Source organism: Canis aureus, chromosome 17 (assembly GCF_053574225.1).
Source record: "Canis aureus isolate CA01 chromosome 17, VMU_Caureus_v.1.0, whole genome shotgun sequence".
Taxonomy (NCBI): Eukaryota; Metazoa; Chordata; class Mammalia; order Carnivora; family Canidae; genus Canis; species Canis aureus.
Window position 1 is genome coordinate 31,540,057 of NC_135627.1, and position 72,089 is coordinate 31,612,145.

General features: G+C 36.2%; 1 long non-coding RNA gene and 1 other non-coding gene across 3 annotated transcripts; one reads left to right on the forward strand and one right to left on the reverse strand.

Moving 5' to 3' along the window:
* Positions 1–11,689: 11,689 nt before the first annotated feature.
* On the reverse strand, positions 11,690–47,599 carry LOC144287510 (uncharacterized). Of its 2 annotated transcripts, none has more exons than XR_013355297.1 (4): positions 47,412–47,599; positions 41,840–41,891; positions 13,328–13,413; positions 11,690–12,110 (listed from the first exon to the last, which is right to left on the reverse strand). It is a non-coding gene; the product is annotated as an uncharacterized LOC144287510 (long non-coding RNA). The 2 variants fall into 2 exon arrangements; XR_013355296.1 differs by having other exon boundaries at positions 11,690–12,113.
* On the forward strand, positions 35,389–35,491 carry LOC144288206 (U6 spliceosomal RNA). The gene has a single exon (XR_013356177.1). It is a non-coding gene; the product is annotated as a U6 spliceosomal RNA (small nuclear RNA).
* Positions 47,600–72,089: the final 24,490 nt, after the last annotated feature.

Consider the following 72,089-nt stretch of genomic DNA (forward strand, 5'->3'; position numbering starts at 1 on the left):
TATAGTGTTTCATTTGACAAAATACATGACCTAGGTCTTCTTTGAAAGTAATGTAGAGAATCTGATGATGAATAAGACACAGTCTCTGCTCTTTGGGCCTGCATATTTAAGAAGGAAAATAGAATATCTACCCCAATGATTTCAGTATGAAACGGTCTAGTCTCCTGGAAAACATAAAATTTTATATCTTTATCATACAGGATAAAAATATAAATTCCTTAGCAAAGAATACAAGATCCTTTATGATATTGTATATTCCTACATTCCTGGCCATATCAGCATCTACTTTGTGCCTTATCCTGTATCAAACCCTAAGGATAATCATTCTGAGTCCCCTTAGAAATTTGTGCTTATCTCTCATATGTGAGTGACATATTTAGTAAATATTGTTTGAACAAATAAATGACTGATGTTTAGAGAAGTGATCATTTCCATATGAGAAGAGTTAATGGAGAGTTTGGCATTTGGGTAATAAAGGGTAGAATTTTGATAGAGATGAGGCTAGAGGGTATTTTGAGATATGTTCTCAAAGGTTGGAAATTTCAGTTGCAAAAAGTATACCAGGTTTGGTTTCTGCAGAAGAATGAAGGCCAGACTGAGAAGACAGATTGGAACCAGAAAGAGATAATTTATTTTGAAATGTTGGAAAGCATCATTGTCGGTGTAGTTGCAATATGAGATTACTATTTAAGTGCAAAAATTGTAAGCTTAGTTTGAGATTTTGAAAGATTAGATTTTCTTGTATCCTAAAAGAAATGGATTCACAAAAAGTGCTATTCAGTATAAGGAAATAGATTTTATAATTGGAAAAGTTGGTCAGGGTATTGCAGTGGCTAGGCTATGTATTGCTTTATTTGTCTATGAATTTTTCCCTGAATGTTTCATGCACACATCCTCAACATTGTTTGTAATTGTTTCAAGGGTAAAGCCTTTAAATTTCCCATGATACTCAGCCCAATAATTATGTGTTTATAATAATAATTACATAATTAGATATAACATATAGTAATATCATAATAAGCCATAAAATAAGTTCTTGCTTAGTACAGCAAAACATCAACTTTCAAATAGGGCGTAAATATTGTGACCATTAACATCAGAAAGGAAGGATGAATGAAGTAGGATAAAGATACATCCAGCTTTTCTCGTTGTCTAAATTTCTTCTTCATGGCTTCTTCCTCAAAGATGGGGAAGAACTTAAGGGGACAAGATTCTGTTGGACTAAAGAAATTTGACCAAACTGAAGGACTAAGTTGATTTGGAGAAAGTGCAGATTTCCATCTTCCAAACTGTCCTGATATCCTCCGGATGAATATCATCAATTGGGAAGTTGATTTTCACAAGTTCTAGAAAAACAGCCAAGTATGCAACATCCACTTTTGTTGTCTGACCACTAACCTTTTTTAATTTTTTAAAAATTTCTTTTGTCTTTCTATTGACCTATATGTATTCACATTGCTTCTGGTTATGGAATGTTCTCCTGTTCGACCATTACTACCTTTCCATTCCCAATTATCAGTAAGCTTTCCTTACTCCAGTAAAAATAGTTCTACTCCAATTAAAGCGATGGATACTAATACTGATTAATAATCATTCTTTCCAGGAGACTTTGTGTTATAAACAACTGACCTTTGGTCCATTCTATGGGAGACAAAGGAGAATGAGGAGAATAAATTTTCAATGCCAGTTCTGCTACCTACTGGATGTGTAGTTTTTGTTTGTTTGCATGCATTTTCTCAGATGCTTGACTTCACAGTTTTTTCGTTTATTATTTCCTGCTTATGTAAATAAGTACAAAATATGGGTCTAAAAATAGATATAAAATATAATTGTATAAGTCATTGTTAATTATATATATATATATAATTAGAAGGAAAATCCATGTTACCCAGATTCTGCAAAATTAATTATATATATATATCCTATTAGTCATCGTTTTTGTGTATTATAATTAACATTTCCTTTAATATCACTTGATTTTTATAAATTTTGCAGTTAAGAGACTTTTTGATTAAAAGTTTTGCATGTTCTGTATTTCAAAAATGTTTTTTTCCTATAATGTATTTGAATATACCTTCTGTTTTACCTTCTCTGTTTCTATACAAAATATTAGCTATATAGCTATATATAACCTTTTTGGCTCCATCTTTCTTTTTCTTCTATATTCTGGATCTTTTAGGAAAAAAAGGGATTATTGATGTATTGACATAAACTGCACTTGTGTAAAGTGTATAATTTGATAAGTTTTAACATACATGTACCCCTGGGGAATCTTAACCATGACCAAAATAATAAACATGTCCCTCACTGTCAAAGTTTGTCTCTGGTAATCCTTTTCTTTCCCTTTCTCCCTTTTCTCCACTCTTCTTCATATTCAGACGATCACTGAGCTGTTTCTATGATGATGGATTAGTTCAAATTTTCTTTTATTGCAATCACATGATATGTTCCCCTTTTTGGTCAGGCTTCTTAAACTCATCATAATCATTTATGAGATCCATGCACATTGTTATATATATTAATATACACAAGTCTTTATTGCTGAGTAATTTTTATTATATGAATATACCACAAGTTCTACTTAGCTGTCCTCAGAACACATTATTGGCTCTATTCTCATTTCACCCAAAGTCCTATGCCGTATGTATTGATCACTCTCAAATCTGATGTCATAGCCTCAATAATAACATGACGGTTATTATTATGAATGTGACCACTTCCTCCTCTGTATCCCCTCTGCATCTTCTTTCATAGCATAGCATCTGCAGCTTCTCCCCACATCAACCTGCAAGACAGCAAATCTTCAAGGACAGGACTCCTGTATTTGTATCTCATCATGAAGACATGCTCAATAATGATTTGTTGAATAGTGGATACTATCAGCTACCTGAATTGCTACCTAACTCTAACCGGTTTGGTGCAGAGGGAAGGGTTCCTTCCCAACACCAGAACTTCTGGATTATTCCAGGTGATCCCAATTACTTTGTCTGTCCAGAAATAAAACCCAAAGAATCCATCTTGTAGGAACAAATGTAGCATGCTTTCACTCTGCAAATAGCCTGTGGCATTATTTAATCCCCATGATTTAAATATATAGGGCTTTATACATATGTTTAATTCATGAATAGATTTGATGAGTGCAGTGGGACTCATTGGGGCAGGTGTTGTTTCTGTCTTTATTTTCCCCAAGTTTCTGTCTTGGTCCCTAGGGGATCTTGTACTTGCCCGGGACTCAGGATAGGTGTTGGAGGAGCACTTTGGGGCACTTACTAGCTTCTCTCCTCAGGAGAGAGGGTTCCTAAACTGACTGGTTCGACCCAGACAACTAAAACTCCATTTACTTGGAGGTCAGAATCACTGTACCTTAATGGCAGAGTCTGAGGCTGAGGCCTCTCTGATCTCCAGCACACCTGTGCAGTGTGACACTCACTTGGCAGAAGCTGCCAAAGTCTTATTCCTACTCTGGTTTCTGTTTCATATAAGCGGCATAATAAACTGAGGTAATATGATTCTTAACATTTGCTTTATCATAGACTCTCCTGGGGAACTTTACAATTCCAAGGCCTGGCCCACTCCACAGTCTAAGTAACTCACTGTTACTTAGTAACTAAACAAGTCTCTGCAGGTGGAACACAGACATCAGCGGTTTTTAAAGGCCCCCAGATGATTTTGATGTGCAGACAAGTTTGAGAAACACCGCCCTAAGAGAAATTAAGAGATACGGTTCAGTACCATTCACATGTGGCACAATTGCTTTGTCATTCAAAGTTCAGGAATTGCTAAACTTTGGGTGCCTTAGCCATAGGCTAAGATGATTTTGGTGTAAGAAGATCACCTGCACCATCCTCTCCCCTTACCTGGCTCCTCCAGGGGTCAGGCAAGCCTTAATAACACCAAATCTGTCTAGACTGGAAACAATGACTTCCTCCCTCCAACTTTTCCTAACACAGTGTAGGAGGAAAATAATGTGGCAACATTGAGAAAACGCTATGGAGGTTCCTCAAAAACTAAAAATAGATCTACCACATGATCCAACAATCCCATTCCTGGTAGATATCCAAAAGAACCAAAATAGGGATCTCAGAGTGCTATCTGCACCCCCATGCTAATTGCAGCACTATTCACAATAGCCAAGATGTGGAAACAACGTAAGTGTCCATCAACAGACGAATGGACAAAGCAGTGTGGTATATACATACAATAGAATATTATTCAGTATTAAAAAGAAAGAAACCCTGTCATTTGAACAGCATTGTATGAACCCAGAGGACATTATGCTGAGATAAACAAAACATAGAAGGTCAAATACTGTAAGATTCCACTTATAAGAGATATATAAAATAGACTCATAGAGACAGAGTGGAATGGTGGTTGTCAGGGGCTGAAAGGAAGGAGAAAGAAATAGGGGTTGCTATTCAGACAGTGTACAGTTTTAGCTGTCCATTATGAACAAGATCCAGAGATTTACTATACAACATAGTGTGTGTATTAACAATATTATATTATGCACTTAAACTTTGAGGGGTTAGAACTCAAGTTAATTGCTTTACTCCAAAATATATATGTTTTTAAAAGAAGTGTGTCCATATGTATGCTGTCTACTCAGGAACATGGAGTTTGAATGAGGAGTGTAGAAAATCCACCTTAACAGAGGTTTGTTTTATTTTTCCAAAATACTTAAATAAGATGCTGGCCCATTACTAGAAGAAAAAAAATCTGATTGTATCATTTACTCAGAGGGAACAAGCCTGAGAAATAAATGAGGAACAGCTGGGGCAGACATGCTAGGTTATCTGCTTTCTCTTTAAGAAGCAGTTAGAGCTACTAGGGAAAGGAAGCAAAGATGTCTGGAGAAAGAGGGATTATATTGGGAGAAACAAAGAATCACTTGAGGGACTTCTGTGCTCAGAGCAGTAGCTGAAACGTGCTAATGATCAATTTAACACCTGCCATTTTAATTAGCACCTAAGGATAAGCTGAAATTGAGAGAGAGGGCTGAAAACAGTAAAATGGCCTGAGAGGCAGCCCAAGGTCAGAGGGAAAATAAAGAACCATGGTTTATAGAAGTAGGTGATTATAGTTTGTTACAGGAAGCACAATTTGTATTTAGATGTTGTTTATTTTATTAGTATATCTTTATTATGTAACATTTGGAACAGAAGCTACTTCATGACTTGCCTTAAGAAAATTAGATTCTGGGATCCCTGGGTGGCGCAGCGGTTTGGCGCCTGCCTTTGGCCCAGGGCGCGATCCTGGAGACCCGGGATCGAATCCCACGTCGGGCTCCCGGTGCATGGAGCCTGCTTCTCCCTCTGCCTGTGTCTCTGCGCCTCTCTCTCTCTCTCTGTGACTATCATAAAAATTAAAAAAAAAAAAAAAAAAAAGAAAATTAGATTCTATATAAACTTTTCCAAAGCTGTCCCTTGTAGGCCAGAGATTTTAAAGAATCAAAATAACAAAGATTGTGTGAGACCCATCTTAGTGCTTCAGGAGTCACACTTCTATGAATTTGAGCTACTATCCAGCTGTGAGGACAACCTCACATTACTTAGAAGTATTCGTGGCCAAATTGTAGCAAAAATCAAATTTAAATAATAAAATCCCATGTAAATAATTATTTCGGGTGGGGGCAGTGTATCACAGTGATTCAAAGTCACATCATGAACATTCCCCAATGTCACAGCCTTTGGGAAATGTTTCTTGCTAAGACCTATTAAATGTTGGTCTTAATTTTGGCTAGTGGGGTTGTCTAGTCACTTATTTGCTCCAATCTTCAGGATCCATGCAATGCAAAACTACTCTGTGTTGGTACCAAGTCTATTCACACTTCTGTTAAACCTTTCCATGTGGAACTGTGCCTGTCTGAGGACAGGTTATCTGTCACCAGCTGTGAACCCATACTCAGGAGAGATTATTAAAGCAATTTCATGGTCTCAGCCTGTCCAAGATCATGAGAATAGAGTTGAACCCCCAGTGGGATCTGGAAAGTCCCTGCTAAGTAGCACATAAAAGTATGATATGTTCATTGATAAAGTTAAAAGGAGAAAAGGATATCAGAAATCATCAGAGGACCAATTCCTGGATGGGGCTATTTTCCATATACATTCCTAGGACAAATAAAATGGATTGATCGATGTTCATACATGCAAAGGAAGAAAATGAGACCCATGGTCACAGAGTCACTAAGGGCAGAGCCAAACCTGAACACTTATTTCCATGCTCATTTCCTTAGAGACTACAGAAATACATCCAGCAGGATATGCATGATGAAGTCCCTAAGTCTATCACTAATTAAAATACACATCAATCACAAATATCACAGATTTTGAGACACCTAAATAAATCATCACTGCAATCATTTTCCGAGAAGACTATCTAGACAAAGAGCAATTAATAATCAAGGCTAACTCTAGTTCTGCAGAAAAAAATATATTCCTAAACATGTAATTAAGTGTAACTTAAATATGTAATGACTGGGTATGTTTGCTATTGATTTTACCCTTGTTCCACAGTTGCATTTAATTCAGGTTTTCAGTTTGTTAATACACAGTCTGATGATGGGATACTGGCACATTTACATGAGAGTCCTATATTTAAAGTTCAATAAAGGCAATAGAAGATTGTTCCTTATAAATTATGCTGATATTTCCATACACAAGATATCTTGGGGGTTTCATGTTCAATTGTTTGCTTACTTGCTTGCTTGTTTTGTGGTCAAAATAAGGCAGAAGGCCATGAAAAAAATGAATATTTGCTAAGCAATAAGACAAAAAGAGAGAGAAGAAAGGAAAGACCCTCACTTTCTGATCTGGGAAAAACCATAATGCCAAGCATACTAACATTAAATTCTGGTCTCCCAACCAAAATAAAATAAAACTCTTTCTAAAACCTTTTAATTAATTTTAAAGTACATAACTATCTAGGTAAGTTGTACCATTTCTTCTTCTTGGGATCTTTTAAATATACAGGACATGCTTGAATCATTGTTCCTATGACAGGAGCTAATTACACTCTAATTTGTATTCTGAGGTTTGGGAAAGAATCATCAAGGAAGACTCAAAACACTGCTTCCTCTTCTAGTATCTACATGACACTCAATAATTGCCTGAATTTTCTTTTTAAGAATAAAAATGAAAGCAGTAGGACTTCATAGTTTACAAAGGCACAGCTCACCATATTCTTTGTGAACTGATGTCCTGTTTGCTTTGGCTCAGATCCAGACACATCAGGAATTTAGGAGAACAATACCGATCAACTAGTAGAGTTCCTTGTTTTAAATTTATTTTGGTTTTGTTTTATTTTTCAAAAACATTACCTTAAATGAGCACATAAATTAATATACAGGAACCAAAAAGATATCTGGTAGTATAATTTTATATGAGAAATGTTGGTGAAAAAAAGAACCAGACAAGTGGCATAAACAACACACAATGAAGTTGATGCAGAGAGATATGATAGTGATTTTCAAGACCTTCCAGAATGGTTATCAACAATAGAGATGAGTCCATATTTAAGGCAGGCGAAAAAGGAAACAAATAAGGCATACATTAAATAGCTAAAATGAAAATACACAATAGTCTAGGATGACTCTGATAAGACCGTGTAGCATGGTAAGGCTGGACACCCGGGGGACACTCCAATTGCTGAAAGCACTGGAGGTTTTTGACTAAGGAAATGACAAAATGAGAGCTAAGATTTGGGAAGTTTCTGTTTAGTATGTATGACTGAAGAGATACATGAACCAGGGTGGTCCCTCAGAGAACCTTTGTACAGTAGCCCAGAGAAGGAATAAGAAGGAACTACACTGAAGTGTTAGGAGGGGGAGAGTAGAGGGAAAGGAGAAAACAAACATTTTCATGGGGAGCTGGTGACTGAAGTATGTGTGGAGCCAATGGTGAGAAATAATGGACTCCGGCAGCCAAAATGGCAGTGTAACCATTACCAATGCAACAAAGTCAGCCCAATAAATGTCTCTTGAGCATTTGCTGCCCAGAAGGCCCCATGAATTGTGCTCAGTTGGGCACCTACAAGATATGTAAGACAATACAGAGAGTGCACACAGGAGGTTAGTAAGCTCATGAAGGATGAGAGCAAGTAAAAAGCCATTCCTACAGTTCAGACTTAACAATCCAAAGAGTGGTTCTTGTGTACATGTGATGAGGAATAGGAGCCAGAGATACTGAGGTAGAGAAATAGTGACCATTCAGCAGTGTGGCACAAAGAAAGCGGGTTAGCTCAGCAAGGAGGAATGACCAAACCAGACAGATATGAAAAGCACAGGAAGAGACACAAGTAAGAGATTTGCACTTAGATAGTGTGGGAGATAGACTGAGTGACGCAGGATGTAGACAGAAGTAGCCTGGAGGCAAAAACTGCCCATATAGATGAGTAATGCCAAAAAAGCAGAACATTGTTACTGAAGGAGTATACAATAGAAACCAGCCAAATACCAATTTCATTTGATAATGATAATTTAAACATGGTCTTTACCTGCCTGTTCTCCTGCCCAGTGGTAAAGCTAAAGGCTTCCAGTACTTCTAGGGGGCTGGTAGGGTGGCAGGAGGTAGAGCATGAACAATGGAAATTTCCAGTGTCTCCCTGTAATGTGCACAAATCTAATTAACTTCTTAATATTGATGACTGATGTAAAAAACATGCTTTTATAAGTCTAGCTTGTTGCCATTTGGAATGTAATTATTTTGGTGGGATTTAAAACTATTCACCCCAAGAACAAAGCAAAGTTTGGTAACCTTGAAGTAAAAGAATAAATGAAAGGTAAAGCATTTGACTTGGACTGATTTCCACAAAGAAATGGTGAATGATGGGATCCCTGGGTGGCTCAGCGGTTTAGCGCCTGCCTTTGGCCCAGGGCACGATCCTGGGGTCCTGGGATCGAGTCCCACATCAGGCTCCTGGCATGGAGCCTGCTTCTCCCTCCTCCTGTATCTCTGCCCCCCTCTCTCTCTCTCTCTCTCTATCATAAATAAATAAGTAAATCTTAAAAAAAAAGAAATGGTGAATGAAAAAACAAGATTGAGAAGTATGATTAGCATGATGCTGGTTTTTGTGTACAACAAACCAGTGCAAAGATCCCTATACAAGTATATTTGTAAATACACAAATTATGATTGAATGAGCTTGCAGCAAATAGGGTCTACACATACTAGGTAATCACAAGGATTACTTTGAATAGAGGGTTATGCAAGTGGAAGGACTGAGTGTTGGTGAAGCCAACATAAAAGGATCAAGAGACAAAGGACTGCACTTGAAAAAGCACATGTGCAAAAATTATACTTATGAATGCATGTAATGTTTTACATTAAGTAAATGTAAGTGCACATGGGATATATTTATGAAGAAATTAGGTTTCAGAAATGGGTAAAATCACAAGCAAATTTAGTAAGAGTGTATATTGAATTTCAAATGAGATGAAGGGGAAGCAAAAATCTGGATTCACTTTCAATTTACTACCCCACCAGAGACTATTTCTGTTTCTTCTGGTGTTCAAAGTAAAGCCTTTGGAAACTGAGCTCCTTGAACATGTCAAGTTTGTTTCATATATGAGCTATTCCTATGACATCCCCTTTACACATCAGCTCTGATAGGAGAAAAATGGCTTTTTTTTTCAACTATCATAGTCTTTCAGAGGAGCTATTCTGTCTTACTGGTTATTATTTGCCTTCTTCCAGAAGAACTTTAGTTGTGGTAAACTTCCCTTCTTAACTGCAGATTTTTAAAGATTTCCTCCAAAACTGGATGCTACACTGATTTGTATTCTTAGCTATGCTTCTGAGATAGTATAGAGTCTTCATTAATCTGTCTTTTCCAGCATTTATCAGAAAAGTAGTTAGAAGTATCAGCCTGCATTAATGAATAATTCTCCTTGGTCCCTGCTGGCATTGCCAAGCTGGGGCTAATCATTGAGCAAGTGAAGCAGAGTTAGGACAGCAGAAATGACAAGCAACTTACAGCAAATACATGAACATTGTGCTAGAGTTTGGGGAATCCTCTATATCATGCCCTTGCATGAGTGCTAGAATACATTTTCCTCCATCATTGCATATTCAAATCCTTTTCATTCTCCATACTTACCTCAGTGGCTTCACTTAGTCAAGCCCATCCTGCTTCCTCTCCAGCTAGAAGTTATCTTTCATTCCTCTGACCCTTTCCTGTGTGTAATAGAAATCAATCTCTACCTTTTCCCGGCATGCATCACCCTCTACCTTCTATAACAATTAAGTATTTTGTTGTGTCCACTTTCAGTTAACCACTGAAAAAGTGGGAGTCCCTTCTTAGCAACTGTGTTGTGCCACCAGCACACCGCTAACAGTAGGGACATGATCAATATTTGCTGACTGAATCATCTCTCAGCTGAGAAGAGACCCAGGGCCACCATCTTCAAGAAAATCATTAGGATTCCACAGCTGAATGTACACTCATAACATATTCCCAATCCAGAGAGATTTTGATGGAACTTTCCTCTTGATCTTGGGTCAATTCTACCCATGCAGAGGCATGATTAGAAAAAGCCCATTCCTTCTCATGGAGCAGAAGATTCTGTTCATGCTGTGTCTTTCCCAACCTGGCAGCATAATCAGTGTTGTGTTTTTACAATCTGTTGGTATTCTAAAAATGAGAACAATGACCTTTGTGTTAATTAGTTGATACAAGAGCCTGCTGAGACTAGAAGAATAAGACTTAATGGGACTTGAGATTATATATTCCAATTATAATTGTGGAGGTAGTAACTAATGTTATTAATGAGATCAGATAAACATGCATCCATACTAATGGACTTCTTAATCCCTTTCCTCTAACTGAGACGTTCTTAGGACTACCTCGCAGTATAATACACATACTTAAGACTGCCCCAAAAATCTAAAAATATAAGGAAAATACTTCATCATACTTTTTTATTTTCTATTTACTTATTTTAGAAAGAGAGGGAGAATTGTCAGAGTGGGGGAGGGGCCGAGGGAGAGGGAGAATCCAAAGCAGGCTCCAGACTCAGCCCAGAGCTTGGTGGGGCTCAATCTCAGGACCCTGAGAGCAAGACCTGAGCCGAAATCAAGAGTCGGATGCTCAACAGACTGAGCTACCCAGGTGCCCCTTCATTGTACTGTCTTAGATGAGTAAATAGACCATTGTTTTAAATTCAGAAGTGCATCACCTGAAAAGATGTTTAAAATTTGAGGGAAAACATAGTGGGAATATTATTTGAAAGTACGACTAATATATTTTCAAAATAAGCATAGTCCATGCTTCCTAACTTTCTGGAGACCCTTTTGATCTGGTGGTAATAAGTGTTTCTGAGGAAGAAGTAAATAGTGAAAGGACAGAAAAACATAGGGAAAGCTTCTATATTAGATACGGTGTCTGGGAAGAGCAAATAAACATAGAATGTTTATGGTGTTGATAAAGCTTCTAGATTGAGCCTGCTCCAACACCATACACACACACACACACCTCTATTAGAGATATCTGATGTTTCTAGCATTGCTTTACCTGAGCAAGGATGGCTCCCTCTATCAGGGTTCTTGACCTAGGGTCCCCTGAATCCATCTTCAGCCTCTCCAGAGACTTCCAGGAATTGTATATGAGATTTTTCCACGACTGCATATACAATGACCATATAGGATTTCTCAGGAATATAAAAAATTTTAGGAAGCAACAAACTAGATGAGGAATATTTATTTGGTGTCCTATTGTACAAACAACAGAAAACGACCAGGCAGCACACAAACAAAGCCTTCTAGAACAATCTCTCTGGAGACAATCTTAAGAGACAAGAAGATGTAGGTGTCTCCCACTGCTGACTGCATTCTGGAGCAGCAGGCAGGGGTGTCGGGCTCTGGAAGTAAGATACAGTCCATGTGTTGTTGGCTTTTAGCTGCATAATTAGGGAAGTACCAGTACTCCCCAGTGTAATCAGGGTTTGGAGTTAAGTTATGGCCATAGCTGAGAGTCTTCATAACTCCTTAGATTCCAGCTCTCATCTACTACTGCAATTGTTGGGAGACAACAACTGATCCTTCCTCTAATGTAGTGGAGGAGCTGGGGTCCTTGCCTTCTGGTTGCAGCTACAACAGGATTTCTAGCTTGAGCCACATCTACTGAAATGGGTTTGGAAAGAGGAAGGAAGGCTATAGGATGAAGCAGAAAAACTCTGGTTCCCATGTGTCTCACTCTAACATTTAATACTTGGCTGGGAATAAATAGATTTTTGAAGGAAAGCAGATAGTCTAAGAAAACACTTAGTTATTCTTCATCCCAGGTCAACATTGATTGCCCTTCATTATTATTTTGATGCTAAAAGATCCAAGCATTTGTTAACTTAGAAGCCACAGGCTCTACTCTTTCCACTCCCATAGTCAGAGCCACTAATGACATTACCAAGTAACCTGTGGATTATTTATTCATTTGTTTATTTATATCCTGATTAAGTTCATGAAGAATTTGTGGTGCCCCAAGGGAGCTACTGTGATAGATACTCACTTACTAGCATATTTGCATTCAGACAAAAAAGAATGAGAAGCTCAGGAAGCAGGAGGCACATCCAGGGAACTCCTGTGGGGAGCAGAATCCCAAGGGACCTGCATGGCTCTGGTGGTACCATGCAACTCTGAATCTAGAGGTGGTACACCAACCACTTGGATATGCCCTTCACTTCACTTTCTGTTAAAAAGCTAGTTGCAGGCACCCTTTTTAAAAAGTGTATAACTGATTAAGTGTCTGGAGGAGGGTTAAAGATTAAATTACTATCATTTAGGCATTAATTAATTAGCTAAGTATCTTCCAACTTGCAGCTGGGTTCATATGTGTGGTTGGTTAGATTGGAAGAGGAAAGAGGAGATTTTTAGGTAGGGGGCCTATTGGGGGAGGGTGCACCTAGGGGGAGGGTGGGAAGATTAGAACGATAGCTAGTCACTGTCATCTGGATATCTGGAAAGAGCATGGTTTCTGGGAACTAAAGGAATACAAAATGGTGAGAAGTACAACGATAAACTATAGTTATTTCATAATATCACGTGGGGCTAGCACTGCTCCATGGCATCTAAAGGAATCTTCCTTTTCCTTCTTTCTCTTCCTATCCTTTTCTTCCTCTTCTCCCATATCTTCCTCTCCCTCCCTCTCTTCTCCCTTCCCCTGCCTTTCTGAACCATTTGACCTCTACTAGATCTCAGAAGAGAACTGTTGATACTATAATCCTTCTACATTATTGATTGAATGAAATCATTAATGTGTTGGCAATGAAAGGAGGAATCAGAGAGCATCAGCTCCTTCAAGTGGCGAATAAGGAACATAAAGTTCTAAGAAGGGAAGTTACCTCATTAATCCAAGGTCATTCTGGGACTAGAATCCAGGTTTCCTGACTCCCAATGAAGTGTTTTTTCTGCTCCACAGTAGAGTTTCCTGGGTAAACAAAGAACCACATACAATACTATTTTACTCATGAAACCGACTATTTAACTGCTTATTTTGTGCCAATTTTGTGCTTAAAGCTGAGAATAAAATGGGCATGACTTTCATTTTAAAAATACTTTCTAGTACTTTGTTCATAACCCTTAAAATTATGGAATCAGCTGTAATTTTTTCCATTTTACAGCTGTGGAAACAAAAGGAGGTCAAAGACATTTCACAGATGACCCAAAATACAATTTCAGTTTGGATGACCTGGATTTATTTTTCTATTTGAGTTTGCCTGTTCTTCATTCTACTTAAATTTCAGGATGAACTGAACTCACCTGTGAAAATGAAAATGCTAGAGGGAGAGACTGGAATAAAAAATTGAAAGCCCACTGTTAATTTTGGGAAATCATAGCGTTTGACTTAATTATTTCATCTTTTCTTCTTATATGAACTCTGCAGCCAAAACAGTGGCTGTACATAAAATGACAAAGAAAGGCTCAGATATATAAATATGTAACAGGTGTTTCATGGACCACAACAGCCCTGGGTATATAAAGCATAATAGCTAACATTAATAATAGTCAAAATACAGTATTTATTTGGTTTCATCCTCATTTGCATTATGTCTTACCTGTAACTAAAATTTCTCCCAAATATTTCCATGAATGGGAAGTTGGGTTGGTTAAATAGAGATAGCTAGGGTTTTACAAGTCTTTCTGATTAATATGTATGCTGACCCCATTTGCTCTTCTCTGCTCAATTCATGGTAGTAACACTGCTAGTAGCAACATTCACAGCTATGTGGACAGTGCCTTCCTGGCAGGGTGGAGCCAAGACTTCTAGGCTGTATTGAAAGTACCACATATCTACAGTAACCTTGACAGCCTAACACCCTCTATTACCATGGTCTATCAGATAGAGATTAGTGTCTATTTTCAAACAAGGCTCAGAAAGCTTAAGTAACTTGGCCAAAGTCACACAGCTACTATCAGGGAAAGGTTTGAAACCATCACTGTGACTGCAGAACCTGACCTCCTAACTTTATATAAATATTCTGCATTTATGAGGCAACTAGACACCAATCCCTGTCTGTTGCCAGTCTCCTCTAGCAAACTGGCTCTCTGAAGAAGGTCTGCTGGTACTAGGAGGCTAGAATGGCTCTGGATATGCATAAGTCTGGCCAGTTTAGCATAAAATATTTTGATTGAGAGAAGCACTTGTGAATTGAATTATAATTGCAGAAGAATAGCTAAAACAAAGACAATCTCCTTAATACACAAGTTGGGGACAAGAAGAGATGATTCAGCCCCAGTTATATTGATTTGGCAAGGTAATGATGCTCAGATTTCAGTAGAAACATCTTTATTCTAAAGGTTTCAGTAGAAACATCTTCATTCTAACTAGAAAGAAGGATCTGAAAGATCTCTAACCACACAAAAGATCTCAGTTCAATTTGAGCATGGTGCTGCACCAAAGATAGCAGCAGAAGAATAAGATAGAGATTACTGTTGTCCCTCTACCCCAGAGGCCACCAGTTTAAGCAAGTAAAAACGTCACACCAGACTTCGTGTGGAAAGTCCCAAATCCAGTTCCCCAACCAAGATCTGGCAACCTGGTACTACTCCTGGCCAGTCTCTGGGGGATAGTATGACCTTTTCCAGGTTCAGTGCTATATCAGGGAGGGGATGTGCAGGAGCTAGATGTATTCCCTCATCTCTACCCTACACCTCAACAATGGTCAAAGTGTGGGGATCCTGGAGCCTGAGACATGAAGCTTTGAGCATTCATTTCAGGAGGTAAGACTAATTCTTTAAGATACCCCAGATACATGCATGGATGTGATATACCACTGTCCACATCCAAAATCAAAGAAGTAAATGTTTCAAACTTCTGTCTGACATTTTTCACAACCTGGCTGATATGTGGCATCCCATCTCTTTATTGTGAAGCAAGACAACCATAAAAATAAATTCTTGGATTGGTAGTTTCATCCTACAGATTACATATCAAGAATGACTTTAGATCATCCTTAGAACATTAATGACACTTTCCACACACCAGTTGCTATTTCACTTTCCTGTGCCAGTATTTTATCATGTTCACTCTTTATGCCCCAACATGCTCCTTTCCCAGGTGTGCCAGGAATCTTATTCCTGCCTAACCGTCATTGGTCTAGGCTTTTAGCCAGTAGTAGCAAAAGCAGAGGTGGCGCCTGCTTGCATCTTGGCAGCATGTTTCTCTTTAAGTGTGGGTATGAAAGCTCTATGATAAAAAGAAGAGCGAGCTGAAGCAGAAGACAGAAAGGGATTGGAGTTACTGGCTCTCACTGAAAGGAAGGATGTCAGCGATTTGCAATAGGAAGGCCAGGTGGGTGGAAATGGGAAACCAGTGATTATCTGATGCTGAAGAGAGGCCAGAACTTCTGATAGAGCTGATGGGTCTCCCATGGGTGAACACTCCTAGCAGCCTGGAAGAAGACAAAAGAATGCAGACAAAGAGTTCTAGCCCTCTCAGAAGGAACTGTTGTGTAATAAACTTCCATCTTTTTTCAATTCACTTCATTAATAAGTAGTAATCACATTCAAATTAATGTGAAATTCAAATTAAATTAATTTCACATTCAGTAAAAATATTATTTTGACAATGAACTACAAAAAGGTTCAATAAAATCTGCCTCTCTTAACTAAGATAGAAAATAGTCTTGGTCATTCATTGTACAATTAAAGTAAAGCTTTGAGAGACACTACTATGTTATCATTTTAGTGTAGTTACATTAATTCAGTTTTTAGAGTCAGGCTGACCTGGGTTTAAGTGGTTATGTGACCTTGAAGAGGTAATTTAACCTCTATTGGACTAGTTTCCTAATCTGTAAAGTGGGAATATACTCACTGCCACATCATAGAATAGTTAAGAAAATTAAATTGAATGTGATTAGTAATGTATTTAGCAATATACACGGTACCTTGCAATATGCAATATAAATGCCTACTTACCTATCTGTCCTTTGAAGGCTAAATGTACCTATTACTTCAGTTTACATAGCATGTTCCTTAAAGTTTCCTACAGAGCTTAATATGTGATCAAGAACTTTATAATATTATAAACCTAGTACTACAGAGAAAAAAACAAGTGGAGGAGGCTGCAGTGTCATGCAAAGAGTCATGAACCAGAGTCCGAAGTCCTGCACGACAGTCCTGGCTTTGCTCTTTGTCAGATACAGGATTATGGACACAATGCTTAATGCCTTGAAGCTTCACATCCTTTATCTAGATCAAGGAAATAGCAATATCTCCTTTGGGAACATCTTTCCTATGCACAGATGCAGGGCTTATGATTGGGTTTCTCACAAAGATGCATAATGACACATTTAATGCCCTCCAAACGAGTTTGCAACCTAGTGGAGGAATTAGACACTTGTTTTAACAAAAGCACACTCATTGAATATAGGATCAGCTTTTGAGTTTCTTCTCTCAGAAACAATAGGATATAACAATGATAGACACAGACTTGTGCCAGATAACTTTCAATCTAGGCTCTTCTTCCTAGCTTTGCAAACTAAGGCAACTTATTTAACCTAACTTTGGAAATGAGGAAAATAATGGAATTTTTGTGAAGATTAAACAAGATAATGTATGTAAATATAAAGAACACTATAGGAATTCAATAAAATGTTAGAGCTTGTTAGTTGGCTATAGGTACCCCTGCACATGGAATCAAAGGTGACATGTTTGAAGGGACCTCTTATGAATCCTTTTTTTTTTCCCTCTTATGAATCCTAAGTGCCTCCTCACACCAATGATCCATGTGAGAATGTTTCCTAGTCTCTACTCTGAGAAATGGAATTATTTTGATATTGTTAGACATTTCTACAATTTCAAAAGTCCAGACTAACATCTGAACTTTATTTCTTCAGGGATCCCTGGGTGGCGCAGCGGTTTAGCGCCTGCCTTTGGCCCAGGGCGCGATCCTGGAGACCCGGGATCGAATCCCACATCAGGCTCCTGGTGCATGGAGGCTGCTTCTCCCTCTGCCTACGTCTCTGCCTCTCTCTCTCTCTGTGTGACTATCATAAATAAATAAAAATTAAAAAAAAATTATATGAACTTTATTTCTTCAAAGAACATAATGATAAAAGCTACTTTCTTTCCTTGTTTTTTTCATAGAAATGCCATCTTGCATACTTTCACTTGCCACTTTTTTATTTTTAAGAATCTTCTATTTTTTGTAACAGTTTCTATAAATTATCGAGAAAAATCATACACTTTACATGCTATAAGGAAATTCTGAGAGGACAATGAGAATCATCACACAGAGAATCGGTTATGAAAAGAAAATATCCAGGATCTCATTTGTAAGGTCCTTGAAAAGAAAACCTCTTCCAAAGTAAGAGGAATTGTTTTCCCAAATGTTAGTTTTAGCCCCTGCACCCTGCTCTAACCTAAGGCCCAGCTGTGTTCATTTTACTTAATTTTCCTTCAAAAGTGAAAATCAATAAGGATGAAATACTATGCATATGTAGCACCTTGTTTCCAAAATGTCCAACAAGTTTTAAGTATATTTTGTCATTAATCTTCCCAGAGGTCTGGGAGAAGGAAGTGACAAGTGTAATATCCATTCTTGCAAATGAAGAAACCAAGGAATGGCTGAATGGCCAAGAACACAGTGAAATTGGTGACAAACCAGGAAAAAGAAATTGCATATTGGAAATTGTGATTATTTCACGGGCATAAGAATACTCATAAATTATAAATAATAAGATAAAGCCCAGCTGCTGATTGCTGAGTGTATTTAAATCAAGGTAAGAAACATGTGGGCTCTGAAAGATGCACAACTGGCCTCATGCTCCTCCAGGTGCCTGGGAGGATGCTAACAGATGCCCTATTGAGTTTTTTCTCCCTTTGGCCCCCACTGTGAGAAATTTTCTGACATTAGTAATTGGCTACAGAATTCCAACACTAACTTTAGGGTTTTATTTCTTTCATGTTTGTCTTCTTTCACACTCCAAGTCAAATCATTGGCCTATTTTCTTTCTAAAGTCTACCTGTATAAGTGGCTGATCAAGTTCCTGCCATTTTCCTTTTAAAAAAAAGTAAAATGGTCTAGAAGACCATATTTTCATAATATGGGCATTGGTAAAACTAAATTAAATATAGTATAAAATCTTCTACAGCTATTTTTCATCAAATGTGGGTAGATTTTTTTTAAATCCACTTGAAGTCATATTTATGGCTAAGAATATTGTTATAACTTGGCTGTTAGGAAAGGAGGAGTTAGAATTTTATAAGTCATCAGCCACATAAGAATGTTAAAGTATCTCTTCAACACTTTAAGGTTAGAGTCCATGAGCAAGTTACTCTGATATCAAAATCAAGTCACTGATTGAAGAGTGGGGGTCACTTAGGGGTGGATGCAATAGGCAGCTACTTACTTAGCATTTTTCCCTCTTCTCATTCTTCCAATGTCTTGTTTACAGTTTAATATTTATAAATTTCAATTAATGGCTTGGTCCAAAACCTTTTTTGGCTTCATAGCACTAACTGAATTAAATGAAGAACATTGGTGAATGTACAAGAACTTTTCAAGGATATCTGCAGTCTACTATCACAGTATTGTCTGGAGTGAAGCAGTAAACTCTCACTGAATACAGATTGTTGCCATATATGAACAAGCAGTTATATCTTTAAAGGTATAGAGAGGTCACCGGTGTGTGTATGTGTGTGTGGGGGGAGGGGGGGTCACATGCATTGCAAACGCACATAGGACAGAGAGAATAGAAGAAATCACTGACCTGTGCCTATGTCAGATAGTTCTAGTAAAACTAGTTACAGTAGCAGGAATAAGAAAGGAGTGGAAAGACCTACTATGAGCTAGTTGTGGTTATTACTAGAGTCCATGAGCAGGGACCATGGAGGCTAGCCAGCTATTGGAAAGATAGTTTGAGTATGAACTTTAAAAGGAGAAGTCTTGTGGTAGATAGTTATAATTGCTTGTTCATGGTGCTAAAATAGTGCTATCCAGGGAACAGCACTGGGGAGCAAAGAGTCCCTTTCCCGCTGCATTTGAATTTAGACAAATAAAAGAAGCAGCAGCCTACTTTCTCTTCCTTATTAATGGAGTTTCTATAGCTACCCTCTTTTAATGAAAAGCTACCTTTGATGAAATACTATTGTTTTACTGTCTAACAAAGTGATCAGTGTCTCTAATACCTATAGTAACTCCAGCAAGTTTCAGTTATCATGGGCCTATAGTTTCAGAAAGCCTCCACCAGTAAGAGAATTTGCACTGTTTCTGTGCATAAGATCTGTGAACCAACTTCTGCATCTGCATGAAACATTAGGAATCACATTTCCTTAAAAAAGAACTTTACTGATAACACATTATTATGGGCTGAAATGCATCCCCTAGAAAAAGATATATTGAAATTCTAACCCCACAGTACCTCAGAATACAACCTTATTTAAAAATAGAATCACTACAGACAGAGATAATCAAATTAAAATGAGGTCATCAAGTTAAAATGGAGTCTAATCCGATTTGACTGGCATCCTTATAAAAAAGGGAAATTTGGACACAGACAAACCTGCATAAGGAAAGACGATATGAAGAGAGAGAAGAAGAGACAGAGAAAACACTATGTGAAGTATAGGTGGTGATAGGAATAAGCCAAAGATTGCCAGTGATCCTTCACAAACTGGGAGAGAAGCATAGAACAAACTTCCCCTTACAGTTCCTCTTCCCTCTTTCAGAGGACCAACCCTACCAGTTTTGAACCTCTAGCTTCCAGAACTATGAGACAATAAGTTTCTTTAATTTTAAGCCACCAGTTCTTGTTACTTTATTATGCAGGCAAAGGAAACAAATGCACACATTAATATATCCTTTTATTTTTTTAATACTTTATTTTTAAGTAATCTCTATATGCAATGTAGGGCTCAAACTCACAACCCTGAGATCAAGAATCATATGCTCTAACAACCGAGCCAGCCAGGTGCCCCTAATCTATCACTTACAAGAAAAAAGAACTAGACTTGGAGTAAATTTTCCAAATACAAAACAAAAAAAAAAAAAATCCAAATACTATTTTTATTCCAAAACAGAAGCAATTGCTTTTAGTCTCTCAGAGAAAATATCTTTTTGTTTAAGCAAATACCTTTATGCTTCTATAGGTAATATTCTTAATATGACTCATCACCAAAAATTTCTAGAAGTCACAGTCTCTCTCCAACTTCCACCTTAGCTTATACCATCATATATTAATTTCTTAATTGGGTTGGTAGGCTATGTGGATGAATAATCCTGCTTGCAACAGATCCCAGTGCAGCAAGCATATCAATAGCTAATTCAGACTACAGTGAGTTTGATATCATTCTTACTTTTTAATTTTCTGTGGAGATGAAAAGTAAATCTTGCCTCATTTTAATCTGTGGCTCTTCCTTTCCAACATTAGTTATTCTCAGTTAGACTGGGTGGAAAATCATTCATATGACTTCTATCAAAACTGGAACTAGTTTTGCCAACCATTAACCAAATGGAATTGCTACTGAAAGAAATTTTTTTGTTTGTTGCTAAAACATGTAGTCTATGTTGAGTAAAATGTGCAGGTTCCACTTTTATAGAGTTTACTCGATTTTTTTCCCCTGAGAGTAATGAGAATATTACCAAAAGTATTGTCTGAATGTTTCAGATAAGAAGATGAAAAAGCAAATTCCTCTTTCTGAATGGCTTAATTTTTATTGTAAATCTCACTATTGTTTCTCTTCTCTAGGACTAGAAAAGGAAGAAATTTATTTCAGTCTTAACTCAACCACAAGAGCATCTTTGTTGAACCAACCAGAGCCAGTTACTGTTATGTGGGTAGTGTGTGTGGCAGTTGAGTGAAACTGAAGACATCTGACACATTGTAGAGAAGTTTATTCAATCTCTTGCCAACCACTAAAAGTAACTAATTGCCAGGGAGAGTTTTTCCCACAAATTTGAGATTTCAGAGCTTTCTCTTTACGAGAAATCTTGGCTTCAGTGAAAGTACATCTGAGCCCATATTTTCTTTTCATTTTCTATGGATGTTGTCTCTATGTCTCTACCTTTCATGCATATTTGATCACTCTTTCTGTTAAAAAAAAAGAATTTATTTTTTCTTGAGAAATAGAATTTCTATTTCTTTCTGACAAATGTTGTCGAAACTTTTTTTTTAATTTGAGTATTGTTGACACACAATGTTACATTACTTTCAGGTGTACAACTTAGTGATTTCATAAGTTTATTACTACACCATGTTCACCACAAGTATAGCTACTCATTACATTATTATTATAATATCATTGACTATATTTCTTATGCTCTGCTATTATTTTATTTTAATTCCAGTATAGTTAATATAGTGCTTTATTAGTTTCAGATGTAAAATACAGTGATTCAACAATTCTGTACATTATTCAGCGCTCATCACAATAGTTTACTCTTTAATCCCCGTAACCTATTTCATCCATCTGCCCTACCCATCTCCCATCTGGTAACCATCAATTTGTTCTCTAGAGCTGAGTCTGTTTTTTTCTGGTTTGTATCTTTTTCTCCTTGTTCCTTTGTGGTTTTTTTCTTAAACTCTATGTATGAGTGAAGTCATATGGTATTTGTCTTTCTCTTATTTCACGTAGCATTGTGCCCTCTAGATCCATCCATATTGTTGCAAATGGCAATATTTCACTCTTTTTATGGCTGAATAATATTCCATTTTATATATATATATATATATATATATATATATATATATATATACCACTTCTTTATCCACTCATCTATTGATGGACACTTGGGATGCTTCCATATCTTGGTTATTGTAAATAATGTTGCAATAAACATAGGGGTGTATATATCTTTCCCATTACTGTTTTCATATTCTTTGGGTAAATATCCGGTAGCAGAATTATGAGATCATATGATAATTCTATTTTTAATGTATTGAGGAACCTGCATACTGTCTTCCACAGTGGCTATACCAGTTTGCATTCCCATCAACAGTGCACAAAATTTCCATTTTCTCCACTTCCTCACCAACACTTGTTCTTTTTTTTTTTTTTTTTTTTTTTTAGCTTTTCTGACAGGTGTGAGGTGATATCTCATTGTGATTTTGATTTGCATTTCCCCAATGACAAGTGATCTTGGGTAGCTTTTAATGTGTCTGTTGGCCATCTTCTTTGGAGAAATATCTGTTCATGTCTTCTGCCCATTTTTTAATTTATTTTTTGGCGTTCACTTTTATTTTGTATACTAACCCATTATCAGATATGTCATTTGCAAATATCTTCTACCATTCAATAAGTTGTCTTTTAGTTTTTATTTTGATGTAGTCCCAATAGTTAATTTTTGCTTTTATTTCCCTTGCCTTAGGAGATATACCTAGGAAAACGTTGTTACGGCAGATGTCAAAAAATGATTGCCTGTGGTCTCTTCTGGAAAATTTATCGTCAGATCTCATAAACTTCAATCCATTGTGAATTTATTTTTGTGTATGGTGTAAAAGTGTTCTAGTTTCTTTTGCATGTAGCTGTCCAGTTCTCCCAACACAAGTTGTTGAAGAGACTGCCTTTTTCCCCATTGCATATTCTTGCCACCTATGTCAAAGATTAATTGACCATATAATCATAGGTTAACTTTTGGATTCTCTATTCTTTTCCATTAATCTATGAGTCTATTTTTGTGGTAGTACTATAGTTTTGATTACTACAGCTTTTAAGCATATCTTGAAATCTGGGATTGTAATTCTAGTTTTGTTCCTTGGGTCTTTGTGGTTCTATACAAATTTTAGGATTATTTGTTCTAGTTCAATGAAAAATGCTGTTGGGAATTTTATGGAGATTGCATTAAATTTTTAAATTTCTTTAAAATTTTAACAATATTTTTCTCCCAATCCTTGAGAATAGAATATCCATCTGTTTCATCTTCAATTTCTTTCATCAATGTTTTATGGTTTCAGAGTATAGGTCTTTCACCTCCTTGGTTATGCCTATTCTTACGTATTTTATCATTTTTGGTGCTATTGTAATGAGATTTTTTTAAATTTATCTTTCTGCTACTTCAGTATTAGTGTATAGAAATGCAATGGATTCCTGCATATTGATTTTGTATCCTGAAATCTTACTGAATTCATTGATCCATTTTTCTAGTTTCTGTAGAGTCTTTAGGGTTTCCTGCTTATACTATCATGTTATCTGTGAATAGTGCAAGTTTTAGTACTTCCTTACCAATTCAAATGCCATTTATTCCTATTTCTTTTCTTGATGCAGTGGCTAAATATTCCAGTACTATGATGAATAAAAATGGTAAGAGTAGACATCCTTGTCTTGTTCTTGACGTTAGAAGAAAAGCTCTCAGTTTTTCACAATTCAGTATAATGTGGGTGTTTTCATATATGGTCTTTATTATGCTGAAGTATGTTCTCTCTAATCTTATTTTGCTAAGGGGTTTTATCATGAAAGGATGTAGTACATTGTCAAATAGTTTTTCTGCATCTATTGAAATGATCATATGGTTTTCATTCCTTCTCTTGTTGATGTCATGTATTTACCTTGATGGATTTGTGAATATGGAACCACACCTGCATCCCAGGATTAAATTCCACTTGATCATGGTGAATGATTTTTTAATATATTGCTGGATTTGCTTTGCTAATATATCGCTGAGGATTTTTGCACCTATGTTCATCAGAGATATTGGCCTGAGTTCTCTATTTTTTTTTTTTGTAGTGCCTTTATTTGGTTTTAGCATCAATGTAATGTTGGCCTCATAGAATGAATTTGAAAGCTTTCCCTCTTCTATTTTTTTGTAACAGTTTGAGAAGACTCACTATTAACTCTTCTTTAAATGTCTGATAGAGGGGGGAGGGGGCAAGACGGCGGAAGAGTAGGGTCCCCAAGTCACCCGTCCCCACCAAATTACCTAGATAACCTTCAAATCATACTGAAAATCTACGAATTCGGCCTGAGATTTAAAGAGAGAACAGCTTGAATGCTACAGTGAGAAGAGTTCGTGCTTCTATCAAGTCTATCAAGGTAGGAAGACGGGGAAAAAGAAATAAAGAAACAAAAGGCATCCAAGGGGGAGGGGCCCCGCAAGGAGCCGGGCTAAGGCCTGGACGTGTACCCCCAGGACAGGAGAGCCCAGTCCTGGAGAAGCAGGAGCTTCACCAATCTTCCCGGGCGGAAAGGGGCCCGCAGGGAGTTGGAGCAGGACCCCAGGAGGGCGGGGATGCCCTCGGGCTCCCTGGGACACTAACAGACACCTGTGCACCCGGGGAGAGAGCACCACACCCGCGGCCGAGCTCCCTAAAGGGCTGCAGCACGCGCCAGGTGGAGCCCCGGGAGCAGCTTGGAGGGGCTCGGGCGGCAGCTCCGCGGAGGGGGCTGCGCAGCTGGGAGCGCAAATCCAACAGCGCAGGCCCGGGAGCACAGGGCGCCGGGGACACAGCCCAGGATCCGGCCTCCCCCGGGACAGGCAGAAGCCAGGAGGACACAGGGCAGCAAGGACGCTCCTGCCGCTGGGCGGCCCTGAGCTGTGCAGGTCAGCGGCCCCGCCCCCGGAGCATCCAGGCCCCTGCGGACTGAGAGCTGCTGTAGTTACTGCGGGAGCTGACTCCGGGGCTGGAGAGCTGGCCACCGCCAATGGGGTTGTTCCTCCTGGGCCCTCACAGAATAAACAACCCCCACTGAGCCTAACAGTGGCCTCACCAGATAAACAGGTTAAACAGCTACCACTAATCCATGCACCAGGCAGGGGGCTGGGCAGCTCCCCCAGGTGCTCACACCTGAAAATCAACACAGCAGGCCCCTCCCCCAGAAGACCAGCTAGATGGACAGGGGAAAAACAAGTTATTGACCAAGCAGCACTGGAAAGTTCCAGGGGAAGTCGAGGGATTTACAGTCTATAGAATCAGAGGATAGTCCCCTTGTTTTTTTTGTTTTCTGTTTGCTTCCCCCCCCTTTTTGTTCTCTTTTTTTTTTTCTTCTTCTTTTTTTTCTTCTTCTTTTTTCTCTTCTTTTTCTCCTTTTCCCAGTACAACTTGTTTTTGGCCACTCTGCACTGCTCTAGAAGGAAAAACTCACCTCAAAAGAAAACAATCAGAAACAGTCCTCTCTCCCACAGAGTTACAAAATTTGGATTACAATTCAATGTCAGAAAGCTAATTCAGAAGCACAATTATAATGCTACTGGTGACTCTAGAAAAAAAGCATAAAGGAATCAAGAGACTTCATGACTGCAGAATTTAGATCTAATCAGGCAGAAATTAGATATGATCAGGCAGAAAGTAAAAATCAATTAAATGAGATGCAATCCGAACTAGAGGTCCTAACAACAAAGGTTAATGAGGTAGAAGAACAAGTAAGGGACATAGAAGACAAGTTGATGGCAAGGAGAGAAACTGAGGAAAAAAGAAAAACAATTAAAAGATCACAAGGATAGGTTAAGGGAAATAAATGACAGCCTCAGAAGAAAAAAATCTACGTTTAATTGGGGTTCCTGAGGGCGCCAAAAGGGAGAGAGGTCCAGAGTATGTATTTGAACAAATCATAGCTGAGAACTTTCCTAACTTGAAAAGAGAAACAGGCATTCAGATTCAGGAGATAGAGAAATCCCCCCCCTAAAATCAATAAAAACCACTCAACACCTCCACATTTAATAGTGAAACTTTCAAATTCCAAAGATAAAGAGAAGATCCTTAAAGCAGCAAGAGACAAGAAATATCTAACTTTTATGGGGAGAAATATTAGATTAACAGCGGACCTCTCCACAGAGACCTGGCAGGCCAGAAAGGGCTGGCAGGATATGTTCAGGGTCCTAAATGAGAAGAACATGCAGCCAAAAATACTTTATCCAGCAAGGCTCTCGTTCAGAATAGAAGGGGAGATAAAGAGCTTCCAAGATAGGTAGAAACTGAAAGAATATGTGACCACCAAGACAGCTCTGCAAGAAATACTAAGGGGATTCTGTAAAAGAAAGAGGAAGTCCAAGGGAACAATCCACAAAAACAGGAACTGAATAGGTATCATGATGACAATAAATTCACATCTTTCAATAGTAACTCTGAACATGAATGGGCTTAATGACCACATCAAAAGGCACAGGGTTTCAGACTGGAAAGAAAAGCAAGACCCATCTATTTGCTGTCTACAAGAGACTCATTTTAGACCTAAGGACACCAACAGCCTGAAAATAAAAGGTTGGTGAACCGTTTACCATTCAAATGGCCCTCAAAAGAAAGCAGGGGTAGCCATCCTTATATCAGATAAACTAAAGTTTATCCCAAAGACTGTAGTAAGAGATGAAGAGGAACACTATATCATACTTAAAGGATTTATCCAACAGAGGACCTAACAATCATGAATATTTATGCCCCGAATGTGGGAGCTGCCAAGTATATCAATCAATTAATAACCAAAGTTAAGACATACTTAGATAATAATACATTTATACTTGGTGACTTGAATGTAGCACTTTCTACAATCGACAGATCTTCTAAGCACAGCATCTCCAAAGAAACAAGAGCTTTAAATGATACACTGGACCAGGTGGATTTCACAGATATTTACAGAATTTTACATCCAAACGTAACTGAATACACATTCTTCTCAAGTTCCATGGAACTTTCTCCAGAATAGACCACATACTGGGTCACAAAACAGGTCTTAACTGATACCAAAAGATTGGGATCGTCCCCTGCATATTTTCAGACCATAATGCTTTGAAATTAGAACTAAATCACAAGAAGAAATTTGTAAGGATTTCAAACACATGGAAGTTAAGGACCATCCTGCTAAAACACAAAAGGATAATTAGAAATTAGAAGAGAAATTAGGAGAAGAATTAAATTAGAGAAGGATTTTAAAGAAGGAAATTAGAGAAGAATTAAAAAGATTCATGGAAACTAATGAGAATGAAGATACAACCGTTCAAAATCTTTGGTATACAGCAAAAGCAGTCCTGAGGGGGAATACATCACATTACAAGCATCCATCCAAAAACTGGAAAGAACTCAAATACAAAAGCTAACTTTGCACCTAAAGGAGCTGGAGAAAAAACAGCAAATAGATCCTACACCCAGCAAAAGAAGAGAGTTAATAAAGAAATCGAGCAGAACTCAATGAAATAGAGACCAGAAGAACTGTGGAACAGATAAACAAAACCAGGAGGTGGTTCTTTGAAAGAATTAATGATAGATAAACCATTAGCCAGCCTTATTTAAAAGAAGAGAGAAAAGACTCAAATTAATAAAATCATGAATGAGAAAGTAGAGATCACCACCAACACCAAGGAAATGCAAACGATTTTAAAAACATATTATGATCAGCTATACACAAATAAATTAGGCAATCTAGAAGAAATGGACACATTTCTGGAAAACCACAAACTACCAAAACTGGAACAGGAAGAAATAGAAAACCTGAACAGGCCAATAACCAGGGAGGAAATTGAAGCAGTCATCAAAAACCTCCCAAGACACAAGAGTCCAGGGCCAGATGGCTTCCCAGGAGAATTCTATCAAATGTTTAAAGAAGAAACCATACCTATTCTACTAAAGCTGTTTGGAAAGATAAAAAGAGATGGAGTACTTCCAAATTCATTCCATGAGGCCAGCATCACCTTAATTCCAAAACCAAAGACCCCACCAAAAAGGAGAATTATAGAGCAATATCCCTGATGAACATGGATGCAAAAATTCTCAACAATATACTAGCCAATAGGATCCAACAATACATTAAGAAAATTATTTATCATGACCAAGTGGGATTTATCCCTGGGATGCAAGGCTGGTTCAACACTCGTAAAGCAATCAATGTGATTGATCATATCAGCAAAAAAAACAAGAACCATATGATCCTCAATAGATGCAGAGAAAGCATTTTACAAAATACAGCATCCATTCCTGATCCAAACTCTTCAGAGTGTAGGGATAGAGGGAACATTCCTCAGCATCTTAAAAGCCATCTATGAAAAGCCCATAGCAAATATCATTCTCAATGGGAAACACTGGGAGCCCTTCCTCTAAGATCAGGAACACGACAGGATGTCCACTCTCACCACTATTATTCAAAATAGTACTAGAAGTTCTAGCCTCAGCAATCAGATAACAAAAAGAAATAAAAGGCATTCAAATTGGCAAAGAAGAAGTCAAACTCTCCCTCTTTGCAGATGACATGATACTGCACATAGAAAACCCAAAAGACTCCACCCAAGATTGCTAGAACTCATACAGCAATTTGGCAGTGGGGCAGGATAAAAAATCAATGCCCAGAAATCAATGGCATTTCTATACACTAACAATGAGACTGAAGAAAGAGAAATTAAGGAGTCAATCCCATTTACAATTGTACCCGAAAGAATAAGATACCTAGGAATACACCTAACCGAAGAGGTAAAGGTACGCTAAAAACTCCAGAACACTTCTGAAAGAAATTGAGGAAGACACAAAGAGATGGAAAAATATTCCATGCTCATGGATTGGAAGAATTAATATTGTGAAAATGTCAATGCTACCCAGGGCAATTTACACATTTAATGCAATCCCTACCAAAATACCATGGACTTTCTTCAGAGAGTTGGAACAAATCATCTTAAGATTTGTGTGGAATCAGAAAAGACCCCAAATAGCCAGGGAAATTTTAAAAAAGAAAAACATAGCTGGGGGCATCACAATGCCAGATTTCAGGTTGTACTACAAAGCTATGGTCATCAAGACAGTGTGGTACTGGCACAAAAACAGACACATAGATCAATGGAACAGAATAGAGAATCCAGAAGTGGACCCTGAACTTTATGGTCAACTAATATTCGATAAGGGAGGAAAGACTATCCATTGGAAGAAAGACAGTCTCTTCAATAAATGGTGCTGGGAAAATTGGACATCCACATGCACAAGAATGAAACTGGACCATTCTCTTACACCAGACACAAAGATAAACTCAAAATGGATGAAAGATCTAAATGTGAGACAAGATTCCATCAAAATCCTAGAGGAGAACACAGGCAACACCCTTTTTGAACTTGGCCACAGTAACTTCTTGCAAGATACATCCATGAAGGCAAGAGAAAGAAAAGCAAAAATGAACTATTGGGACTTCATCAAGATAAGAAGCTTGTGCACAGCAAAGGATACAGTCAACGAAACTAAAAGACAACCTACAGAATGGGAGAAGATATTTGCAAATGATGTATCAGGTAAAGGGCTAGTTTCCAAGATCTATAAATTACTTATTAAACTCAAGAGCAAAGAAACAAACAATCCAATCATGAAATGGGCAAAAGACATGAACAGAAATCTCAGAGGAAGACATAGACATGGCCAACACGCACATGAGAAAATGCTCCGCATCACTGGCCATCAGGGAAATACAAATCAAAACCACAATGAGATACCACCTCACACCAGTGAGAATGGGGCAAATTAACAAGGCAGGAAATAACAAATGTTGGAGAGGATGTGGCGAAAGGGGAACCCTCTTGCACTGTTGGTGGGAATGTGAACTGGTGCAGCCACTCTGGAAAACTGTGTGGAGGTTCCTCAAGGAGTTAAGAATAGACCTGCCCTACGACCCAGCAATTGCACTGCTGGGGATTTCCCCCAAAGATACAGATGCAATGAAACGCCGGGACACCTGCACCCCGATGTTTCTAGCAGCAATGGCCACGATAGCCAAACTGTGGAAGGAGCCTCGGTGTCCATCGAAAGATGAGTGGATAAAGAAGCTGTGGTCTATGTATACAATGGAATATTCCTCAGCCATTAGAAACGACAAATACCCACCATTTGCTTCGACGTGGATGGAACTGGAGGGTATTATGCTGAGTGAAATAAGTCAATTGGAGAAGGACAAACATTATATGGTCTCATTCATTTGGGGAATATAAATAATAGTGAAAGGGAATAAAGGGGAAAGGAGAAAAAATAAGTGAGAAATATCAGAAAGGGAGACAGAACATGGAAGACTCCTAACTCTGGGAAACAAACAAGGGGTGGTAGAAAGGGAGGTGGGCGGGGGGGGGGGGTGACTGGGTGATATGCACTGAGGAGGGCCCTTGACAGAATGAGCACTGGGTGTTATACTATATGTTGGCAAATTTAACTCCAATAAAAAAAATAATAAAAAAATAAATGTTTGATAGAATTAACTTGTGAAGCCATGTTGTCTTGGACTTTTGTTTGTTGAGTTTTAAAATTAGTGATTCAACTTAATTGTCAGCAATCCTCTATCAAATTTTTCTATTTCTTCCTTACTCAGTTTTGTGAGGTTATGTGTTTCTAGGAATGTAAGTATTTCTTCTAGATTGTCTAATTTGTTGGCATATAATTTTTCATAATATTTTCTTATAATAATTTGTATTTCTGTGGTGTGAATTGATTTTGTTTATTTGAGTCCTATTTCTCTTTATTCTATCTCTTTTGATGAGTCTGGCTAAAGTTTTATCAATATTTTTGATCTTCAAAGAACCAGCTCCTGGTTTCACTCAATCTATTCGTTTTTTTCAGTTTTTACATATTTTATTTCTTTATCTTCTTGCTGGGATCTTTCCTTTATGATTATACAGTGTCCTTCCTTGTCTCTGTTTTAAAGTCTATTTTATCCAATATAAGTATTGTTACCTTAGCTTTCTCTTTGCTTACATTTTCATTGGAAATGAAAAATTTCCACCCCTTTACTTTCAATCTGCATATGTCTTTGGGTCTGAAATGAGTCTCTTGTAGGCCACATATAGATGGGTCTTGCTTTTTTATCCATTCAGTATCCCTGTGTCTTTTTTTTTTTTAATATTTTATTTATTCATGAGAGACACACAGAGAGAGAGGCAGAGACACAGGCAGAGGGAGAGGCAGGCTCCATGCAGGGAGCCTGACATGGGACTCAATCCCAGGTCTCCAGGATCACACCCTGGGCTGAAGGTGGTGCTAAACTGCTGAGCCACCCAGGCTGCCCATCCCTGTGTCTTTTGATTGGAGAGTTTAATCCACTTACATTCAAAGTAATTAATGATAAGTATGTATGTCTTGCCATTTTGTTACATGTTTTATGATTATTCTGTTGTTCTCTCTTCCTTTCTTCTCTTGCTCTCTTCTCTCATAGTTTGCTGGCTTTCTTTAGTGATATATTTTGATTTCTTTCTCTTTATTTTTTGCATATATATCACTGGTTTTCGATTCGTGGTTACCATCAGGTCTGTATCTAACATCTTATGCATACAGCAGTCTATATTAAGTTGATGGTTAAGTTTAAATCCATTCTTTACTCCTTTCCCCCACCCCACAGTTTTCTTCTATGGTGTCATACTTTATATCCTTTTATTTTGTGAATCCCTTGACTTATTTTTACAGATATACTTTACTGTTTTTGTGCTTCATACTTTTATTACTCCTGATTATGGTCTTTTCTATGTGAAGAGCCCTCTTTAACATTTCTTGTAGGACTGGTTTAGTAGTGAAGAAATCCTTTAACTTTGTCTAGGAAACTCTCTCTTTCTATCCTGAATGATAGTCTTGCTAGATTGAGTAATCTTGCCTGCAGATTTTTTCCTTTCAGCACTTCAAATCTATCATGACCCTCCATTCTGGACTACAAAGTTTCTGCTGAAAACTCGGCTGGCTGACAACCTGATAGGGTTTCTCTTATACATGACTGTTTTCTTTTTTCTTGCTGCTTTTAAAGTTCTCTCTTTATCATTATTTTTTGCCATCTTAATTACTATGTGTCTTGGTATGAACCTCCTTGGGTGGATTTTGTTGGGGACTTTCTGTGCCTCCTAGATTTGGATGTCTGTCTCCTTCCCCAGAGTTGGGAAGTTTTCAGCTATTATTTCTTCAAATACATTTTCTGCCCCCTTTTCTCTCTCTTCTTTTCTGGAATCCCTATAACGCAAATGTTATTATGCTGGATGGTGTTGCTGAGTACCCCAAGTCCATTTTAATATTTTATAATTTTTTGTCTCTCCTTTTTAACTTTATTGTTGTCCTCCAGGTCACTGATCTGTTCTTCTGCTAATCTATGATGTACTGGATTAAATCTGTAGATTGTTTTGGGTAACATGGACATTTTGACAATATTTGTTTTTCCAATCCATGAGCATAGAATATCTTTACATTTGTTTGTGTCATGTTTAATTTCTTTCATCGGTATTTTATACTTTTCAGAGAACAAGGGTTTCACCTCCTTAGTTAAGTTTATTCCTAGGCATTTTATTAATTTTGGTGCAATTATAAATAGTACTATAATTTTTTTAGTTTCTCTTTCTGTGACTTTGTTGTTAGTATATACAAACACTATCAACTTCTGGGAATTAGTTTTGTATCCTGCCACTTTACTGAATTCATTTATTTCTTCTAATAGTTTTTTGGTGGCATCTTTAGGATTTTTTATGTATAGTATTGTGTCATTTGCAAATAGTGACAGTTTGGATTCTTCTTTACCAATGTCCATGGCTCTTTTCTCTTTCTCTTGTCTGATTACTATGGCTAGGTCTTGTAGTACTATGTTGAATAATAGTGGCAAAATTAGACATCCTTGTCTTATTCCTGATCTTAGAGGGGAAACTCCCCGGTTTTCACAATTAAGGATGATGTCAACTGTGGGTTTCTCATGTATGGCCTTTGTGATGTTGAGATATGTTCCCTCTAACTGTATTTTGTTAAGAGTTTTTATTGTGAATGGATATTGAGTCTCTTATTTTTACTTATTTTTAAGATTTTATTTATTCACAAGAGTCACAGAGAGAGAGGCAGAGACATAGGCAGAGGGAGAAGCAGGCTCCTGTGGGGAGTCCAATGTGGGACTTGATCCCAGGACCCCAGGATCATGACCTGAGCCAAAAGGCAGATGCTCAACCACTGAGCTACACAGGTGCCCCAATATTGAGTGTTTTTAAATTGTTTTTCTGCATCTACTGAGAAGATTATATGATTTTCATCCTGGGTTTTGTTGATGTGGTGTCTGATGATTGAACCATCCCTGCATCCTTAGACTAAATTCCACCTGATTGTGGTGAATGATATTTTTAAAGTATTGTTATATGTGGTTTGCTAATATATTTTTGAGGACTTTTGCATTTATGTTCCTTAGGAATATTGGCTTGTAGTTTTCTTTATTGTGGTGTCTTTTTCTGCTTTTGATAATGCTGGCATGGTAGAATGTATTTGGAAGCTTTACTTCATCTTCTGTCTTTTGGAACACTTTGTGGAGAGTAAGTATTAATTCTTCTTTAAATGTCTGGTAGAATTCATTTACAAATCCATCTGATCCTGAGCTTTTGTTTTTTGGCAGTTTTTTTTTTTAAATTTTTGAATCAGTTTTTTTACTTGTAATTGCTCTGTTCAGATTTTCTATTTCTCCCTGCTTCAATTTTGGAAAATTGTATATTTCTCACATTTAACCCACTTCTAGGTTGTGCAGTTTGTTGGCATATAATCAAAATTCTTTATTTCACATCATTTTTTAGACATGCTAACTCAAGTCTTGCATAAGTAAAGTTCTCCAGAAAGAAGAACATAAATAATCAAATAATGAAAAGGCGGTAGTCTACGTTTAAACATGTTATTAGATCAAATCTATAGGCTAAGAAAAATGAATAATAGTTCATTTGCAAGTTGACTTAATGCATTCACATAATTTTTTACATCCTAGAGTTGTCTTTTTTTGTGTGTGTATTTTTCATTTGCCAACATATAGCATAACACCCAGTGCTCATCCCGTCAAGTGCCCCCTCAGTGCCGGTCACCCAGTCACCCTAACCCCCCACCCACTTCCCTTTTCAACACCCCTTGTTTGTTCCCCAGAGTTGTTCTTGATCTGACAAAAATATGCAAAATAAATGAAAACATAATACACAAATTTCTATTCTTTTTCAGAAAAAAAAAATTGTTTCTCCAACATTTCTAAAGATTCCTAATCCACAAGGCACAACCGTAAACAAATGCAAATCAATGTATCTGAGAGCTAGAGGAATTTACACAAATTACCAAGTGGTAAGAAGAGGCCATAGCCAAAGTATGGCCTCAGGTAACCACATAGTGATAAGGTGACTGCACATTTCAATCAATCCACTAAAATTAATTTGGCAATGCTATACACATTTGCAGCATAAGACACACAAAAGATAAGGTCATTATCCTGAAGGCACTCAATCAATCATCTCAATATCACTTTTATTGAAGTGCTGACCGCTTTCTCCTACATTGGTCAAGTTTTTATGACTATCAGACATCCAGGAGAGGAAAGGTTCTATTGTTTTTCCTCAAAGGAAAATTCACTTTCAAAGACATTCACCAAGATTTTACCAACAAGAGTAGTAGTATAAAACTTAATACACTGACATGGCCTATAGTGACTAAATACATTTCCAAGTGCCTAAATTCACATGAGAAAGAACATTTTGGTTTTCTTTTTGAGCCCAACATGGGACTCGATCCTAGGTCCCCTGGATCACGCCCCAGACTGAAGGCAGCACTAAACCACTGAGCCACCTGGACAGCCCAAGAGAAAGAACATTCTATAAATGCCAATAAGCAACTGTGCTGAATAATAGAGAAATAAGCTAAAGAAACCTGAAAAATATTGCTAAAAGTTTTTGATCCCTGGTTACTTTGGAGATTTGAAAAGAAAGACATAGATGACAAATGAATCTTAAGAATCAAATGGTCTTGGGACCCCTGAGTGGCTCAGCGGTTGAGCGTCTGCATTCTGCTCAGAGCGTGATCCTGGAGTTCCAGGATCAAGTCCCACATCGGGCTCCCTGCATGGAGCCTGCTTCTCCCTCTGCCTATGTCTCTGCCTGTCTCTCTGCATCTCTCATGAATAAATAAATATAATCTTTAAAAAAAAAGAATCAAATGGTCTTGTATTCCAGTTCTGGCTCAATTATTTATAAACTACATGACCCCAGGAAAAGTCTCCCTATCATCTATTTGCACCTCAGTTCTGTCACCTATAATAAGTGGAAAATATTGTGCTCACTTCAGCAAAAGATGTACTAAAATTGGAACAATCCAAAGGTGGTTAGCAAGGTCCCTGTACAAAGATGACACATAATTCATGAAGAATTCCATTTTTTTAGAAAGTGGAAAATCTCACTACATCATAAAGTATGATGTTTAAATGAGACAACATCTCTTTTAACAATACTAATTTAGAATTTGGCTCATAGTAAGCCTTAGATAAATGTTAGCTTTTACGTATTAGCAAAACACTAGCAAATACATATAATGTATATCATTGGGCACATGATAGATAATGTGCATAACATGCACATAGTATGTATGATTTAAATATACATATGTATATATTTACATATGTATGCATATGTTTATATACACATATGTCTATTTATATGTGTATACATCTGTATGTTTATATACATATATGTATAATTCACTTCTATAATTCCACTCAGTTAATTTATAAAAGGCAGTTTGCCTAGACAAGATGATCATTTGCTCTAATCCAGGCAAGTAAATACCTATTGAAAAAAGTCAATCCATAGGAAATATAGTCAATAATAGTATAAATTTGTAAGGTGACAGTAACTATATTTTTTGTGGTGAGAATTTTGTAATGTATACAAATGTTACACCTGGAACTAATATAATATTGTATGTCAACTGTACTTCAATTAAAAAAAATCAATCCGGGGTGTGTAGGTGACTCAGTTGGGTAAATGTCTGACTCTATTTCAGTTCAGGTCATGATTTCAGGGTTGTGAGATCAAGCCCCTTGTCAGGCTCCATGCTGAGCATGGAGCCTACTTAAGATTTCTTCTCTCCCTTTCCCTTTGTCCTCCCCAAAAAAAGAAAAAATAAATTCTATCTTTTTTTTGACAAAAGAATAGGTAAAAATCTTGGACTTCTTTCAGTCAGAGAGAGCTAAATTAGAACCCTGACTCAACCACTTTATATATAAGTGACTTTGGATATAATGCTTATTCTCCCTGTGTCCATAGGGCAAGTGAGGATAATAAAAAAGTATTTATTTCATAACAGACATTTTTAAAGACATATATACACAGTGCTTAACCCAAAGCTTGGCATTTATCTGAAACTCAATAATAGTTACTATTAACTGTTATTTATTTATACGGGTCTGTGTATACCAATTTATTAGGTTGGTGACATAGGTGCTTCTTTCGCTGCAGCTTTCTTAGCTGAGAAGATCCATAGTCCATATACATAAGTGGAATTTATGGGCTCTAGTCAACTAAAACACATTAGCAATGTCTAGGGACCAAAGGAAAGAAAGTAAGTTATTTTCAAAACATTCTGATGAGATGTCATGTGTTTTATAAGTGAGACAAAAGGATATAGGTTGTTGTATAACACGCATCAGCATTCTCTATTCCCTTTGTAACAGAGCAACCAACAAGACATGTGTCTCTTTCAAAAGCAGTCATTATTGAGCAGATACTTTATAAGTATAGCTAAGTGTAGTGCTAGACACTAGAGACAAAAAGATTAAGAAACATATCACCTGTTACCTTCTGGAGTTATAATCTAGTAAGTATGGTAGGCACTTAAAAAGTATAACACAACTAAATATACAATTATAAATCATGTAGGAGCTGCAAAGAAAAAGTAAAATCTGCAACTGGGGAGCAAGGAGCATGATCAATCTTCCCAGTTTGCTTGGGGCTATCCTGGGTTTAGCACTGGAAGTCTCATTTTGTAAGAAGTAACTCAGTTCTAAGCAAACCAGGAGAGTTCCTCAGCCCAGAAGTAGAATGAGGAGACCTGATAGAGTAGGAGTCAGAGAAAGCCTCTCTGAGAAGGTGATTTTTATGCTGGGGCATAAAGAAAGAGCAGAAGTTGGCAAAATCAGAATCAATGCAAAAGCATTCCTGGTGATTGAGAAGATGTGTAAGGCCTGCGATGGGGAAGAATTTAGTGAAAAAGGACCAGAAAGGAAAGCTAACTTTGACATGAGGCCAGAAAGGCTGGCAGATCACACTGGGGGAAGGGGGCAGGGGGAGGTGGATTTTAGCTGGACAGCAACAGAAAGATGCTGAAAACCTTTGAGCAGAGGAGTAACCAAGTTCAAAAATCCTGTATAAGCTACTTAATATTTTAAGAGAATCACTCTGACTACTATAGGGAGAAATGATAAGAGAGAAGCAGCAATCTGTTTCAACATGCCCTTCAGGTTATACTGATACACCCCTAAAGCTTGAGAACTACTACTTAAAAAAACAAAATTACCTAAAAAGACATGGGAATATAGTAATAGTATTATTCCACTTTAGAGTCAAGATTCTGGAAAATAAGAGTAGGCCTAAAAAGAGAACAGGGGCCTGTGTTGTTTGTGTTGACAAACGTGATTCAGGTTTTTCAGATTCCATATTACATCACCAACAATGTACTCATGATAGGATAATTAGCAGCTAGGGGGAAATGTATTTAAGCTACAGTTTGAAAGGCAAAGACAGAAATGACAAGTTTAAGATTTCTCAGTAATTACTAGGTAAAATGATGATTGTTAATGAAAAGAAAAACCATAAAAGAGTTTCCAGAACTATGCAAAACCAAAGTTCCTTCTAGTCCTGTATTTCTGTGATTCCACGAACAGAAAGACAATTAAAACCAAATTTTGGAGTATAGTTGATGCACAGTGTTACATTACTTTCAAGTATACAACATAGCAATTCAATATATCTATATGTTATGCTATGCTCACCTCAAGTGTAGCTACCATCTGTCACCATATAATGTTACTACAATACCATTGACTCTATTCCCTATGCAGAAAGAGAATTTTAATTGGTAGTTAACTCTTTAGTATTTAGACCCAGATGATTAAATCTGAATATTCAAAATCCCAGGCTAAAATTTGTCTCAATTTTAATCCAAGGAAGGACACATGAACAGAGAGCTATTACTGAAATTTTATAGGATGAGACTCATGATGTGCAACAGTGAAAGGTACACAGTTTATCAAAAAGAAACATGCAATAGAAAACAGAAGCCTCTGTGCACTGTGTGGGGATTCAAAGCTGAGAGCACATATGGTAGAAAAAATGTATATGTCAAAAAGTAAATGTGAGAGTAACAATGAAAGAATACTAGAAACTCCTAGGCCAGAGAGAGTATATAGATGACACTTTCCTTAGATAAATAAAATAGTTGGTGTCAAGCTGTAGTAACAGTGAGAACACCAAATATCCTTACAACTCTTAGAGGACTTAACTCATCAGGAGAGAATAAAATATGTTTTCTTGCCTTTTAACACCAATTTTACTCTTCAGATAAGAAAAGAAATAACTTGGGAATCTTACTTTGAGTCTAATTTTGACCACCAGAGAAGTGATTTGTTATGTAAATATATTCAAAATTTGAAGACATTTTGCATTGGGGAATTTAATAACAAAAGAATAGAAATACTCATTTCATATTCTTTGGAAGAGCATTAATTTTTTGATGTGAAACTTTATGCCATGTCACTCATTATTCTTAGAAGGCTCTTATACTGGGTAGCTCAGTCGGTTAAGCATCCAACTCTTGATTTTGGTTCAGATCATGATTTCAGGGTTGTGTGATTGAGCACCGAGTCCAGTTCCTCACACCACAGGGAGTCTGCTTGAGATTCTCTCTCCCTCCACACCTCCCCCTGACTCATATTTTCTCTCTCTCTCTCTCTTTCTCTCTCTAAAATAAATAAATAAATTAGTCTTTTTAAAAAATAAAATGTCATCTAAGTCAACTACTTTATTCTGGTGATGAAGCTGTTTTTACATCCAGATAAGATGTATATCTGATTGATCAGGTACTTTCTAATTTAACTGAAGTCTAACTGGATAATGAATGAAGATAGCTTTAAATGTTGCCCTCCAAATATCTGTTAGCCAAGGTTTTACTGAAAATGATGGTTCTCAAACTTTAAGGTATTTTTTCTAATGGAATCAACTGGAAGACTTTAAAACACAGGGTTCTGTGCTCCATCTATAGGATTTTGGTTTTAGTAGGTCTAGGGTGGGGGCTGAAAGTTTGCATCTCTAATTCCCAGATGCTGATGCTACCAGCCCTCTAACCATTTTGAGAACCTCATAGCGAATAAAAGAATATGATGTTGAGCTTCTGTAAACAAACCTTCCCATAAAGCAGGTGAAGTCAGTGGCTCAATCCTCCTCTTTCTGCCTGAAAAGGAGCCACTCTCCAGTCTCTCAATCTTGTCTACACAATAGGAACTCTCCCTGGGAAGTTTAAAAAATATTTCTGTCCAGGTTTTGCTACCCCTGGCTCTGATTGTATGAATCTGTACTTCCAACAAGACAATCAGTTAGTTAAATTTTCAGGCAATTCTATCCTGAAGTGTCAGTGTTGAGAATCACTGACCTTTATGCTGATAGGTCTTGAGTATTTAGCTCTTACACTTGATCCTGTTGGCATCACCACTTAGCAGCTGTCATCTAAGCAACTTAACCTCAAACCTTGAGCTAATTAGGTGGCATGCACTAAATGAGGGGCTAGGCACACTAAATGGGTTCCTTTGTTGTAATAAGAACTAATTAACTATATCACAGTTACCACTGTCTAGAAACCTTGATTTGGAGATGATGGTTCAAATACCAAGCATTTTTACTACCATCACCAACAACAAATAACTGTGTCTTGAACATTTACAGCATATAAGGGGGAAACAATCCCTCGTGTGTACTCTGCAGGTAAAGAGGGAGCTCTGGTTCTCATTCACATGAGCTTAAGTTGTTAGTTTACTGTCAGCATTTTCAGAGATGATAATCTATGTACTGCCCTGGGAAATCCCTGTGAAAAAGTCAAGGTGAGGGCAGGAAAGAATTGTTGCATCTATCATAAAGGAGAGTACACAGTGGGTGCTCAAATATGACTAATTTAAAGTCAGATAATTTTAAGCAAGTGAAAGTTTTTAAATTGTAAGCTCTTCTTTCAACTAAAAATATTTCCCTTGTTTTAAAATCAATGAGACTGTTGATTCTACCTATATTCTCCATATCCAGTACCTAATGCTTCTTTGTTTTTTGCCTTTTTTTTTTTTTTTTGTCTCTGAAACCACTGACTGAATTGCTGCATAAGGATGAGGAAAAAAGGGATCCCTGGGTGGCTCAGTGGTTTGGCGCCTGCCTTTGGCCCAGGGCGCGATCCTGGAGTCCCGGGATGGAGTCCCACGTCGGGCTCCTGGCATGGGGCCCGCTTCTCCCTCCTCCTGTGTCTCTGCCTCTCTCTCAATCTCTGTGTCTATCATGAATAAATAAATAAATAAATCTTTAAAAAAAAAAAAAGGAAAAAAATTGGGAAGTGAATTTTAATTCTACAGTATTCATTTGATTATGAGTTTCTTTCCTTATTTATATGTCCTAAAACAAAACAAAACAAAAACCACTCCACAAATCAATGAATTAGCATACAAGAACACATTTTCATTATATTTTGTTTTTCTCAGGATTGTGTTCAGGAACAAACTGATTGATATTGCTAGAACTGATAAATATTGATAATATGTTATCATCTTCTCAACAATGAAGAAAGATTATCTTCATGGTAGCTGTATACATTATCTATATGCATGTGACATATTTAACCACTGTCATTATAAGAATATCAAATAGTTTTATTAAAACAGTTGATCATATTTGCATCTAGATTAAAGAAAATATATTAATTTATATTTGTAATAAGAAATGGGTATTTTCATAACTACCATGATAAATATTTAAATATATGTAACTGAATTTTCAGGCACAAGTCCTTGATGTGTATTTCTTTAATCTGAACATATTTTTCTTAATTCAATAAAAAACTTTTATAAAAGCAAATAATTTTATGCAAGAAATTTAATGTGCTTACTAAGTACTAAACTTCATACTTGCAACATGAGAGAATCTAAAAGTGCTAAAGAGTGAAGAAAGATCATCTCAGAAACTCAGGAATTTACTTACAGAATTCAGAGTTCTTGGTAAGTGTTATGTTTCTTTCTAAAACCAGTGGAGAATTCATCATTTAACAATGAGCAATAGCCAAAGAAATGCATTTTTGAAAAATGACTAAAGTGTGTACTTTAAATGGACAAGGGAACTTTAATGAGATCTTGTGCAATTTGTGGCAATAGCAAAATAAAAAATGGTAAGCTAGATACTTGTGCATTTATCTCTAAAAAAAGAGAAGAAACTGCACTCTGCGTAAATATCTAATCAAAATTAAGTATGCACGACTGCGCTCTAATTTTGGGGACTCCATTTGTTTATCTTAAGACCTGCACTGGACAGATAGCTTCTTTAATGTGTATATTATGTTCTCTAGATAGCAAATATAGATGCTGGTTTTTTAGTTTTAAGAATTATTTTTTCCGTTTTCTTATTGTCAAAATTACCTATAAATTGCCAGAAGCACCATCAAGTTTAGGTAGTCTGGGTTCTAATAATTAAGCCATGAGATGAAACTTACCTACTTCTATAATACTAGCTCAAGCCCAGCAGAATCAGCAGTGCCAAGCACTCTGGAATTGAATGAAAGAAAGATGTTATTTACTAGGAGATAGAAAGAAGTGCTATATACATTTTTTTCAAGTATAGGGAGAAGACGGTATAGTGAGTAGTGATTCCACAGCTTAGTGATCCACAGAGGTAAAAAAGACAACAGGCATGAGTGGGAATAGGACAAGGTAGGGGGAGAGATGGCAATTGTAAATGTCTTCACCTTGCACAATTTTTATCATACAGTGTATGCTCAATAAAATTTTACTGAATATTCATTTATCATATTCATATTTATGGTATGATTTTAAATTTTTAGAGAAATTGAAAATAGGAAATAAGACTATGCAGATACTAACATAAAAACATTACAAACAAAATACAATTTTAACGACATACACAGAATTGCTGATTTTTATTATATCCATTGCTCTTCAATTCAAACTGTGTTTGTTAATACAGAGAAAGCTCTACTTCCTGACTTATTTCCTTAACAGTCTTCCCTGACTGCCTTGCTCTCCAATTACTGATCTTCTATATGGTAATCATTTAAAGAAAAAAATACATTAGATTGTGTTACTTTCCTAGTTATTTTTCCAACAATTTCCCATTGTACTTCGCAAAACATTATATCATGAACTACAAACCTCTGCATTGTTTGGTCTCTGTCTATTCCAGTTTCCCACCTCCATCTCATCTTCCCTCTCTCCTTGTCCCATTGCATTTGGACCTTCTTCTCAGTTCCAGAAATATACCAGGCTGTTTCCCACATCAAGGCCTCCAGGGGCACAGCTCACTCTCTTTGGAATATCATACTACACATTCCTCTTTTGGGTCACTAGTCATTTAGGGCTCAGTCAACTGAGACCTCTATGGGGAGACCTTCTCTCATAATCCTGAGTGTAATAGGTCCCCTAGTGTTAATCTCTTTCCTTGCTTGCTGCTGTTCCCCTTCATAGTACTTATCACAGATAGTAATTATGTAATTTAAGTGTTGATGTGGTCATTGCCAGTCTTCTCCCTTCCAGAGGGAATCTCATGAGGGTGGAAACTGCTTCTGTTGGGTTCACCACTTCATAGCCATCATCTAACACAAAGCCTGACATACAGCAGGTGCTCAGCATTTCTAAGATGAGTTTATAACTTGTAGTAAAATAGTGCCAGGATTCTACTTAAATTACCTAGAAAATCTTAGTCTTATAGGTGAAATGACAATTTAATGACAAAGAAAAATTAAATTTCTACTAAATTGTCCATAAAAAGGTAAATGTTACTAAAAAGAACTAGCAAAAATGCAGAATTGGAACAATATGAATGAATCTATATTGTGTCTTTTACGTGAAACCTTAAAGCCAGAATAGGAGTAAAATATTTTATTCACTTAGTTTCTAAAAATTCTATTATGGTAAGAACAACTAACATGAGATTTATCCTCTCAACAAATTTTTAAGTGTACCACACAGTATGATTGACTCTAGGCACGATGTTGTATAGCAGATCTCTAGGATTTATTCATCTTGTTTAACTGAAACTTCATGCACATTGGTTAGTAACTCCCCATTCCCCCCTCTCCTCAGCCTCTGGCAACCACCATGTCACTCTTTGATTCTATGAATTTAACTGTATTAGATACCTCATGTAAGTGGAATCCTACAGCGTGTGCCTTTCTGTGACCAGCTTGTTTCACTTAGCATACTATGCTCAAGGTTCATCCATGTTGTTGCATATTGAAGAATTTTCTTCTTCTTTTTTAAGGCTGAATGAGATTCCATTGAGTATATCACCTTTTCTTTATCCATCCATTTGTTGATGGACATTTAGGTTGTTTCCACACCATGGCGATTGTAAGTGATGCTGTGATGAGCATGAGAGGGCTAGTGTGTCTTCAAGAATCTTGATTTCAATTCTTTTGGATAAATACCAAAAAGTGGGATTGCTGGATCATATAATGATTCTATTTTTAACCTTCTGAAGAATCTCCATACTGTTTTCCATAGTATCTGCACCATTTACATTCCCACTGACAGCGTGTGAGGGTTCTAATTTTTCCATATTTGCATTAACACTAGTCTTTATTCTAAAGTCGCTTTTAAAATTAGAGTTTTTAAAATCTCCATTAATACTTATTAAAACAGTGTTAAATAACTCTTCAATCAACCTCTTCGTCTTCAAAAATTTTTATTAAGGAGATAAGTAAAAATCATATATTCAGCCTTCCACTCCAGGGCAACAAGTATAATGATGATGGTTTAACAATGAAAAGTCAAGTGATAGTTGGCACTTTCAAAAAGCTAGTGTCACAAGAAGGCAAAGTAATTCAAATGGTGGCTCAGAACACAATCACGATTTTCATTTTAAATTTTCAACACAAAATAAGAAAAAAACATGTTTTACAGGATTTCTTTTTCATTTACAAAGACTACTATTTACGGGGAAAAGCAAAATAGCAATTAAAAACTGTTTAACAAATATGGGCAAATGACAGTACAAAATGTTAATAACCAGAAGCACTGAACCATGTGGATTTGGACTCACAAAGTGGCCTTTAAATGATTAGAAAATACAAGTGCTCTTGTCTGCTATTCTGAAGTGCTTTTGTGTAAATCAAGAATTGCAACAAGAGAATTGTTTTTGGCTTCATAAATACTTCCTATGAACTTTTGAAATTCAATCTGTATCTTTGTGTACACAATTACCACAAGAGTAATAACTGCAGATGGTATGTGAACTCTAAATCTCCAGCCTCCTGGGACTTTTCATTCCTAATTTTTGTTACCATAAGTTTTTTTTTTTTATCAATATACTACATAAACAGATTCCATTTATAGATATTTTTAAAGCAAAGGAAAAGTCCTATATAATCTCTACTGTCATAATATTTTTGGTTTGCTTATCTAATAGAAAAATGTAGTGGTATGTTCATTTATCTAAAACTTCATTTTGTGAGTTGATTAAAAGAAAAAAGGATGACATGATTCTTCTGAAAGTCTCCATTTTCCTGCTTTGGAGCAGTATCACAATAACAATAATCTATCTATAGATTAGATAGTCTCTTAAACTTCACCTATGACATTTATGATAGGATTTCCTTATCACCCCCACATCAGGGGCTTTCCCAGAAGGCAAATAATGTTAATTAATCTAAGCAATTTTTGAATAAAAGGAGTTTTAGATAGAGCCTGAATGCATAGTGGAAACTAAACCAGCTCCAAATCTACCTAGAGATGAAGGTGATAAGAAGGAAGTGGTATTAGTAGGAGGGCAAGGAAGAGAGAGATTCTCATGAACACAGGCGAAAGCATTGACTAATTATAGTTGGCACCTGTCAGCAGTTTTAAAGTGTTTAGACTAAGTTATATCCATATCTTCCTTAATTTTCTGAGATTATGAAGATTTTGTTGGACACAGATTGAAATAAATGCTTATAAGAGACATGATCAAAGTGTGACAGTACATAAAATATAATAATAAACAATAACCAACAATTAATAGATAAAATTTTCTCATCAGGGGATCTGAGAAGCCAAAAGCTACATACAAAAATAAAACAGCAAAACTATTTACTGTTATTTACTTATATAAATCTGTAGGTTGGGATCCCTGGGTGGCGCAGCGGTTTGGCGCCTGCCTTTGGCCCAGGGCGCGATCCTGGAGACCCGGGATCGAATCCCACATCGGGCTCCCGGTGCATGGAGCCTGCTTCTCCCTCTGCCTATGTCTCTGTCTCTCTCTCTCTCTCTCTGTGACTATCATAAATAAAATAAAATAAAATAAATTTAAAAAAAATAAAATAAAATAAATCTGTAGGTTACAGTCTTACGTTTTGGCAACTAACATTTTATGTATCTTCAGTGAGAACATTATTTCCCAATAAGAGAGTTCAATGTTGATAGTAATGTCAGGAACAAAATGGAAGAACATAATTCTGATTTCTATATATACTTCAATTTTTTTTCTTTTGACTCATAGTCATCTCTTCTTTTAAGAGTAATCCTTGTACATATCTCTGTATGATTCCTCCAACTCCATGCATTGAACCCTTCTGTTTCCTGCTCCATTGTTGCCTCAAAGATATCCCAAGACCCCCTAATTTTTGAGTAATCACCTTCCTCTCTCCTTTGTTTCACCAAGAAATTTCACTGAATGTATTCCTCCTGCTTCTAGTTCTATCCCTGCCACTCACTTTCCCTGAAAAGTGAGAGTAGCCTCTTTCCCACCTGAGGCTACTCTCAATAAGGTCTACTACTAATCATAAAATCGAGTTTTCTAAATCCTCATTCTCATGCTAAACATTTTTGACAAACACTTTTTCATGGAAAAAATTCTGCTTCCTTGTCCTTGACATCATAAAATATTGTCTTCCACTGGTTCTGTCTACATTTTGGTGCAGTTTTTTGTTTTGTTTTCTCCAACCTTTTTTCCCCATTCCTTTTCCAGCTCTTGTCCCTTAATTCCAATGCCCCTCATCTTTATCCATTGATTTTCCTTTCAATGCTCTCTTCCTGTATTTCTATAATTTGTTTATTAGTTCAATGAAAATATGCCCAACTATATATCTCTAGCAGCTATGGAATCTTTCTTGGATGTTAAACTGATACACTGAACCCAGTGTTTTCAAACAAGGCATATTCCCCAAACTATATCAGCTCCTAAAAATTTTCCATTTTTTTCTACTCTGTGACTTTTCCATAAATCTTTTTTGTTATGTCCAAGTACCACTCAAATACAGTGGGTTTTTCACAATGCTATTCATATCCATTTCTTTCTGTTTCCTTCTGCTGCCGTGATTCAATTCTAGAAACTTATTAACACAGTCTCTTCAATCTCCCATCCCCTTTGATGCCTCCGCTATCTTGTTATCAAAGTTGACATCCTTCAGTGTAGCTCAGATTATGTGTTCCCTTTACCAAAAACTTTCAATAGTTCAAATAAAGTTCAGACTCCATCATTCATAGACCTAGTTTGTGTGCATAACAAATTACCCAAAACTTAGTGTCAATAAATAACTGGGTTAGGAATCTGGACAAAGTGTAACAGGAATGTCTTGTCTGCTCCACAATGTTGAGTGCCTCATCTGGAAGATTTCCATATTGTGAACAGATTCATCTGAAAGATCAGTCATTCACAGGTTTAGCAATTGGTACTATGTTTCTTAGGCTGACCCTGTTATGTGGTATCTCTGCATGGGATAGTTTGGGCTTCATCACAGCTTAGTGGATGAATTCCAGGGACAAGAGCCTAAAGCAAAAGAGCCAAGCAGAAGCTCTATTCTTTTTATGACCTAGCCTCAGAAATCAAACAGCATCACTTGCACTCTTCTCCATTGGCTGAAGTGGTTTCAAGTTCAGCTAGTCCAAAAAGAAATACAATCTACCTCTTCATGGGGAATGGCAAAGTTCTGGAAGCATAAGCACCACAAATAGGATTGTCATCATTTTGGAAAAATACAACCCACTACAGATCTACCTACTTATTGTTAACCTCCATTCTCAGTTGGACATTGCACTAATGCCATACAGGATTTTTCCTTCTCCAGCACTTACTTCTCCTTATACATGCATCCTCATCTTCAGATGGAGCATATCACCACTGCTTTCTGGAATTCTGGTCCAAACTAAACTTAGAAAATCAAAGTGGAAGCAGAAAAGCAAAGAAAGATTCAGTGATAGGAGACATACAGAATGGAGAAGAAAAGAGAAATTCACTGTCAATCTGAGGTGAACTCTATCTGCACCTTGAAGGAAGAGACAAAGACAGATTTCAGATCATCCTTGGGAATCGGTCTATATGGCTGATGAAGTAACAGAATAAACTTTCAGTAATATAACATTCCAACTTTTTTATAGCTTAAGAAACATAACTAAGGGTTTAAATACATTTATTTTTCTACTTGCAAACTCAGCAAATATCAAACACGCTTTCACTTTTCTTCCTCCATACCTCAGCTCTAAACATTTGTTTCATCTGGAGCAAGTGTCTTCCACAAATAAACATGTTGATCTTTTAAGATCTCATTGAAATATCTTCTTCATGAAATCATCTGAAAGGTGATCTCTCTCTTGGGCAAATACACGTAAGCAGTGATTTCCTACATCTTTTATTACACTTACTACTTGTACACTAAAGAACATTTTCTATACCCTTGGAAAGGGTATAGAAATGGGAAGATGCTTGGGAGTAAAAGAATCTCACTTCTTTCTTCCCATGGCACTTTAGACAATGCCTCAAATATATTCACTTCTCAACATAGAGTTGTTGGATGAATGCATACTACATTAATCAAATCTATGAATGGAATTTTGCTGAAAACACACTTGGGATTGTAAGTATCATTTTGGCCCTTGTTTCTCATTTAAAAAAGTATACCAAAGCTGAAAAAGCCATAATTAAAAACAATTACAGTGATCAAGTTTTGCTTTCAGAGGAAGATGAAATTCTTTTAAAAAAGAAAAAGTAAGGTAAAAATAAAATAAAGGTTGTAAAGATGAAGTTTAATCTATAAAAATTCAGGAGACTATATGTTAGGTGAATTCAAGTACATACAACAAATTTTGGTGTACTGTTTGAAAGTCCTTGAAATTTAAAAAATAGTAAAATCATGATAAATAAGATAAAAATTTGGATATGTGGTTAAACTTTTTCCACTACGTTATAATATAAAGTATGACCAAGGTGGCCTAAATGTTCCACTCAACTTGACAAAACTTTAGGTAGTTTTCTTCCTGACAGTAAGCCGCGGTCTCCCTTTCCTTAAAGCATTTACTTTAAAAACATGCAATTATAAATTCTTTCTCTGCCCCTTTAAGATATAAACCTATTTGTCAGTTTTACAACCTATGAGTGCCTTTCCCAAGGCCTATGGAAGGTATTCCCTCGAAATGTAATCTACAGGAAACATAATGCTCCTATATCCCAATTTCTGTGGTATAGTCCGGAGCCTAACTTCAATAAGTGACGATTAGCAAACACAGATGGCCTAATTACACTGACCAACCAGCCATCTAACATTCTCCACTGCTTTTTCACTAACTAACAAGTGGTTAAGTCTCCTGTCTTCTGTTTCAATGGGAGTCGATCTCTCTCTCTTATTCCAATAATCTTGAATTATGAAGTCTTTTTTGTCTGTTTAACTCCATCAGGTGCTATTTTTCTTTGACAACTGTCACCTAAAAGAATTATTAGCTTAATTTATGCATGTCAGATTTAGAAAAAAATGTTAAGAAAACCAAGGTTTTTTTTTTTTTCTCTAAGCCATTGTAAATTAGTTTGTCTCATTAAAGACAAATCTATATCTTTTAGTAACTTGCCCTTCAGTGTTATCATCAAAGAAGATTGGGCAGAAGTGGACGGAATGCTGAACCCAGGATAGAATTCATTTTTTCAGTCATTTTTCCATCCATTCCACAAAATATTTTTGGCATCTTCTAACTACTAGGCACTATGAATGGGCATTTACTATTAAAAAGATGATAATATCTGGTCTCCTCCCACATGGACCTCACAATGCAGTCAGAGGTAGCAAGCTGTAAATGGTACATTACAGTACAATGTGACAAATGCTCTGATGCCCGTAGTTATTCCAGCCTCATCCTTGTCACATGCCCCAGCTCTGCATGGACAGTACAGCTTTCCTTTGCGCCTTCTGAGGCAGCTCAATCCCAAAACCAATCAGCAGGGGACTTAATGAAGAGAGAGGCAGAGTTCACAACTTATGTTGTGCTAGCTGCTTTGCTTCTAGTTTCCAGGAGAAATACTCTCCATCCAGGTGAGCATATTTCTGAGATTTGTTTACTGACTACTCAAAGATAAAAACCTTTTTTAAGATACTCCTCTGACCCTTTTGTTAATTTAAATGTCTCTTCTATTTCTTATGCTTCAACCAATATAGATGATGAAAAGCAATTAACCTTCACTCATTCTGACCTTGAGTAATTCATATGTTGACACTAGAAACTGATATTAATAGATGGTATTGCCACTTAGAGCAGTTAAGAAATCATCTTCCTCAAAACTGATATTCTATCATCTAATTGTTTCAATTTTCAGGAAGACAAAATGCCAGAAATCATAGAACTCACAACTATTATTCACCTTTACAATGGAATTATATATCTACTTTGAAAGAGTTTTGTTGATACCTTTCTTGCTTGGGAACAATAAGAGACAATCTTTTCCTCTGTCCTTTGTTTACTGATTTATTGGGCTTGTTGCCATGGTGACAAATCCATAGCTCCCAGGAGATCACTGTTTTGAACTCTGAATCTTTTGACCCTCTGAAACCAGCAACATAGAAAAGGTAGAAAAGCAACCTTTAAAATCCCTCAAGTGGACCAATTTATGGAAATACATGTTCTGATGTGCTCCAAACTATATCCAGTGTAAATCTCTAGTATTTTAGAGAGAAAAACACAAATAGGCTCTGTGCCTTGAATTATCAAACTATTATGAGATTAGTTTTATAAAAAATTCTGTTAAAACATGTCCCCAAACCTTCATGCATAACTTTGACCTTAGAAAAGGCATCAGGATCAACTTTATAGATATTTGATATTTGAGGTAAAGGCATGTAGAAATATGTAGAAAATAGGTCTTTTCCTACAGTAACCTTACAATTAATTTGCATATTAAAATAAATTTGTAAGTAGAAAATACAATCCGTCCTTGAACAATGTGAAAGTTGGAGGCCCCAACCCCCACAAAATAAACAAATCCCTAAACACTTAAACTTCTAATAGCCTACTGTTGACCAGAAGCCTTACTGATAAGTCAATTAACACATATTTTGTATGTTATATATATTTTTTTTTTTTAAGATTTTATTTATTTATGATAGTCACAGAGAGGGGGGGGCAGAGACACAGGCAGAGGGAGAAGCAGGCTCCATGCACCGGGAGCCTGATGTGGGATTCGATCCCAGGTCTCCAGGATCGCGCCCTGGGCCAAAGGCAGGTGCCAAACCGCTGCGCCACCCAGGGATCCCTATGTTATATATTTTATACTGTATCCCTACAATAAAACAAGCTAAAAAAGAAAATGTTAAGAAAATCATAAGGAAGAGAGAATACATTCACAATACTGTACTGAAAAAACTACATGTAAGTGGACTTGTGCAGTTCAAACCCATGTTGTTCAAAGATAACTGTATGGAAAAGAAAAATAAATACTACCTATAAATAATGACTTTGATTTTCTTAATAAAAGAGATATGGTCTTTAAGTTTAAAGTACAGATTAGGGTAAAATGAATTAACCAGATTGCAGCATATATCATTCTTTTACACATTTATTTATTAACTCATAAAATATTTGTTGATCTCCTACAAACAAAAGGCAAGTTTACCTGGTAACTAGAGTGAATGAGTAAGGGAGAGGGGGGTAAAGGGAAGTGAAGCAGGAGTTAGATCTTGTAGAGCCTTTAAGGGTATTTTAAAGTGTCTGAATTTATTCAAAGTACAGTGGAAGTCATTGCAGGGCTTTAAGCAGGAGAGTAAACAAAATCAGATTTGCATTTCTAAAAGTAGCTGCTGGATATTTTATTATTTACAGCTATAATTTGATTATATTTTTAGAAGCAATTTAATTTTGCACAATTTTGTATGATTTGGACATTAAAATGGATGGATCATCCATGCATAATCCCAGTGATTGCTGGAACCAATTGTATGTCTAGACAGGACATCGATATGAATCACCTTAATTTTTGTCTGTCCTAAACTTTGACTATTGTAATGCTGTGGATGACAACAATGATGATTGAATGGTACCACTGCTAACAGTAGATACCATTTATCAAGAATTCAGTATGTTGCAGACACCATACTAAATGCATTGTATTATATATTACATTTAATCCTTATAAGAACCCCATACAATGTCCGTTTTATAGATGAGTAAGCAGTCTTAGAATGATTAAGAGGCCTTCAAGCAGAGTAGATAATGAATTAGGAGTTGATCCAAGATCTAATTCCATAAAGTAAACTCTTAGCCGTTGTACTTTTCTACTTTGAAATGTGATTTTAATTAGTTTCTTTTAGAAAATTTGAATCCAACTATTTTTTAAGGTTACATTTTCTCCAGTAAATAGATATAATAACAGTATTTTATTTTGAGTAGAAAATGTATCTAGAAACCTATTAGTATTCTTTTTTTTTTTCTTTTTCCAATATATAACAGTAGAACTACAACAATGGCACTGCCATTAAATCTACTGCGTTTTGGTCAAGACAGTACTTGGAAGTTATACTGATCCACTGAAATATGTTATTTTTTTCTTAAGTATCAACAAAACAAATCTATTATTAAGTCAATAATACTTCAACCAATAAGAAAAAAGAAAAATTCAAAGAAAATAAACCTGCTATAATGTTTTCTGTCCTGATTTACACTGTGCCAACTTTCAATAAGTCAGGAAGATAGTGATTCACATTTTATTCTTTCTCCAAAGTCTAACAAGTTAAAATTCTTAAATTACTAAATGTATCTCTCCTTAATAGCTAATTCATCTGGTGTCTTTCTCCCAGAAAGACTAGAGCCTAGAATACAGCCAAAAATAACTGTTTTTCCTTAAAAAAATAGTGCTGTTACTGCTTCCATACCAACCTTAAGCATTCTTCAGGAACTCCAGCCAGCATATCACAGAAAATACATCTTCATTTTTTGCAATTTGACTTTTACTTAGAATTTTATAAGTATCTTTTAATTATTTTTGCTCTCTGTTCTAGCAAGAATCTTCTAATATCTACTATACAGTCTGTTTTTTCTTTAATAAACCTAATAATCATATTTTTCCATATTCATTTCTTTCTCTTGGCTCTCTAACACTGACACTCACATCACCACATGTTGACATCATCCATCCACACACATTGATTTGGGGGGAAAGCAAGAAAATAAGAAAAAAATATCAAATGACTCTTCAGCTTTTTGATTCTCAGTAGGTTCTTTCTGATGACTCCTTTAATAGCTGTGTGATTAGTTTAATATTTGGAAAAAAGACAATAAGCTGCTGCAACTCTCATTTTATGATGATGCAAGGTTAGCTGTCAAATAACAGAAGTGGAAATTCATGGCAAACTTTCAAGATGTTTAGTTTGGGCTAAAGAAAAAAAGATAAATTATTCCAAGCCTCTCTCTTTCACTCCAGCACACATATACTTTGGAAAGATAGGCTGTCAATCACTCTTGAATGACTCATTATTCAGTCACTTCTGTGCCTTCACTCAAATATTATTCTAAATGATTTCAATGTATTAAGTACCAAAAGGATGACATAGCTCCTTCTTGCAAAACACACAGATTTTAGGAGGAAAGAGATAACATGACACACATACCACAGTACCAGGCTGAGTAGAAGTTCATGAATAGAGGTGCAGAGTTTCATATTAAACCAGAGAAGGAAGAGTTCACTTTGGCTAAGATCAAGGAAAGCTTTGGCAGAGAAGTAATACCCAATGTCTTCAGTCTCACATGGTCCTCAGTCTCCAATTCTGTATCACGAGGGTTGAGCCACCCTTGTGATACAGAAGGTGTATCACTTAAAGCAGCATCTCCATGTTTGCTTTAAGTTCTAAAATTCTATGATGTTTAAAATGCAGAGGTGGGAAGCCAGAGAGAAAACTTAGAGAACAGCAAGGAGTATGGTTTAAATGAAGACTATGGATACACACAGGCAGTAAGAAATGAGCTTGGAAGAACTGATTAGGGCCATATGGTATATGAATGCTGGCCTAGGAATTGGGGCTGTACACAGTAGTCCATGGAGATCCAGTGAATATATCCCATACTATCAAAGATTTGTTGCAAATCCATCTGATAACATGTTGCAGAGTAGAACTGAGGCAAGAGGCTATGATTAATCATGCAGGAAGACCAATGTGGGATTCAGTCCCGGGACCCCAGGATCACGCCCTGAGCCAAAGGCAGATACTCAACCGCTGAGCCACCCAGGTGTCCCTAAATTGCATAAATAAAAATTAAGGTTTCCTGTTTAATGAAGAGTCCCATGGACAGAATGAAAAACAGTAGCTAGAAAGAAGATATGTTAAAGGTCCAAGATCAACCATGAATCTCTAAATTATACAAATAATTCTGACAAAACAAGAAAAGGTAAATTCATTTTTAAAACTGAGCAAAGTTCAAAAATTATCAATCCATAGAAAGCTAAGTCTAAATATCTAATAATGCTCAAATTTGTAATCCAAGATGTTCATTAAAAGCACAGAGGGGTGCCTGGGTGGCTCAGTGGGTTAAGCGTTGGCCTTCGGCTCAGGTTGTGATCCTAGGGTCCTGGGATTGAGCCCCACATCAGGCTCCCTGCTCAACAGGGCATCTGTTTCTCCCTCTACGTCTCTCTCTGCCCCTCCCTCTGCTTGTTCTCACTCTCCCTCATAAATAAATAAATATATACATACATAAATACATAAATTAAATAAATAAATAAAATCTTTTAGAAAATAAAAGCACAAAGAAATGTCTCTCTACAACTATAAAAATAGTCAAAATTAGAAAGCTAGATAACACCAAATTTTCGGTGAAGATTTGGGGAAAAGAGAACATTCATGCACTGCTGAATGAAATAAAATCTGGGTATAATCATTTCAGAGATAAATCTGATAAAATTAAGTATCAAATGTCCTAAGCATGATTACATTCCTGGGTATCCATAACAGGACATGTCTGAAGATGTTTATTGGGTAATTGCTGGGGTAACAAAGAGTTTGAAACCAAGTATACCTCACTGTAGGAAAAAAGTTAATTGGATACAATTCTGAAATACTAAGAAAACTATAAATATAAAATACAGCAGATAGAAGCAATGATACAGAGACACAGTGATTTGGCTAGATTTTACTAAGAGTGTCAAATGAATAAAGGAATAGAACAAGCTTTATAGTACAATATAATTTATGTTAATTCAAAACACATACAAAACCCAAAGTAGTCAAATACTAAAACAGAAAATAAAATGGTAATTATCAGGGGCTAGAGAGAAAAGGGGAGCTGTTGTTAAGGTGTGTACACAAAAATTATTAATATGCTAAATTTTGTTATGTGTTTTTTCTGCAATAAAAAAATAAATATAAGAAAGGTACATATACAATCAAAACTACTAATGAGTTTATAAGATATAGGCATATTTAAGAGTCTAATCAAAAACATTAATATGTGTCCTCATGGTATGGATTGAATTGAATTGGGAACCAGAAATGGAGAAAATTAAAACAAAAAGGACAAATTATAATGTACTATGAACTAAAGTACAAATAGCAGAAGGAAAGGAAAGGAAAGGAAAGGAAAGGAAAGGAAAGGAAAGGAAAGGAAAGGAAAGGAAAGGAAAGGAAAGGAACAGGAAAGGAAAGGAACAGGAAAGGAACAGGAAAGGGGAAGAAAAGAATGGAAGAAGGAAGGAAAGAAATAGAAAAAGGAGGTATCTTAGGGCTCTCCAGAGAAGTATAACCAATAGGAATTGGCTCCTGTGGTTATGGAGGCTGAGAAGTCCCAAGATTTGAAGTTAGTAAGCTGGAGCCATTGGGAGAACCAATGGTATAGCTCTAGTCTGAGTCAGAGTCTGAAGGCAAAGACTGAGTTCCAGCTCAAAGACATGCAGAAAGAGAGAGCTAATTGTCCCTTACTCAGTCTTTTTGTTCTGTTCAGGCCTTTGGTGCACTGGATGAAGCCCACACACATTGTAAAAGGAAATCTGAGTTACTCTGTTTGCCTATTCAAATAATCTCATTTCTGAATGAGAAATGTACAAATATCTGGGCATCCCATGCCCCAAACTGACACATTAAATTAACTATCATTAGTCCATCCCGTCAACGTGGTTCACATCTGCATCTCCCTAAACCATAAACCTCAAATAAAAACAGTAATAGGATCATAATTCTACTCAACATAACAGCTATCCTGCATACAACCAAAAATGCACTAACACATCTCCCAGAAGCAAAGTCTTGAGATATAAAATACCAATTCTAAATACTGTGATATGAAGTCAATACATCTGATATTACATGGTAAGGGAATAAGAGAAGAAGAAAACAAATAACCTATGAATACTGGCTATGGGAAAAACCACACATATATTGGACAATAATTCAGAACATATATAGCCTTCTGGAGGACCTTTATCTAGCCCTCCAAGGTATTGCCATCTAGTTGATACTGTAACTGAGACTTCAAAAGGCCATTCCATCATTCTATAAAGCACTGTTTCAGGCTTGTGGGGAACATGATAAGACCAGTGAATTCTATGAGCATAGCCCCATTTACATACTTCTTTTACCATGAACTGAGTTTCTTGATCAGAAGAAATGCTGTTTGGAATACCATCAATGCGGACAAGGCATTGTCTAAGTCCACAAGCTGTTTGGGCAGTATCACTGTGCGTGTGGAAGACAAATCCATATCCAAAGTGTCTATTCCAATAAAAACAAAACATTGCTTCTTCCATGATGGAAGCAATCCAATGTAATCAACCTGACACCAAATAGCTGGCTGATTACCTCAGGGAATAGTGCCATATCAGGACTCAGTGTTGGTCTCCATTGCTGGTAGATTGTTCACTCAGCATTGGTTATAGCCAGGTTGGCCTGGATGAATGGAAATTCATATTGCTAAGTTCATACATTACCTCTTTCACTGCTACCATGACTGCTTCATTCATGAGTCCATTGGGCATTACAAGGGTGGCTGGGGAAAGAGCTTGACTCACTTGATTATTAAAATATTCCTTTGCTGAGGTCATACTTTGATGTGCATTCACATGGAACACAAATACCTTCATGTTTTTTGCCCAAAGAAGTCTATCCACATACTTTTCCCCCAGATTTCCTTATCACCAATTATCTAATCATGTTCTTTCCAAGTCCCTGTCCATGAGACAAACCTTCAACCACAGTTCCTCAATCAGTATATAATCACACATTTCTCCTTCCAAGCAAAGTGCACAATCAGGTACACTTCTCAAAGTTCCGGCCACCATGAGGATTTCCTTTCATCACTGTCCTTCAGAGATGTCTCAGAAAGGGGCTGTGGTACTCCAGCTATTTTCTGGATGATGCCAGCATATCAAACAGAACCATGTATAGACCAGGCCTAAGTCTTCTCTTCCTCTGTCAACCAATTATGGGGAGCTCTCCCATTAAGTCATAGGTGCAGGTGAGAAGACACAGTAGCAGGAGTGGAAACCATGAGCATTTGTGCCCCCAGAGCCTCCTCAGACCTGATCTCACCTAAACCATTTCCAATTAATGATAAAGTACTTCTGTACATTCCCGACTTTGTGGCTTGGAGGGCCAGATAACACCCTGTTCATCATGGGCAGCTTATGTTGCATGGTAATTTGGCGACTCATGCTTAAGTATTCTACTAAGACTCAGTAGCAGGCCAGATCTGTTTCTTAAAAGGAGAGTAGTTACCTGTGAAGGATAGTAGAGCTTTGTTCCCAAATTCTAATGTGCTATTATTGCAATTTAAATACAGGGGCCTGCCAAAGTCTGCAAACAGCATCTTTATATGTCATTGATAATTCAAATACCATTGGGTCTGTTGGATCATATGGCTCAAGTGACAGAGCAGCTTGCACAGCAGCCTGGACCTTTTATGTTTTGGGCCCCACCCACAACTAGCAGCATTTCAGGTCGCTTGGTAAATGTACTGTAGTAAAACACCCAAATGAAGAATATGTTACCTCCAAAACCCTAAGAGATCCACTAGGCATTGTGTCTCTTTGTTTGCAGGAGGGGCCAGATGCAATAATTTGTCCTTTATCTTAGAAGGATTATCATGATATGCCCCACCCCATCAAAATCCTTGGAATTTGGTGGAGTCAGAGGGCACCTGAATTTCAGAATTTATTATCCAATCAAAATTGCTATTGCTGAGTTTATGAAGTAATGGCACATTTAAGAGTTTATATCAAAGACCTTAGCATGTAACCCATGCTGAGGTTTGAATTGGAATGAGAAAAGACTGAGAAGATTAAAACAAAAAGGAACAAGTAATAAAGTACTATGAACAAAAAAAAATGTACAAATACCTCAAGGAAAGAAAAAGGAATGGAGAAAGGAGAAAGGACGAAGGGAAAGGAGAAATGAAAGCAAAGAGCAGAGTGGGAACAAGACCATCACTAAGGAAACTGAGACTTCCCACAGAATGGTTCTCTTCTAAGTCACACTACGTCTTTACCAACCACCCCGTCATCTCAACACTCCCTTCAATTTAGGCTTCAGTTGCATCTCTGGAGGCAAGTGGGTTCATTCTTAAGTAGCCCATTTTTAAAAATATTGGAATCAGAAAAGCAAGTAGGACCATGACCTAAGAAAGGCAAAGTGAAGGATGTCAAACCCATGTTTTCACAGGACAGTATAACATGATGGAAAACCATGTTCCTACATGGGTTTTTGTGGAAGGCAGAAGGACTCTGCCTCTGAACTCTCTGACAAGGACTTACCAGTCCCTACTACTTTTGCCCTGACATGCTCTCATTACAAATTTCTCTGGCTTAGAGTCCATAATCATTTTATATTCAAAGCATATTTAATTTACTTGGTTTCTGGCTATGTCCCTCAATTACCTTTGAGGTTTCTTTGCTAACAGCTATTAAGTATCTGACAGCAATTCTGTTTCCCTGCCTATCTTCCCTTTTGGTTCATTTTATAGATGCAGTGATTCAAAGTCAGACTTCCTTAAATACTCTTCTTTGGCTTCAGATTGATTTGCTTCATTTCTCTGCCCATCCTGCAGAGGTTTTTTAGCTCTAAAGCAGGACTCTCATCTCAGTACTAATGATAGTTGAAGGCAGACAATATGTTGGGGCTGTCCTGTGCATTGTAGGACTGTAGCAGCATCCCTGGCCTCTAACACAGATGCCAACAGCACTCCCCTCATTTGTGACAACTGAAAACATCACTAAGTATTGCCAAATGTCTCACGGGAGGTAAAATTGTCCCTACCTTAAACAAGGTTCACACAGACTTCAATATTATCCTGGGGATTAATCCTATAGATGTTAATCAAAATAATAGGAAATATGGAATTTTAAGGAATTGCTCTTCTCATTCTACCAAATACCATTCAATATAAGTTATCATTAATCATTGCAGTTTGTCAATGGTCCTTCTGTAATTTCTCATGCTATATGCATGGCCAGGCTGAGCTCTCCTAAGATCTTAGAGATGTCTCAAGTTTACTCACCTGATGTATACTCATTTTACTTCATAGAATTTATTGAAGCTGCTGCTTAATCATTTAATATTACACTGGTTATCAGTCCTTGAGTCATCTTAAGTTGATACTTTATGTTGATGAAATGGGTACAAATACATTGTTTTTTCTTTTGTTGAGGATCCTCTGGGAATTTTATAAAATGTTCTAGCAAAATGCTACATACTCAGAAATTTAGAAAAACTTCCCACTTACATATTACCATATTTGGGCTTCATAGATAAGCTATATATTACCATTAGAACAATTTTCCAAAATACTACTCCTATGAAATTTATAGTAAGATCAAACATTTTTCTAACTTTATTGATGCATAACTGACAATAAAAGTTATATATGTTTGTGTACATAATTAGGTATGTATGCATTGTGAGATGATTGCTGTAATCAAGATAATTAATATGCCTATCACTTCACATATTTGCCATTTTTTTAAAAGATTTATTTATTTATTTATTTATTTATTTATTTATTCATGAGAGACACACACACACACACAGAGAGAGAGAGGCAGAGACACAGGCAGAGGGAGAAGCAGGCTCTATGCAGGGAGCCTGACATGGGACTTGATCCTGGGTCTCCAGGATCACACCCCGTGCTGAAGGCAGCGCTAAACCTCTGGGCCACGGGGGCTGCCCCGCATAGCTGCCATTTTTTGTGTGTGGCTAGAACACTTCATCATATATGCTCTCTTAGCAAATTTCAGGTATAGACACTATGCTGTACATTGTATCCCCAGAACTTACTCAGCTTATAACTGAAAGTATCTAGCCTTAGACCAACATCTCAGTTCCTCCACTTTCCAACCCTTGCCAGCAACCATTCTACTCTTTACTCCTATGAAAGAACATCAAAGATTTTTAATATTGAAACCTATTTTCATTTTAAAGGGTCTACATAAATTTTTTATAGAAAATAACAGTGATTTGTGATAGATCACATGCATGGTCCAAGATATCAAATATCACTCAATCTGAGCCAAGTTCAAATAAAAGTATTATTTCTTCTCAATTTTCTAATGTTAATTAACCTTCATAAAGTTCCATTTCTAAGTGGTAAGTTTAATGTAACAAAACTTGAACATATCAAATAAGCATAATTAAGTAAATTCAGCATAAATTGTGATGGCTGATTGATTCTAATATACTTCACTACAGCTGACTGTATTCAGTCATATAGCAAAAAAGTTGTTAGACAATGATGGACTATTACTTCATCTTAGCTAATTAGATAAAGTAATTACAAAAGTATGCTTGTAAAAAATTTCCTTGTTAGAATGAGATTGAGTAATAGTCGCTATTTGGCCTGTGGTTCTATGTTTGATACTGAGACCAACTAATCATTTAGCAGGTAGGAAACAGATATTCCAAAATTAAAAAACAAAATTGTAACACATTTCTTTATGAGATCAAGTGCGTACTTAGGGGGATAAAGTAAAATAATTTGTGTTACTAGAGTTTCTTCAGATGATCTAGGCCAGCGGTTTACGCTATATGTCATCTCCTTAGTGCCTAGATGCTGTGCTTAAAATCTGTACCTTCTGGGACACTGCTGCATTACAAAGTATTCTCTGGATATTTTCTCTTTCTATAAAATAGAATGAATGCTGCCTTCATGGGATGAAGTGTTTGATAGAGCAGAGAGCATTTCAAAGGGCTAGAAAAGTTATGAGGATACCATTGAGGACTGAAAAATAACAAAGACCAGAAAAAGCAGAGTGCTTAAGACACAATCAGTCCATTTCACAATCACTGAGGGTGAGAGAGATGTATCCACTGAAGTATTGAGGACAGGGCATATGCATATGGTCCTAGAGTTTTTTTGATGGGTTAATTGACTACAAATAATTTAATCTAGCATTTGTATTTACAAACAATGTTCACGTCGTTTTTGTTAGCAGAAATTTACAACAAATGTGAAGGGTGTTGAACATCATCTCTGTACCTTAAATCTGAATAAGCAAATTCGCAAGTTCTTCAATATATTGTAAAAATTTCAAGTTAATGAACTAGTATTGAAACCATCAAGGAAATTTTTAATGTTTGCTTACACCTGACTTGTTGATCTCTCTTATTGTCTATAAGCCCATGGTTTGGCCTGTAGAATAGATGAGGAAAGAGCCCCTCTGTTACATTCTCTGCCTTTTCTTTGACTTCTCTTTAAAATTTATCTTGAAATGTTGTACAATTTCACAATTTTCCCTTTCACATTTTTAAATGACAACATCTGTATCTGAATCCTGCATTATAAGTTTCACATTTTCTTTACAAACCAAAACTCAATTATGTACTTTTAATATGAATTTCTTGAACTCATATGAAGCATTTGTTGCATAAAGAGGCCAAGGAAAATAATGTAATTCTTACCTTTCCTGATGTTAAAGTTTAGGAGCTAGAGAAAAAGCCAAACTTAAATGTCAAATGTCAACTGTCAATGGTTCTCTATGTAAGGCAGATCCCACTCTGATTATATACCATAATGGTTTATAGATCTCAAGTGATTTGACTTTGCAAATTAGAAATGTGGTACATATTAAGTTATCTTGACGATCTATGGTTCTTAAGTGAATTCATCAAGAAAAACATCTGTAGACCCTCAGTTTCATTTTCAGCAATCTAAAAATCTGCAGACTGATAAAAAAATATGCTTTATCCAGACAACAGTCAATAAGTAGCCAATCTGTTTGGTAAACATTATAAAGATAACCTACTTAACTAATCTTTGGATCTGACTCTACTATTACTTGAGCATTCCCTCATCATCAAAACAGCTAGTCATTATTGGCATCACACTAATGACTAGCAAATTGGGCCTATAAACATACCAAAATAAAAGTTAAAATTTGTAATTTGTTTTCTTTTTAAGAATGATAAACATAAAGAATAGTTAGGATATTACATAGATTATTTTAAACCCTGCATTTTAATACACCCTAAAAATCATCTGAAAATTAGTTAATAACTATCACAATATAGAGCAAATGTATCCTTGATGTGCATTTTTATGTAGAACTACATATTCCCCCTTTAAGCAAGTCTCTCATTAAGAGTATGCACTTCTCTTAGCTCAATATTAGGTCTAAAGGATAGACATTTTAAACCTTATAAAAATTAAAATATGGTTTCTAATGTTTTTTCATTTAGATGTTTTTGAAAATGTATGTGTAAAGCATATGAAAAGAGAGCTTTTCTTAATTCAATGAAACTATATTATATATAAAGCATCCTTATTTTTTTTAAGATTCTATTTATTTATTTATTCATTAGAGACAGAGACAGAGAGAGATGCAGAGACACAGGCAGAGGGAGAAGCAGGCTTCACGCAGGGAGCTTGATGTGGGACTCATTCCCGGGACTCCAGGATCACACCCTGGGCCAAAGACAGGCGCTAAACCACTGAACCAACCAGGGATCCCCTATAAAGCATCTTTAAAGTAAAAAACAGTCATTGTGTTCTAATAGCTAAAACATGAGTCCAAAATTAATTTAATTTTCTATATCCCATCCTCAATTTCTAGAAGTTCAACTTACCCTAGATACCTCATATAAGTAGAATTACACAATATTTTCTTTTGTGTCTAGCATATTTGATTAAGCACAATGTTTTTGAGATTCCTCCATGTAGTAGCATAGGCCATAATGCTTCCTTTTTAAGGGTAAAAAAATATTCCATTATATTCACATACCACATGTTCTTTTTCATGTGGTTTATGGGTTACTTCCACTCCTCAACTATTGTGCATAACACTGCAATACTGTGCAAATATCTCTTTGATATCTGCTTTGAATTATTTTTGATAGCTACCCAGAAGTGAGATTGCTGGGTCATATGGTAATTCCATTTTTAACTTTTTGAAGAAACTTCATACTGTTTTCCATAATGGCTACACCATTGTGCATTCCCAACAACAATGCATTAGGGGTTCCAGTTTCCCTGCATCCTCATCAACACTTACTATTTTCTATTATTTTAATAGTAGCCATCCAAAAGAATCCAAAACAAGACAAGCTTTTAGTGTATAAGGAGAGAGGGGAAAGATTTAGTATTTCAACTAACATTTATTGGCCACAGGTTTCACCTAAGCCAAAAGTGTAATGGCTACTAGAATGTTGCTTTAATTTTGGGTTACATGAATATATTTACAGTGTCCAAATCATGGTAGGTAGGTAGACTCTCACTGTTCTCAAGTGCTTGTATCATATTAGAGCATTATTATCAATTCTGAGCATTGTTTTATAAGGTACAAAGTAAAATATATTATGAGAAATTCAATCAGGTTGATGACAGATTTGGATATCTTTGATTAAGTGAAACAATTGAAGGAACTAGGAATTCTATTGGGCAAATGAGAGGCCCAACAGGGAGATGTAATAATTATTTCAAATATTTAAGAATACCAAGCAGAGACTATTTGTTCCTGTTGCTCCAAAAATCAAAAGGAAGACTAAAATATGAAAGAATCTAAGAACTGTCATTTAGAACTTTCCAATAATGGAATGGGTTCATGTAGGATGCTGATTACCCCATTTTCAGTTGATGGTCCAAGGACAGAGTCAATGACAGTTCTTCAGGATATCATAAAAAGAAAATTACAATAATATGGACTCTAAACCACTTTTATTCAATATACCATAATTACATTTTTAAATAGTGGAGCAAATTAGTTCCAGATTTCATCAAACTAGCCTCTTTCCCAGTTCTACCAAGGAGCACATGTGTACACCCCCCCACACACACACACACATAGATACTTAAAAATCTCCCTGTAACTAGTATCAATTCCTTTCCCCTCTAAATCTCTTTCCCACTCCTATGCTAAATAATAATCTCAAATCATTGACAGAATGACAAATCGAAAAAAGTCAACATTAGTGCCCATTAGTATTTCTCACATTCTCAGTTTTTGAAATTTGATTGTTTTTGTCATTTTCAAGATGACTTTGTACAAGTTATCTTTGATAAAATGCATTTTCTAAATGCTGCTGACATGTAACATATTGCAATTAAAGTCAGCTGCTGGGAATGGCTGTTCATGTGCACAGGGCTGGGATTTTACAGAACAAAAACATTACCTTCAATTTTTCCGGGCAAAAGAAAGGTATAAGTGATGTTTTATATTTGACTTATATCACTGAGAATTATTACTGGAAAATCTCATAACAATGTTTATCAATGTCAGGTCAACAGAAACCAACCACTTATGAGAAAATTTGAAATGGGGCATATTTTTATTAAGAATTTATATTTGGTAATAATCAGGATAAATGAATATGTGGAGCTAGTGATTCAAAAAGAGGGAGGAAAGCATGTATTCTACTCTTAATACAGGGGATAAAAGTCACTATAAAGTTTTAGATTCCTCTCCCTACTGCCTTATTAATTGCTTTCACCCTACACAGACCATTGCTTGCATTAGTCAAAAAGTCGAATACCTATAAGTAAATTCACTGATATTTCCTTTGTGTAGTCCAGGAAAGAGGACCACCATTTCCTTATAATATAGCCACATATGATATATTAATATTAACCTGTTCCCTTTGTGCCTGGTAGAGGAATTTGATTTCATAGATTATATGTTTATGTCAAGTGATTTGTTATTATTCCCATCTGACTTCTATTCTTAAAATATTGCTGCAAATTCACCACAACCTAATGAACTTTCAATAAGAAATATATATTTTATATCACCATAAAAACTGCAACCCATATTTCTCCTCTTAGTTACTTTTCTGAATTTAAGTAAAAGCAAGGCATTTCACCATATGAATCTCTACTTTGATATTATAAATTTTTAAGAACTTTGGCCTTTATTTGATTTAGGTTTTGTCTGTCACCTTTAAGAAATCTTAACCAGATGCTTTCTACAGCCTTAATTTTTAAAACCACATACTTACTTCTTGCTTGTGATCTTTGTTTTCAGAATTCCAGCCTGTGAAGCTTCAGGTAGAGACCAAAACTCACACCACTTAAACTTACTGAAGATAGTGAGACTACATACTAGGTAAATCATGAAAGGACCATCTAAGCAGGCAAAGAACCAAATTGAAAACAATCAAATATTAAGCAACTAGAAACACCTAATAGGAAAGAAAAATTGACAGGCTTCCAGGGGAATATGCAAAGAAGAATGATTTTTCCCTATAATCTTCAAAAACATATTCTTCAAAAGATTTTCCTGAGTTTTCCATCTGATGTCTTATCTTTTAGGTCCTATCAGTTAAGTTCAAAATATCTGAAGTTTTTTATGGAATTCTCTCTATACAAGAGACTGATAAACATATAGTAATTTTTTTGGTAAATAAAAGGCCCTTTTCATCATAATATATTGATAATTAAGAATGGATGTTATAATGGAATATTATTCAGCCATAAAAAGTAGTAAAGCCTGATATTCACCACAACATAGATGAACCTTGAAAATTCTATGCTAAATGAAAGAAGTCAGACACAAAGGTCATATATTGCATCATTCCATTTATATGAAACATTGGAATGGGTAATCTATGGAGACATAAAGCAGATTAGTAGTTGCAAAAGGTTGGGGAGAAAAAGAATGGAGTATGACTGCTTAATAGGTTCAGGGCTCTATTGTATTGAAAATGTTTTGGAACCATGCATGGGTAATGGTTGCACAATACTGGGAATGAACTAAATGCTCCTGAATTAAACTTGATAAATTTTATGTGAATTTCACCTCAATGAAAAAAAAACAAAGAGTGTATTTTTGGTTGATGAATTCTGGATATGCAGGTAATATTCCACTATTTTTGTAAGTACCAAAAGACCTACAGTTGATCTCCTTTATTCATAGATTTCATAGTTGTGAATTCACCTCCATGTTAAAATTTATTTGTAACCCCAAAATCAGAACCCATGGGCATGCACAGAGTGGCAGAAATTTCAGTTACTTCATGTACATGTTCCTCAGCTTCACATGAAGTTGAACAAGGTGATGATCTGTCTTTTTGTATCAGCTCTCATCTTCCAAACCAGCATCCTTTTCTTGGTCTACTTAGTGTTTAGCATTTTTGTGCTGTTTTTGGATGACTTTGCTGTTTAAAATGGCTTCCAAATGTGGTGTTAAAGTATTATCCAGTCCTCCTAAGTGCAAGAAGGCTGCGATATGCCTCATGGAGAAAATATCTGTTAGGTATGCTTCATTCAGGCATGAGTTATAATGTTTTTGGCCACAAGTTCAATGTTAGTGAATCAACAAAATATATTAAAGAATATGGAGAAAGGGGAACACTTGTGCAGTGTTGGTGAGAATGTAAATGGGCATAGCCATTATGGAAAAACAGTAGGGAGCTTCCTCAAAAAATTAAAAATAAACCTACTATTTGATTCAGTAGTCTTATTTCTGGGTATATATTTGAAGAAAATAAAATCCTATGTCAAGGAGATATCTTCACCCCCATGTCATTCAGCATTGTTCACAATAGCCCAAGCATGGAGACAACCTAAATGTTCAGCAACAGAAGAATGGATATAGAAAATGAAGAAAATCTTGCCATTTTCAACAATATGAATGAAACTGGAAGCCATTTTCCTAAGTGAAATAAGTCAGAGAAGACAAATACTACATGATCACACTTGTATGATGTGGAATTAAAAAAAAGTCAAACTCCTAAAAACAGAGAGTAAATTGATATTACCAATCTACTGAGTGGTAGGGGGAGTGGGGAGTGGTTGATCAAAGGGTACAAACGTGCAGTTATAAGATGTAAAAGTTCTGGGAATATACGGTGGACTATATGGTGGACTATAGTTAACAATACTGTATTGTATACTTGAAATTTGCTAAGAGAACAGATCTTAAATGTTCCAACACACATACATACACAAGATAAGTATGTGAGCAGATGAATGTGTTAACTAATTTTATTATGGTAATCATTTCACAATATATACAAATATCAAATTATCAGATTGTATGCCTTAAACTTACAGAATGTTTTTGTCAATTATATCCAATAAAGCTAGGGAAATCCTCAATATATATTAAATAAAATATCCTTACCCAGAAACATACATAAAACAAAAACAAAGTTTTGTATTGATCAATTGGTGAAAATGTGAAAAGAGGCTCACAGGCACCTAGACCTTTATTTCCCCTAGAAACAATGGTTGATTATTCATTCTTTCAGTGTTTGAGCTGACTTTGCAGAAAATAAAACCATTAAAAATGAGAATCAACTTATATGAAAACAAATATACAGATGTCTGTAAATATTGGTACATAGTAAAAGCAAAACATAATTTCCTTACAAATAAAAATTCATACTAAGGATCCTATAAAAAGAGAGTACTGAATTTTAGGCACAATTTTAATTTCTATGCAGATAACCATAGAACAGGCATATAAACAAATAATTTCATAAAAATGATACAAACACATAAGGAATAATGAATTTGTAAGATTTCTAATTCATACTATAGCATGCGCTAAAAGCAAATATTTTATATTTCTTTTAATATTAATATACAGTAGGCAACATAAAAATATGAATGCACTCTAATATATACTGCTATTTCAATAAAATATCACTATATCGCAAGAAGGAAAAATGTAAAAATGTATCTGTCATAAGGCTTTACAGTAATCTTCAACCTCAGAACCTAGAAATTGCCATCTTCAAAGCCAGATAGCTCATTATTCCCCAAACTTCATATTCCAAAGTTTCTGCTTGAATTTCATCAATTCTCTTCATTGCTGGCATCCACTGTATTAGAAATTGAGGCATCTCTATTCAAATTATAATCGTGTTCAGTACCAAGAGGGCATTAATATTTGTACATTTCTGAGATAATTTCAACGTGTCCCTTATTTTACAAGATCTCATAAAAGTTTAACTTACAGAGATGTAGGTTTCTCCACCCTGTCAAAACCACTTAACACTTCTGAAGCCTATAGCCAACATCAATTCTACAACTTCATCTGAATTTCTTAAATAGCTTCTTTATAAAGATGCCTAAAGGTGGCAACAGACTTGTAGTCTCCTGGAATCACAGTGAAATGAGTTTTCAGTGGTCCCATCTTCTTGTAAAAAGTTCAGTTATATGAATTCCTAATGGATCTAGGAACAAAACTGGCAATTTCTTGCTATACTTGTTCTTTTCCACATACATACTATATTATTTTTCCCGACAATTTAGAGGGTCACGGTATTGACAAAAGTGAAGATAGAAAGAAAAAGAAAGAAAGAAGGGAGAGAGTGAGGGGAAGGAGGAAGGAAGGAAGAAAGGAAGGAAAGAGGGAAGGCAGAGAGAAAAAGAGTCAGTCAATATTCTGGTGTTTGCAGTCTTAAGTGGCAAATTGAAATTGTGGCTACTTAACAGTTCTTGCAGGGAGATCATGTTTGACATATCCAGCACCTTATAGTTTTCCTTTTTCTCCAAGTCTTTAATATTTTTCAGTTCTGCAGTCATAATTCCCTGTATTGTCATGAGGTCTTATCATTTGTTGTAAATCCAATGTTTGGCAATGTCTCTGTGGTTTCCAGGTAATGAGTAATGGTAATATTAAATTTAAATCTTAAGGAAATAATGAAGCTCTGTACCTCAGATCATCTTTATAACCTGTAATTTCTAATTTTTCATAACTAATTATAACTAATTATTGCTTTTACATTTTGGGGGGTTGCTATTCTCCAACACTAGAGGGTATTATTGGTATATATGAATGTTTTTCATCCTCTCAGCTAAGACTTAACATTCATAGAATGTTGCAAAACAATTTTAAATAAGTTTGGAAAAGAGGGCACTGTGCCAGTATGTGTAAAAGTGGGGCATAATTAACCTCTTAAGATTGTAGTAAGAATAAAATGTGAGGACAAAAATGTTTTAAAATTGATGAATATCCCACAAATGAAAGATATTTCCATGAAATTATTACTAAGATTTTATCTTATATTTAGCCAGTAATTTCCTCAACAACAAAAAAAAAAAAAAGAGAGAGAGAGAGAGAGAGAAGAAAGTGCCACAGTGTTCACCTGTCTGGTTTCCTCTTCACTGTACACATTGTTGGTTCACCTATGTCAGTTCTTAAGAACAATTTAATCAGGATCCTGAGTTTGGACCCAAGCACTGGTATTGGAAAAAGCTCTCCAAATTATCAGAGTACACAATGGCAATTGAATGTTGAGTTGAAAAATCCCTGTACAAGATCTTCCAGGACAATTTTGGGCAATAGCAGCCATAGCAGAAACCCTCATCTTCTAGGTGAGTTTAATTAGAATGTTTTCAAAGTCTCATTTTAAATATAATAACAGTCTATAATTTTAGATATTCTTAAGTTTTGAAAGGAGCCTTCCATTCCTAACTTTTCTGTATTCAGAAATTGATATTATTTTTTTAACCAGGACATCTGCTTTAAATGTCTTACTACCCTCTGTCCCATTTGATATTTTTGTCTTGAATTCTACTTTGATCTTTATCTTATTTTTATGTATATCAATATCTTACATATCCACCCTATTACTTTTTATCATGGCATATTATTTTGCCTTAAGTAAAAGGCATGACTTGGAGTCTAGAAAACTAGATTTGCGTCATTTCTCTTGCAATTCCAATTATAAACCACTTTCACCTTGGGCAAGTAATTCAACCTTTCTAGAATGAGATCTCTTATCTTTAAAATGGGGTGATAGTACCATGCATTTCACAGAGTTGTTATGAGGATTAAATAGAACAGTTTACTTGAAAGCAGTTTGTAAACTATAGAGTTCTAGGTGAATGATAAAATAATAGACACTTTGTTAAGTGTAAGTGTCAGAACTGAAAACCAGGTCATCTAATTCCCAGAGCCATGTACTTTCTACTCATGCTTATCATTTTAAAACAATGTGCTAAAGTAGGCTTTTGGGCAGCCACGGATGTTTCTGTCATTATCGACCAATTTAATCCTTCTCAACAATGGTTAAAAAGAAAAAGAAGAAACGTGGAGAGAACAGTAGTCATATTTTATTTCTGCATGCATCTATATCTCCATGAATTTGTCTTTCAATCACTTCCCAAAGCCCAAACAAGTTACAGGTAAGTCTCCTGTAGCATCAGTGATTAGCTGAACAGAGAATATGAAACAAATCAGATAATGTCACCATGACAACTAGCTATTTGGTACTCATCCACACTTTTTACAGTATACATTTGGTAAAAACTTGACCAAACTTAATGTTCAGTAAAAATATTTCATGCAATGAAATTTTTGAATTATGAATTCTACTTCTTTCTTAAAATATTTTCATTATGTTTTCTAATAGGTCTCTTCCCTATAGTTTAAAATTGTATAAGAAGTGGGACTCCTGAGTGGCTCAGTGGTTGAGCATCTGCCTTTGGCTCAGGGCATGATTCTGGAGTTCCGGGATCGAGTCCCACATCAGGCTCCATGCATGGAGCCTGCTTCTCCCTCTGCCTTTGTCTCTGTTTCTCTCTCTCTGTGTATCTCATGAATGAATGAATGAATGAATGAATGAATGAATAATAAATAAATAAATGAATAAAATTAAAAATAAATAAATAAAATTGTACAAGTAAAAAAATATTTTGTTGCAATACGATTAAGCAAAGTAAAATTACAGAACATAAAAAAAGGAATGTTCCTCTCTTCCTGCCTAGACATTTCTTTCCCAGAGTAGCTGCCATTAATATGTTCGTGTATTTATTTTTCTAGGGCTGTTTTTAAGTATATGTAAATACACACACACACACACACACACTCCCACTTTTTAAAAAAGATTTATTTATTTTATTGAGAGGAAAGGAAGAGAAGCAGACTCCCCATTGAGTGCAAAGCCCGACGTGGGGTTTGATTTTAGGATCCTGAGATCATGACGTGAGCCAAAACCAAGAGTTAGATGCTTAACCGACTGAGCCACCCAGAAGCTCCTACACACTTGCATTTTTTAATGCAGTTACATTATATGTGTTTGTATGTTCTTAACTATTTGTTTTTATAAAACAGCTTCCCCAAAGGTGAAACTGCTGAAACCAAAGACATGTATGTATTATTTAATTAAAAAAAAAAAACATTAAAAAAAGAAAAACATTAACAGATTTTTTAATGTAACTAAATATATGAGAGTAGGGATAAGAACTGAGATGGGTAGAGAGAAAAAAAGCAACTTTTTCAATTATTAGATACAGAGGTCCCTTGAGAGTTCCTTTGAAGCCAAACACGCCTGCCTTTGTGTATTTCTGTGAGCCAATGATATCTGTACTATTCCTTGAGCTAATTCAAATATGGTTTTGCACTTGCAGCTGAAATGTATCTAACTAGTAACAATCTACAAGGAAATGCAGTCAAGTCTGTGGTTGTAGGAAGCCACAGGTGGTTGACTATTTTCCCTCATTTTTTGCTCCAGGTTCATTTCCTTGGTATTGTTCTTGAGGTTGGGTAAAGTCACTCTTCACTATTGTACTACTTTCTACTTTTTAATGTGGGTGATCACATCTCATGACACTGAAGCTGCCTGCCAATTTCAGAATTCATTCTAGAACTCTCTTCTAGTCACAACACCTTAGGTATCACATTTTGTCACAAAATGCTACCTTGCACTTTTGATTTTCACAAGGATTATAGATTCCAACCACTCTTTTAGTATCTATGCCTGTTCTCTCTCTCCCCAGGGTTTATTTATTTATTTTTTGCTTAATAAATATGAGTTTTATTATCACTGTTTTATTAAGATTAGTATTTTTAATAACAAATTTATTTTTTATTGGTGTTCAATTTACCAACATACAGAATAACACCCAGTGCTCATCCCGTCAAGTGCTCCCCAGGGTTTAATGATGGGTCTGGCCAGAGGACCAATCATCAATACATAATTCTGTCCTCCAAAATTTCTCCCATTGCTTTCCCAGGATACCTTTATTCTACTAAAGTTTTCCTTCCTCTGTGCAGTGATTCCTTAACCTCCAAAGTAGTCTAGTTGACACAAAGACTTTGCATCACTTTAAAGCTTTTGTAGCCTTGATAAATGTCACTAAACA